This window comes from Cherax quadricarinatus, chromosome 27 (genome assembly GCF_038502225.1).
Source record: "Cherax quadricarinatus isolate ZL_2023a chromosome 27, ASM3850222v1, whole genome shotgun sequence".
Taxonomy (NCBI): Eukaryota; Metazoa; Arthropoda; class Malacostraca; order Decapoda; family Parastacidae; genus Cherax; species Cherax quadricarinatus.
The window spans coordinates 32,126,152-32,198,240 of NC_091318.1; positions in this window are offsets into that span (position 1 = coordinate 32,126,152).

The following is a 72,089-nucleotide window of genomic DNA, read 5'->3' on the forward strand; positions in this document are numbered from 1 at the left end:
CGGCGGGCCTGCTCCAGTGTTCCCTTTCTTATGAGTCGCGCGTCAGGTGTTCCATTGTTGTGGGATCTGATAGTGAGGTGTTGGCTAGACCCCTTATATACCTTCCTTTGATGCTTTACTTTCATAGTTCCTTGATAATGTGAGTAGTCACGAAATCGCTTGGAATTTCTCTATTCTTTCACAGTGGTTGTTTTGCATATTCTGAAATCACCTGTTTACTGTGATCTTATTGCATATATATATATATATATATATATATATATATATATATATATATATATATATATATATATATATATATATATATATATATATATATATATATATATATATATATATATATATATATATGTATATATATGTATATGTATATATATATATATATATATATATATATATATATATGTATATATATATATATATATATGTATATATATATGTATATATATATATATATATGTATATATATGTATATATGTATATATATGTATATGTATATATATATATATATGTATATATATATATATATATATATATATATGTATATATAAATATATGTATATATACTGTATATGTATGTATATGTATATATATATATATATATATATATATATATATATATATATATATATATATATATAAATATATATATATATATATATATGTATATATATATATATATATACACACACACACATATATATATATATATATATATATATATATATATATATATATATATATATATATATTTATATATATATATATATATATATATATATATATATATACATATATATATATATAAATGTATATAATGTGTGTGTGTGTATATATATATATATATATATGTGTGTGTGTGTGTGTGTGTGTATGTATATATATAAATATATGTATATATATAAATATATGTATATATATAAATATATGTATATATATAAATATATGTATATATATAAATATATGTATATATATATAAATATATGTATATATATATAAATATATGCATATATATATAAATATATGTATATATATATAAATATATGTATATATATATGCAATAAGATCACAGTAAAGAAGGTGATTTTAATATATGCAAAGCAACCACTGTGAAAGAGTAGTGAAATTCCAAACACTTTCGTGACTACTCACATTGTCAAGGAATTATGAAAGTAATACATCAAAGGAAGGCAATTAAAGGGCTAAGACGACACCTCACAGTCAACCCCACAACAAAAAAACACCTGACGCGCGACAGTACCGGTCTCATAAGAAAAGAGGAACACTGCAGTAGGTCCGCTGGTCCAACTAGACAGGTCCTCACGACATCCCACTAACAAAATATTCTACCCAATAAATAAGGTTTATTATTTGTCCAATGCATTATTAAACTCTTACCAAATTTTATTAATTATAAAAGAGTCTAATTTATATAAACCTAAGGAAATATTCATATTATTTTCAAAACTGCTTTTTATGAAACAAGATTCAATTATATTTCTGTCAACCATGGACTTGCTTGATACAACTTTCTCAACTTTTTGAAAATCAATTGGATGGTTAAAATCTCTCACATGAATAAATAGAGCACAGGAATTTTGTCCAGTTCTAATGCTATATTTATGTTGTTTTAATCTTAGTTCGAGATTTTTACCAGTTTGACCGAAATAAACTTAATCGCAAATTTTACAAGGAATCTTATAGACACATCCGTCAGCATTTATGAAATAGCCATTGATCTTATATACTCGAGAAATGTAATTGATAAATCTTTTAAAATTGCTAGAAATACTTTTTACAACCCAAAAAGGGTCAACCAACCTTATTCAACTAAAAATACTGTAAGGAAAATGCGGTAACATTCATTGACAACTGGGACCTCTTCTATGGCAGAAATGACATGCATGCCAGGGATGGGGTTCACTTATCTAGGTGTGGGGTGGGAGCACTGGCAACTGTAGTGGAGGGAGCTGTTAGGACTTTAAACTAGGAATAGTTAGTGGTATGGGTTTTGGCAGGAAAACAGTGAAGTCCCAGTGTAGTAATATTATGAGTTCTAAAGGAACTAGTAATAAGCAGAACGAGGTAGATATTGAAAAGCCAGTGACACTAGGTGATAAGGACAGTAATAGGTTTAGTAGAAAAACAGAAATGAGCAGGAAGGGTAAAGAGAAAGGAGAGTCAATGTTTATTATGCTAATATCCGTAGTGCTAGGAATAAGATGGACGAGTTAAGATTAGTTGCTAGTGCAGGTAACATTGATGTATTTGCCATTACTGAGACGTGGTTTAATTCAAAAAGTCGGGACATGCCTGCGGAATGTCATATTCAGGGTTTTAAATTGTTCCAAGTAGATAGAAGTATCGGGAAGGGGGGTGGGGTGGCATTGTATGTCCGAGATCGCTTGAACTGTTGCATAAAAACGGGTATTAAGTCTGAAGTAACACATACAGAGTCTGTTTTGATAGAATTTTCAGAGGGGCATGAAAAACTGATTTTAGGAGTGATATACCGTCCCCCAAACTTAGATAGGGACCAAGGGAGACTACTATGGGAGGAAATTGTTAAGGCCAGAAGGCACGATAATGTAGTAATTCAAGGAGACTTTAACTTTAGTCATATTGATTGGACTTTCTTGATTGAAAATTTAGAATCATACGACTTCTTAGAAGTAGCTCAGGATTGTTCTTTGAAGCAGTTTGTGACAGAACCTACAGGGGGAAATAACCTGCTTGACTTAGTTCTGGCAAACAATGAATCCCTTGTTAATAATTTATAAAATTTCAGAGGAACTGGGTGCTAGCGACCACAAATCTTATAGAATTGAATGGAAGTATGATAGTAGGGATAACTCAGTAACAGTCCCAGATTTTCGCTTAGCAGATTACGATGGGCTTAGAGAACACTTATCATCTGTTGACTGAGGTAACGAAGAGAGCTGTCAATATGACAGTTTTCTGAACACTATACATGCTGATCAAAGAACGATTATCCCATATAAAGAAATTAGATCAAATAGAATGACCCAAAATGGATGAATAATTGGCTGAAATATCTACTAGGGCATAAGAAAGGAATTTATAGGCGTATCAAAAGAGGTGAGGGTCATCTTATGAATCAGTATATTGACATTAAGAGAGACATTAAAAAGGGGATAAGAAAAGCTAAAAGGGACTATGAAATTAAAATTGCTAGGGATTCTAAAACTAACCCAAAAAGTTTTTTTCCAGGTATATAGAACAAAAGTTAGAGATAAGATAGGTCCCCTTAAAAATAACTATGGGCATCTTACTGACAAAGAGAATGAAATGTGCTCGATTTTAAATAATTATTTTCTCTCAGTTTTTACACAGGAAGACACTAACAATATTCCAGTAATTAATTTTTATAGTGGGCCAGAAGAAGATAAATTATGTAACATCACAGTCGCTAGTGAAATGGTTGTGAAGCAGATAGACCGACTGAAGCTAAATAAGTCTCCGGGTCCTGATGAGGTTTTTTCAAGGGTTCTTAAGGATCGCAAAATGGAACTCTGTGAACCATTAACTAATATTTTTAATTTATCTCTTCAAACAGGTGTAGTGTCTGATATGTGGAAGATGGCTATTGTAATTCATATTTTTAAAACAGGGGACAAGCCGTTACCATCAAATTACCACCCAATAAGCCTGACCTCAATTGTAGGCAAATTACTAGAGTCAATTATAGCTGAGATTATAAGAAGCCATCTTGATAAGCATAGCTTGATTAATGATACTTAGCATGGATTCACAAGAGGCCGGTCTCGTCTAACTAATTTATTAACTTTCTTCAGTAAAGCTTTTGAGGTTGTTGACCACGATAAAGAATTTGATATCATTTACTTAGATTTTAGTAAGGCTTTTGATAGAGTTCCGCACCAAAGACTGTTAAAGAAAGTGGCAGCTCATGGCATTGGGGGAAAAGTGCTCTCGTGGATCGAGTCATGGCTCACAGACAGGAAGCAGAGAGTGTCCATAAATGGGGTTAAATCCGAGTGGGGATCTGTAACAAGTGGCGCTCCACAGGGATCAGTCTTGTGCCCGTTGTTGTTTATAATATATATCAATGATCTTGATGAGGGAATTGAGCAAATTCGCCGATGACACAAAGACAGGTAGGATAATTGATTCAAACGTAGACGTTAGGGAACTTCAGGAAGATTTAGACAAACTCTATTCTTGGTCAGAAAAGTGGCAGATGCAGTTCAATGTAGATAAATGCAAGGTTCTGAAGCTCGGGAGTGTCCATAACCCTAGTACTTGTAAGTTAAATGATGTAGAACTTAGCTATACAGATTGCGAAAAGGACTTGGGGGTTATGGTAAGCAGCAACCTTAAACCAAGACAGCAATGCCTAAGCGTACGTAATAAGGCAAATAGATTACTGGGATTTATATCAAGAAGTGTAAGCAACAAAAGTCCAGAGGTCATACTGCAGCTTTATACATCATTAGTAAGGCCTCACCTAGATTATGCAGCTCAGTTCTGGTCTCCGTATTACAAAATGGACATAAATTCATTAGAAAACATTCAGCGTAGGATTACTAAATTAATACATAGCATCAGAAATCTTCCTTATGAAGAAAGATTGAAGACTCTTAAGTTACATTCACTTGTTAGACGAAGAATGAGGGGAGACCTGATCGAAGTGTATAAGTGGAAGATAGGTATTAATAAAGGGGATATAAATAAGGTCTTGAGGATGTCTCTCCAAGAGAGAACCCGCAGTAATGGATTTAAATTAGATAAGTTTAGATTTAGAAAGGACATAGGAAAGTATTGGTTTGGAAATAGGGTAGTTGATGAGTGGAACAGTCTACCTAGTTGGGTTATTGAGGCTAGGACTTTGGGTAGTTTCAAATCTAGGTTGGATAAGTACATGAGTGGGAAGGGCTGGATTTGAGTGGGACTTTCACATCAGAGCTTATTTCTTGGGTAGCATTGAAAATTGGGTTGGGTAAATGTTTTGTTAGTGGGATGAATTGTAAAGGACCTGCCTAGTATGGGCCAGCAGGCCTCCTGCAGTGTTCCTCCTTTCTTATGTTCTTATGTTCTTATTATGCAGCTCAGTTCTGGTCTCCATATTACAGAGTGGACATAAATTCGTTAGAAAACATTCAGCGTAGGATGACTAAATTAATACATAGCATTAGAAATCTTCCTTATGAAGAAAGATTGAAGATTCTTAAATTACATTCAATTGTTAGACGAAGAATGAGGGGAGACATGATCGAAGTGTATAAGTGGAAGATGGGTATTAATAAAGGGGATATTAATAAGGTCTTGAGGATGTCTCTCCAAGAGAGAACCCGCAGTAATGGATTTAAATTAGACAAGTTTAGATTTAGAAAGGACATAAGAAAGTATTGGTTTGGAAATAGGGTAGTTGATGAGTGGAACAGTCTACCTAGTTGGGTTATTGAGGTTAGGACTTTGGGTAGTTTCAAATTTAGGTTGGATAAATACATGAGTGAGAGGGGTAGAATCTGATTGGGACTTGCAAAAGAGTGGATAGAGTTAACAGAGATTATTTCTTTGGTAGCATTAAAATTGGGTTGGGCAAATGTTTTGTTGTAATAAAGTTGGTAGAATTACCGACAATATGTAAAGTAAAAGGATACAAGTGCAACTAATGTGACATTTATTGTGGCAACGTTTCGCTCTCCAGGAGCTTTATCAAGCCATTCAATGGCTTGATAAAGCTCATGGAGAGCGAAACGTTGCCACAATAAATGTCACATTAGTTGCACTTGTGTCCTTTTACTTTACAAATGTTTTGTTAGTGGGATGGATTGTAAAGGACCTGCCTAGTATGGGCCAACAGGCCTGCTGCAGTGATCCTCCTTTCTTATGTTCTTATGTTCTTATGCTGGTTCTCCCTTACCATGAAAACTTGGTTGATATGCCTTGTCTTCTTAAGACTTTTAATATTAAAGTTGTATTTAAAAATCTTGATACAGTAAAAAAAACTTTTGATGAGGAATTCTCCCCAAAATGCTGACGGATGTGTCTATAAAATTCCTTGTAAAATTTGCGGTAATGTTTATTACGGTCAAACTGGTAAAAATCTCGAACTAAGATTAAAACAACATAAATATAGCATTAGAACTGGACAAGATTCCAATGCTCTATTTATTCACGTGAGAGATTTTAGCCATCCAATTGATTTTCAAAAAGTTGAGAAAGTTGTATCAAGCAAGTCCATGGTTGACAGAAATATAATTGAATCTTGTTTCATAAAAAGCAGTTTTGAAAATAATATGAATATTTCCTTAGGTTTATATAAATTAGACTCATTTATAATTAATAAAATTTGGTTAGAGTTTAATAATACATTGGACAAATAATAAACCTTATTTCTTGGGTAGAATATTTTGTTAGTGGGATGTCGTGAGGACCTTTCTAGTTGGACCAGCGGACCTACTGCAGTGTTCGTCTTTTCTTCTGAGTCCGGTATTGTCGCGCGTCAGGTGTTTTTTTGTTGTGGGGTTGACTGTGAGGTGTAGTCTAAGCCCTGTAATTGCCTTCCTTTGATGTATTACTTTCATAGTTCCTTGACAATGTGAGTAGTCACGAAAGTGCTTGGAATTTCACTATTCTTTCACAGCGGTTGTTTTGTATGTATGTATATATATATATATATATATATATATATATATATATATATATATATATATATATATATATATATATATATATATATATATATATATATATATATATATATATATATATATATATATATATATATATATATATATATATATATATATATATATATATATATATATATATATATATATATATATATATATATATATATATATATATATATATATATATATATATGTATATATATTTACAGCATTATTTGAACTTAGGTATGAAATATGAATTTCGATGTAGCAGTTTAATTCTGCAGTGAATTTTTATTAACCTATTCTTTACAAGATTTTCAAGAATGTTTAATGTTGTTTTTCTGTAGTATTGTCATGACTTACAGCAAGATTCACAGCTTTAGCTTTACAGCTAATAAAGCTGAATATAAATTTACCGAATCAAGGAAACAAGTAGCATGAGTGATGTGTAGATTGTTCGTAATGCTGGTATTCACTTGGGAGGAATATTAAATTAGTCTCTGGGCTTAAGACTGCCTGTATCTGGTGGGTGTTAGGCAAGCATGTCTGCTCTCCTGGGAGGCTGCACAGTGTTTTGTAAGTAGCATTGCTGTATGATATACATATACAAGCATATGCACCCACACACACACACACACTCACACACACACACACACACACACACACACACACACACACACACACACACACACACACACGCACACACACGCACACACATGCATATATATATATATATATATATATATATATATATATATATATACATATATATATATATATATATATATATATATATATATATATATATATATATATATATATATATATATATATATATATATATTGTTTATTAATAAATTAATATTTATTGTTTATTAATAAATGTTCACATAGAATATAAAATATAGGGGGGTGGTAGGAGAAGAAAATATTAAAACAGCTCCGGAGAGAACCTTGAGTTTTCCCTGAGGTACGTTTATTGTCTTCTCTGAGGATGAGGGTCCCCATTCCAGCTATAGAGGTGGTACTTCCCTATAATTTATATACATATATATATATACATATATATATATATACATATATATATATATACATATATATATATATATACATATATATATATATATAAATATATATATATATATAAATATATATATACTATTTAATTGTTTTTCGCACTTTTATTTCCTTTCATCTCCATGGGGAAGTGGAAAAGAATCTTTCCTCCGTAAGCCATGCGTGTCATAGGAGGCGACTAAAATGCCTGGATCAATAGGCTAGCATATACCTTCTCCTGTATAAACTACTAAAAAAGACTAGAAGGAAAACTTTTTAAAACTGAGATGCTTGAATGTGCGTGCAGATAATAAGAAGGCAATGATTGTCAATGTTATGAATTAAAATAAGTTGGATGTCCTGGCTCTAAGCGAGAAGCAAATGGGATTACGTCAGGAGTATCTGAGAGAGTTAGAGTTAAGGAAGGTGTAATAATAATGTTATGGAAGGAGAAGAGGGAATATGTAAGTATAAAATCGAGAATTATGTGGATTAAACTAAAGGTTGGATGCGAAAGTGGGTCATAATAAGTGTTTATGCGCCTGGAGAAGTGAGGAACGTAGAGCAGAGAGAGAGAGATTTTGGGAGATGTTAATTGAGTGTTTAGGAACTTTTGAACCCAGTGAGAGAGTAATTGTTAGGGCACCTAAATGCTAAAATAGGAGAAATTGTTAGAGAATGTGGTAGGTAAGTTTGGGGTGCCGGGTGTAAATGATGATGGGAGGCCTTTGACTGATCTATATACAGAAAAGAGTTTGTTTATAGGAAATATATATTTTAAGAAAGTAAGAATAACTAGGTATATAGGATATGGTAAGTATACAAGATATGATATAGGGCGTAATGACAGTAGTTTGTTGGATTATGCATTGGTAGATAAAAGACTGATGCGTAGATAAGTTTATAGAGGGGCCACAGATATATCAGATCACTTTTTAGTTGTATCTACAGTGAGAGTAATAGGTAGAAAGGATGCAAGGAGAACAGAGTCAACAAGTAAGGGAGAAATGAAGGTTTTAAACTAAAGGAGGGGGCAGCTAATGTAAGATATAAACAACCATTGGAAGAATGATGGGCTAGTGAGAGAATAGGCAATGAGGGTGAAGAAATATGGAATAGACTTAAGAAAGTAGTGGTTGAGTGTTCAGCAGAAGTTTGCGGCTACAGAAAAGTGGGTGCGAGAGGGAAGAAGAGCAGTTGGTGGAATGATGAGGGTGACAGGACAGTCAGAGCGAAAAAAATTGCAATATGAGACTTTTTCACAAAGTAGAAGTGATACAAGGCGGGAGGAGTGTATGAAGAGAAAAGGAGAGGTAAAGAGAGTGGTGAAGGAATGTAAAAGGAGAGCAAATGAGAGAGTGGGTGAGACACTATCAAGAAATTTTGCTCTGAATAAGAAAAGTTTCAGAGTAAGATTAACAGGTTGAGAAAGACTAGTGAACGAATGGATTTGACACTTAAAAATAAGAGAGTTATTAGACGGAGAGTTAGAGGTATCGAGAAGATGGAGGGAATATTTTGAGGAAGTGTTGAAAGGTGTTGATGAAAACAGGGAAACTGTAATTTCGTGTATAGGGCAGGAAGGTATAACATTTTGTACGAGTGAGGAGGAGCCAGTTGTGAGTGTGAGGGAAGTGCGTGAGGCAGTGGGTAAAATTAAAGGGAGTAAAGCAGCTCGGATGTTGGGAAAGAGAAATGGTAAAAGTAGGCGGGAATATAGTTATGGAGGAGTTAGTGCTTTTATTTAAGAAGTGTATGGAAGAAGATAAGGTACCTTGGGATTGACAGAAAGCATACATAGTTCCCTCGCATAAAGGCAAAGGGAACAAAAGAGAGAGTGTAAGAATTATAGGGGAATAAGCCTGTTGAATATACCTGGAAAAGTGTATGGTAAAGTTAGTATTGAAAGAATTAAGAGTAAGCCGGAGAGCAGGATCGCAGAGAAACAAGGAGGCTTTAGAAAGAGTAGATTACTGAAAGCAGTGAATAGTTTTTACGAAGATAGTGAGACTCAGGTTAGAGTTTGTATGAGAGAGGGGGATTACTTTCCAGTAAAAGTAAGTCATAGACAGGGATGTGTGATGTAGCCATTGCTGTTCAATATATTTATAGATGAGGTTGTAAGAGAAGTGGATGCTTGGGTGTTGGCAAGAGGTGTGGAATTAAAAGAAAAAATCTAACACAAAGCATGAGTTGTCACAGTTGCTCCTTGCTGATGACATTGATTTTGGGAGATTCTGAAGAGAAGTTGCAGAGGTTGGTGGATGAGTTTGGTCGGATATGTAAAAGAAGAAAATTAAAAGGGAGCATGTGAAAGAGTAACGTGATGAGGATAATATAGAAAAAAATAGATAATGAAAGATTGGGTATCAGATTGAAGGGAGGGTGTATGGAGAAAGTGAATGTATTCAGATATTTGAGAGTGGAATTGTCAGTAGATGGGTCTATGAAAGACGAGGTGAATTACAAAATTGATGATGGGAAAGAGGTTAATGGTGCACTGAGGAGTCACTGGTGGAGAAGATGGGTAATATTTGAGAATATAATCCTACCAACCCTCTTATATGGGTGTGAAGCATGGGTGGTGAATGTTGCAACAAGGAGAAGGCTGGAGGCAGTGAAGCTATCGTGTCTGAGGGTAATGTGTGGTGTGAATATAATGCAGAGAGTCTGTAGAATGGAGATTAGGTGGAGGTGCAGAGTTACTAAAAGTATTATCCAGAGGGCTGAGGTGGTTCTGAGATTTAAAGAGGATGGAACGAAATAGAATGATCTGAAGAGCGTATAAATCTGTAGTTGAAGGAAGGCGAGTTAAGAGACGGCCAAGGAAAGGTTGGAAGGAGGAAGGTAAAGGAGGTTTATTTGTGCTAAGGGCTTGGACTTCCAGCAAACATGCGTGAGGCATGTTACATAGGAGCGAGTGGAGACAACTGGTTTTTAGGATTTTACGTGCTGTTGGAGTGTGAGCAGGGTAACATTTGTGAAGAGATCCAGGGAAACCGGCAGGCCGGATTTAAGTCCTGGAGATGGGATGTACAATGCCTGCACTCTGAAGGAGGGGTGTTAATGTTGAAGTTTTATAACTGTTGTTTAAGGGTGCCTTTAGCAAGACAGTGATGGAGTGAATGATGATGAAAGCGTTTAATTTTTTCCGTGTCATCCTGCCTTGGTGAGAAACGGCCGATGTGATATATATATATATATATATATATATATATATATATATATATATATATATATATATATATATACATACATATATATATGTTAATGTTGCAGTTTAAAAACTGTAGTGTAAAGCACCCTTCTGGCAAGACAGTGATGGAGTGAATGATGGTGAAAGTTTTTCTTTTTCGGGCCACCCTGCCTTGGTGGGAATCGGCCGGTGTGATAATAAAAAAAAATATATATATATATATATATCCCCCCACAATCAATACAACAAAAATCTAATTAAGATGAAGAACATTTAGATTTCCGAACTAGAAGCTGATCATAGGACATTCTCTACATCAGATATAGTATAGACTACAGTACTAGTAGTGGTAGTAGTAGTATTAGTAGTAGTAATATACAGTATTATGTTTCAAATAAGAAGTGTGTTGTTTGCGACTCACAAGAGATAAACAACAAGAGTGTCGATTACTTGACCCACATGTTAGATACTCACATCTTGACGTCACTTACTATAATCACCTCCTGTCATCTATATCCGTAATTCATATCACAAATGATCTCTACCTTTATTGACTCGCAGTGTGATCTCACTCTTCTGCTCGACTGTGTTTTAATAGCTGTTGTTGAGACCATCTGTCACATCTGGCTACAATGATTCATCATGTGTATGTGCTCATCTAGACATTCCTAAAAACACCTCCTCATTTGTGTATGTATTTCCCGTAGGAGAAAAAATATCACATTTCATATTCATAAAGGAACATGTAGAACGAGATGTTACATATATGTATGTATGTATATTTCCATATGTATATAAACCTGGGACTGTCTACTTGCTTATGATTTCAAGAAGTTTAGCCCCAGAGACTCGTTGTCAAAACTGTACAAACAATCAATGAGGTAAACACTAGAAAGCGCTAAGGCCTAAGGGGTGATGTAACTCCTGGGTAAGGAAAGGTAGTCTTTTAATATTCAAGTAAGGAGATGGTAGCCTCAATTCCCTGGATCAAAAGTCCTCCAGGATCGACTATGGTACCGAAGGACAAAAAAAAAATTATCTTTTAAAAAGATAAAATAAAAATCATCGAAGCAAATGTGTCTCAGTGCAAAAATTCCTTTTTTTCCTTAGTGAGTGGGAAAATGAGTGGGACCTTGAGTGGGAGAATGACTGGGACCTTTAGTGGGAGAATGAGTGGGACGTTGACTGGGAGAATGACTGGGACCTTGAGTGGGAGAATGACTGGGACCTTGGGTAGGAAAATGAGTGGGACCTTGAATGGGAGAATGAGTGGGACCTTGAGTGGAAGAATGTGTGGGACCTCTAGTGGGAGAATGGCTGGGACCTTGCGTGAGAGAATGAGTGGGACCTTGACTGGGAGAATGACTGGGACCTTGAATGGGAGAATGACTGGGACCTTGAGTGGGAAAATGAGTGGGACGTTGGCTGGGAGAATGACTGGGACCTTGAGTGGGAGAATGACTGGGACCTTTAGTGGGAGAATGACTGGGACCTTGGGTGGGAAAATGAGTGGGACCTTGAATGGGAGAATGAGTGGGACCTTGAGTGGAAGAATGTGTGGGACCTCTAGTGGGAGAATGGCTGGGACCTTGAGTGAGAGAATGAGTGGGACCTTGACTGGGAGAATGACTGGGACCTTGAATGGGAGAATGACTGGGACCTTGATTGGGAAAATGAGTGGGACGTTGGCTGGGAGAATGACTGGGACCTTGAGTGGGAGAATGACTGGGACCTTTAGTGGGAGAATGACTGGGACCTTGGGTGGGAAAATGAGTGGGACCTTGAATGGGAGAATGAGTGGGACCTTGAGTGGAAGAATGAGTGGGACCTCTAGTGGGAGAATGACTGGGACCTTGAGTGAGAGAATGAGTGGGACCTTGACTGGGAGAATGACTGATACCTTGAATGGGAGAATGACTGGGACCTTGAGTGGGAAAATGAGTGGGATGTTGGCTGGGAGAATGACTGGGACCTTGGGTGGTAAAATTAGTGGGACCTTGAATGGGAGAATGAGTGGGACCTTGAGTGGGAGAATGAGTGGACCTCTAGTGGGAAAATGACTGGGACCTTGAATGGGAGAATGAGTGGGACCTTGACTGGGAGAATGACTGGGACCTTGAGTGGGAGAATGACTGGGACCTTGGGTAGGAAAGTGAGTGGGACCTTGAATGGGAGAATGAGTGGGACCTTGAGTGGGAGAATGAGTGGGACCTCTAGTGGGAGAATGACTGGTACCTTGAGTGAGAGAATGACTGGGACCTTGAATGAGAGAATGAGTGGGACCTTGAGTGGGAGAATGAGTGGGACCTTGGGTGGGAGAATGAGTGGGACCATGAGTGGGAGAATGAGGGGGACCTAGAGTGAGAAAATGAGTGGAATCTTGAGTAGAAGAATGATTGAGAAATTGAGTGGGAGAATGAGGAGACTTAGTGCATAAGGGGGACCTTGAGTGGGAAAATTAGTGGGACCTTGAGCGGGAGAATGAGTGGGACCTTGAGTGGGAGAATGTGAGGGAGAGTTAGAGAATAAGAGGGACCTGAGTGAGAGAATGAATGGCACTTTGAGTGGGAGAATGAGTGGGACCTTGAGTTGACGACTGAGCGGGACCATGAGTGGAATGAAACTGGTGCTGGGTATCACTGTTGCAGTCAATGTGGTACTGGTGCTGGGTATCACTGTTGCAGTCAATGTGGTACTGGTGCTGGGTATCACTGCAGCAGTCAATGTGGTACTGGTGCTGGGTATCACTGCAGCAGTCAATGTGGTACTGGTGTTGGGTATCACTGTTGCAGTCAATGTGGTACTGGTGCTGGGTATCACTGTTGCAGTCAATGTGGTACTGGTGCTGGGTATCAATGCAGCAGTCAATGTGGTACTGGTGCTGGGTATCACTGTTGCAGTCAATGTGGTATTGGTGCTGGGTATCACTGTAGCAGTCAATGAAGTACTGGTGCTGAGTATCACTGTAGCAGTCAATGAGGTACTGGTGCTGGGTATCACTGTAGCAGTCAATGTGGTACTGGTGCTGGGTATCACTGCAGCAGTTACTGTGGTACTGGTGCTGGGTATCACTGCAGCAGTTACTGTGGTACTGGTGCTGGTGTCACTGCAGCAGTTACTGTGGTACTGGTACTGGGTATCACTGCAGCAGTTACTGTGGTACTGGTGCTGGGTATCACTTCAGCAGTTACTGTGGTACTGGTGCTGGGTATCACTACAGCAGTTACTGTGATACTGGTGTTGGGCATCACTGCAGTAGTTATTGTGGTACTGGTGCTGGGTGTCACTGCAGCAGTTACTGTGGTACTGGTGCTGGGTATCACTACAGCAGTTACTGTGGTACTGGTGCTGGATATCACTGCAGCAGTTACTGTGGTACTGGTGCTGGGTGTCACTGCAGCAGTTACTGTGGTACTGGTGCTGGGTATCACTGTAGCAGTTACTGTGGTACTGGTGCTGGATATCACTGCAGCAGTTCCTGTGTTACTGGTGCTGGGTATCACTGCAGCAGTTACTGTGGTAATGGTGCTGGGCATCACTGCAGCAGTTACTGTGGTACTGGTGCTGGATATCACTGCAGCAGTTACTGTGGAATTGATGCTGGGTATCTCTGCAGCAGTTACTGTGGTACTGGTGCTGGGTATCACTGCAGCAGTTACTGTGGTACTGGTGCTGGTTATCACTGCAGCAGTTACTGTGGTACTGGTGCTGGATATCACTGCAGCAGTTACTGTGGTACTGGTGCTAGATATCACTGCAGCAGTTACTGTGGAACTGGTGCTGGGTATCACTGCAGCAGTTACTGTGGTACTGGTGCTGGGTGTCAGTGTAGCAATCACTGTGGTACTGGTACTGGGCGCCAGTGTAGTAGTCACTGTGGTACCGTTGATGAGTGTCAGTTTAGCAGTCACTGTGGTACTGGTACAGGGTATCAGCGCAGCAGTCACTGTGGTACTTGAGCAGGGTATCAGAGTAGCAGTCACTGTGGTACTGGCGCTGACAATCAATGCAGGAGTCACTGTGGTACTGGTGCTGAGTACCAGAGTAGCATTCACTGTGGTACTTGTGCTGGCTATCGGTGTAACAGTCACTGTGGTACTGGTGTTGAGTATCAGCGTGTTGGAGTCACTGTGGTACTGGTGTTGAGTATCAGCGTGTTGGAGTCACTGTGGTACTGGTGCTGGGTATCATTGAACTAGTGTCTGTGGTACTGGTGCTGGGTGTCTGTGTAGTAACCACTGTGGTACTGGTGCTGGGTGTCAACGCATCAATCACTGTGGTACTGGTGCTGGGTATGAGTGAAGCAGTCACTGTGGTACTGGTGCTGGGTATCAGTGTAGCGGTCACTGTATTACTGGTGCTGTGTATCACTGCAGCAATTACTGTGGTACTGGTGCTGGGTGTCAGTGTAGCAATCACTGTGGTATTGGTGCAGGGTATCGCAGCAGCAGTCACTGTGGTACTGGTGCTGGGTATGAGTGAAGCAGTCACTGTGGTACTGGGGCTGGATATCAGTGTAGCAGTCGCTGTGATACTGGTGCTGGGAATCAGTGTAGCAGTTACTGTGGTACTGGTGGTGGGTGTCAGTGTAGCCGTCACTGTGGTACTGGTGCTGGGAATCAGTGTAGCAGTCACTGTGGTACTGGTGTTGGGTATAAGAGTAGCAGTCACAGTGGTACTGGAGCCACGTATCAATGTAGCAGTCACTTTGGCACTGGTGCAGGGTATCAGTGTATCAGTCACTGTGGTACTGGAGCCGGGTATCAGTGTAGCAGTCACTGTGGTACTGGTGCTGGGACTCAGTGTAGCAGTTACTGTTGTATTGGTCCTGGGTATCAGTGTAGTAATCTCTATGGTTCTGGTGCTGGGAATCAGTGTAGCAATCACTGTGGTACTGGTGCTGGGTATAAGAGTAGCAGTCACTGTGGTACTGGAGCCGGGTATCAGTGTAGCAGTCACTGTGGTACTGGTGATGGGTATCAGTGTAGCAGTTACTGTGGTACAGGTGCTGGGTATCAGTGTAGCAATCTCTGTGGTTCTGGTGTTGGATATCAGTGCAGCAGTCACTGTGGTACTTGTGCTGGGTATCAGTACTCACCTAATTGTGGTTGCATGAGTCGGTACTCAGCTCCTGGCCCCGTCTTTTCACTGATTGCTACTAGGTCCTCTCTCTCCTTGCTCCATGAGCTTTATCATACCTCTTCTTAATGCTATGAATTGTTCCTGCCTTCACTACCTCACTTGCTAGGCTATTCCACTTCCTAACTACTCTATGACTGAAGAAATACTTCCTAACGTCCCTTTAACTAATCTGGGTCTTCAACTTCCAACTGTGACTCCTTGTTTCCGTGTCCCATCTCTGGAACATCCTGTCTCTGTCCACCTTGTCTATTCCACGCAGTATTTTGTATGTCGCTATCATGTCTCCCCTAACCCTCCTGTCCTCCAGTGTCGTCAGGCCGATTTCCCTAAACCTTTCATCGTAGGACATTCCCCTTAGCTCTGGAACTTACTTTGTCGCAAACCTTAGCACTTTCTCTAATTTTTTGACGTGCTTGATCAAGTGTGGGTTTCAAACAGGTGCTGCATACTCCAGTAAGGGTCTGACGTACACGGTTTACGTCACTCTGGTTGCAGTCACTGTGGTACTGGTGCTGGGTATCACTTCAACAGTCACTGTGGTACTGGTGCTGGGTGTCACTTTATCAGTCATTGTGATACAGGTGCTGGGTGTCATTGTAGCAGTCACTGTGGTATTGGTGTTGGGTGTCAGTGTAGCAGTCTCTGTGGTGCTGGTGCTGGGTGTCAGTGTAGCTGTCACTGTGATACTGGTGCTGGGTGTCAGTGTATCAGTCAATGAGGTACTTGTGCTGGGTGTCAGTGTAGCTGTCACTGTGGTGCTGGTGATGGGTGTCAGTGTAGCTGTCACTGTGATACTGGTGCTGGATGTCAGCGTAGCAGTCGCTGTGATACTGGTGCTGGGTATCACTGTAGCTGTCACTGTGATACAGGTTCTGGGTGCCAGTGTAGCAGTCACTGTGGTACTGGTGCTGGGTGTCAGTGTAGCAGCCTCTGTGGTACTGGTGCTGGGTATCAGTGTAGCTGTCACTTTGATACAGGTGCTGGGTGTCAGTGTAGCAGTCACTGTGGTACTGGTGCTGGGTGTCAGTGTAGCTGTCACTGTGATACTGGCGCTGGATGTCAGTGTAGCAGTCGCTGTGGTACTGGTGCTGGGTATCAGTGTAGCTGTAACTGTGATACAAGTGCTGGGTGCCAGTGCAGCAGTCACTGTGGTACTGGTGCTGGGTGCCAGTGTAGCAGTCACTGTGGTACTGGTGCTGGGTGCCAGAGTAGCTGTCACTGTGATACTGGTGCTGGGTGTCAGTGTAGCAGTCACTGTGGTACTGGCGCTGGGTGCCAGTGTAGCTGTCACTGTGATACTGGTGCTGGGTGTCAGTGTAGCAGTCACTGTGGTACTGGCGCTGGGTGTCAGTGTAGCTGTCACTGTGATGCTGGTGCTGGGTGTCAGTGTAGCAGTCACTGTGGTACTGGTGCTGGGTGCCAGTGTAGCTGTTACTGTGATACTGGTGCTGGGTGTCAGTGTAGCAGTCACTGTGGTACTGGCGCTGGGTGTCAGTGTAGCTGTCACTGTGATACTGGTGCTGGGTGTCAGTGTAGCAGTCGCTGTGGTACTGGTGCTGGGTTACAGTGTAGCAGTCACGGTGGTACTGGCGCTGGGTGTCAGTGTAGCTGTCACTGTGATACTGGTGCTGGGTGTCAGTGTAGCAGTCGCTGTGGTACTGGTGCTGGGTTACAGTGTAGTTGTCACTGTGATACTGGTGCTGGGTGTCAGTGTAGCTGTCACTGTGATACTGGTGCTGGGTGTCAGTGTAGCAGTCATTGTGGTAATGGTGAGGGGTGTCAGTGTAGCAGTCCCTGTGATACTGGTGCTGGGTGTCAGTGTAGCACTCACTGTGGTACTGGTGCTGGGTGTCAGTGTAGCTGTCACTGTGATACTGGTGCTGGGTGTCAATGTAGCAGTCGCTGTGGTACTGGTGCTGGGTGTCAGTGTAGCTGTCACTGTGATACTGGTGCTAGGTGTCAGTGTAGCAGTCACTGTGGTAATGGTGAGGGGTGTCAGTGTAGCAGTCTCTGTGATACTGGTGCTGGGTGTCAGTGTAGCAGTCACTGTGGTACTGGTGATGGGTGTCAGTGTAGCTGTCACTGTGATACTGATTCTGGGTGTCAGTGTAGCTGTCACTGTGGTACTGGTGCTGGGTGACAGTGTAGCAGTCTCTGTGGTACTGGTGCTGGGTGTCAGTGTAGCAGTCACTGTGGTACTGGTGATGGGTGTCAGTGTAGCTGTCACTGTGATACTGATGCTGGGTGTCAGTGTAGCTGTCACTGTGGTACTGGTGCTGGGTGTCAGTGTAGCAGTCTCTGTGGTACTGGTGCTGGATGTCAGTGTAGCAGTCACTGTGGTACTGGTGCTGGGTGTCAGCGTAGCAGTCTCTGTGATACTGGTGCTGGGTGTCAGTGTAGCTGTCACTGTGATACTGGTGTTGGGTATCAGTGTAGAAATCAATGTGGTACTGGTGCTGGGTATCAGTGCAACAGTCGCTGTAGTACTGCTGCTGGATATTAGTGAAGCAGTGACTGTCGTACTGGTGCTGGGTATCACTTAGGTAGTCACTGTGGTACTGGTGCTGGGTATCACTGAAGAAGTCACTGTAGTACTGGTGTTGGGTATCACTGCAGCAGTCCCTATGGTACTGGCGCTTAAGTTTTATGACTCTCTGACCGCGTGTTCTATCCCCGTCCGTGGTATGGCTTGTTTGCAATCGTGTCATTAGGATTTCGTGAGTCTGGCTGTCGTATGTTTAGTTCCTTACCTGATTCTTTAATAACAAGACTACTATGTCCATCTGGTGCACTGTCTTGCATTTCCATATCTTAATAAATACTGTCTTACAAGTCAGCACCAGGGGTGAGAGCTCCAGCTGACCCATTTTTCTTTACTCTCCCAACTGTCAAACAAGATTATCTAAAAATGATGTTTTTGTTCTGTTAGCGTTTCTATCTTTTAATATAAATTACATTTGCTGCCACTGTTTTCTGTTACTTGAGTAGACCGAGAAACATCTCCCTGTTTGGATGTTAGTAGTAGTAAATTAGTGAATATTTACACATACACTATGACTCCATTTGTTGCAGGAAATAACATTCTACCCCCATCAATACTTTGCGTGGAACTATTGTTACAGTGTACACAGATTTTCCTGTTAGTTGACTTGTGTGGGTCGCATCCTGGGACAAAAATTGGCCAAATTTTCCTGAAATGCTCTGCATAACAAGGAGCTTTCTATATAGTAGTATGTCACTGAAATCAGCTAGGCCCGTATACCTTGTACATGTACTTGTAGATATGAAGATGTTAGTATTATTATTATTATACTGGTGACCACTACTGACCACTCTTTACAACACGGCTGTTTGAGGTTCTTTAGCCTATCACTTCCCTTTACTTTATCGAAATTTCCACAAACTGTACACTTCGATATCACTGTTTTTATGCTATGGTAGGTAAACAGCTGCAGGAAGTTTACTTAAAACGAACTGACTTGCGTGGTAACATACTGGTGACTGCTGGCAACTGTTTTCAACTGAGATTCCCAGCAGGGCCTTTCACTTCACTCCAGTTTATTACACCATTTACTATGGAAATAAGTCATTCCGTCTGACTTTTTTGGGTTATCCTAGGTTCTCTACACATATGCTGCTATGTATGATAATCAACGTAACTGTATTTGTGTATACCTGAATAAGCTTACTTATTTACTTATCTGTACACTATGGTATCAAACCGTTATACACTGTGACCACTATGGTTTACACTATGTTTGACGTTCGCAATAATTGATACTGTGTACTTGTTTGCATATGGTACTGTTTAGGCCTAAGTGTTTTGGCTTAAATACGTTCTGTCCTTAGGTTTTCCCCTCACCCAACGTGTCTTTTTAGTCCTACCCCTTAGCTCTCATGGTAAGCCAGCCGAAGGCCTCGGTTGGATGACCAAAAGCTCCAACGGTGGGTTATCATATAACTAAGCCCTCGTAAGGAAACGCTTGTCCTGTTTCTTGACGAACCTTACCTAACCTAACCTTTTTCTTGTCCTTAAACTTACCCCACTTTTACTTCTACTACAACTACGACTACCACTCCATTGCTACTACTACTGCTGCTGCTGCTGCTGCTACCAGTACTGTTGCCTCCAATCACTCCCCTTTCTATCTCTAGGGCCACTTAACTACTCTCCTTACTTTCTACTACCACAACTACTTCCACTAACAGCATTACCACAACTACTAATATTTTCTTCCTCTGTAATGTCTGTTCCTCTCGCCTACGTATAGACTGGCACCCTCACTCCCTTGCGTTAATCTAACTTGTAAATGGTCCAAGTCGGACCGAAACGTCGTTATAAGCTCCTCTCTCCTGTATGCAGGCTATTTGTATACTGGTAATGGGTATCAGTGAAGCAGTCACTGGGGTACTGATGTTGGACATCAGTGTAGTAGCCATTGTGAGTGTTGGTGCTGGGTATCAGTGCAGCAAACATTGGCGTATTTGTGCTAGGTATCAATGCAGCAGACCATAGGTACCTAGTGCTGGGTATGAATGCAGCTACCACTAGGGTGTCAATGCTGGGTATCAGTGTAGCAGCTACTGAGGTACTGGTGCTGGGAATCAGTGTATGAACCACTCTTGGTACTGGAGTTGGGTGTCAGTGATGCAGCCACTGGGGTACTGATGCTGGGCATCAGCGTAGCAGCCATTGTGGGTACTGGTGCTGGGTATTAGTGTAGCAGACACTGAGATATTGTACCTGGATATCAGTGCATCAGATACTGGAGTTCTGGTGCTGGGTATAATTAATTTTTAGACATTAGTAATTGAAAGCGATCTAATTTGCCCGAATAGCTCATTATAACAACCGGCTTTCTGTATAGTAGTATGTCATTGATGTCAGCTATGGTCTGTATACCATATACATGTACTTGTAGTAAATAAAGATATTAATTACAGTAGTTGAAAAATAAAGAAAACATCTAAGTTACTCATATATTACCATTTTCTTCAAAAAATCTGTAATTGAAAATGGATAATTTATCCATAACATAATGGGTAACCATCTTAAAGTATAATCGCTTAACATTATTCTTCCATAACAAGATCCAAAGTAAACATGAATTTATACACTGTCTGTGCCCATCACCCCTGGATTTGCAATCATTATTATCTCATCTACGATAAACAATAATATTTTGCTCTATTTCTTTTCCCTGATTCAGGGCAGTATTGTCAGTGTAACAGAAATCAGGGTACTTCTGCTGGGCATCAGTGTAGGAGTCACTGTGGGTATTGGTGTCAGGTGTAGCAGCCACTATGCTGTGCATCAGAGGAGCAGACACTGCCAGAAATGAAGACTGAGACACTCATGCAATATATGGGAAACTTCATTAAGAAAACGTTTCAGCACACAGTGGCTTCATCAGTCTTTAATAAAGATTCCCATATGTTGCATAAGTGTCTCAGTATTCAACTCGTCAGTTTTGAAAAACATTTATCACACCGTCCGAAATGCCTAGGCACGTTAGTGACTTTCTTTGCAATTAATATTTTGTAATATATAAACCACATATTGTAAGCTTTCCAAGGAAACAAAAAAAAATAATTTTCATTGGGTATCAGTGAAGCAGCAACTGTAGGTACTGATCATTTGCATCAACGAAGGAGCCATTGCATGTACTGTTAATATATGATACACAGCCCAGGGCAACACGGGTTTAGAACAGGTCGATCCTGCCTGTCCCAGCTACTGGATCACTATGACAAGGTCCTGGATGCTTTAGAGGATAAACAAAATACAGATGTAGTATACACAGTTTTTGCAAAAGCTTTCGACATGTGCGACCAAGGTGTAATAGCGCATAAAATGCGTGATAAAGGAATAACAGGAAAAGTTGGTAGATGAATCTATAACTTCCTGATAAATAGAACACAAAGAGTAATAGTAAACAGAGTAAAGTCTGAGGTAGGTATGGTGAAAACCTCTGTTCCACAAGGCACAGTACTCGCTCCCATTCCATTCCTCATCCTCATATCTGTCTCCTTTGTGGATGACACCCGGATTGCCATGACAGTGACCTCCATCGAAGACACGGCAAGACTCCAAGCGGACATCAACCAAATCTTCATATGGGCCACTCAAAACAATATGAAGTTCAATGAAGAGAAATTTCAACTACTCAGAAATGGATAACTTGAAGAAATTAAAATTGTATCAGGGTATACGATAAATTCTAATCATACAATAGAGCGAAAAAGTAATGTAAAGGACCTGGGAGTGACAATGTTAGAAGATCTCGCCTTCAAAGACCACAACAATGTATCTACTGCATCTGCTAGGAAAATGATCGGATGGATAATGAGAACCTTCAAAACTAGGGATGCCTAGCCCATAATGATGCTCTTTAAATCGCTTGTTCTCACTAGGCTGGAATACTGCTGTACAGTAACTGCTCTCTTCAAGGCAGGCGAAATTGCTGACCTGGAAAGTGTACAAAGAACTTTCACAGCACATAAGTACGATTAAAGCACCTTAATTACTGGGAATGGTTAAAGACCTTTGATTTGTATTCCCTGGAATGTAGGCTAGAGAGATACATGATAATATACTATTGGAAAATCCTAGAGGAATTAGTACCAAACTTGCACACGAAGATCACTCCCTGTGAAAGCAAACTATTCGGCAGGAGATGCAACATTTCCCCAGTGAAAACAGGTGAGCCACGAGTATACTGAGAGACAACACAATAAGTGTCAGGGGCCCAAGACTGCTCAACTGCCTCCCAGCATACATAAGGGGGATTACTAATAGTCCCCTAGGTGTCTTCAAGAAGGCACTGGACAGGAACCAAAAGTCAGTAACTGGCCAGCCGAGCTGTGGTTCGTACGTCAGTTTGCGTGCGGCCAGCAGTAACAGCCTGGTTGATCGGACCCTGATCCACCACGAGGCCTGGTCTCAGACCGAGCCTCGGGGGTGTTGACCCCGAAACCCTCTCTTCGTATACTCCAGGTATAAAGGAGATGATATCTTATTATTACACTGTAAAGGATGTATACAAAGAGTATGGTAAAATGAGTTATTTATATTTACATGTGTTAGCTAAAAAAAATATAAAATATTCTCCTCCCTTTCTGTCGCTACATTCATTAAGCACCTTTTGGCTCTCTTCTTGAACTGGCTCATGCGATGACTGGTTTTGGCATATGCAGGCAGTCTGTTCCATTCTTGTATTGCTGTACAAAAAAGGGTATTTGAAGCCTGGCCACTGACTGTGGGTACATCAAAGTTGTGCTCTCCCCCTATAACACTATGATTGCGTTGGCTCCCAGCCTTGACAATATTGGCAGCAAGATATTCTGGACACTGTCTGTGAGCAAGTTTATAAACTTGATTTAGCTTCAGTTGTTTTACTCTACCTTCAACATTCAGCATATCCAATTGTTGTAATTCATCCTGGCCTACATATTCTCTTGGACCACCCAGGTCCAGGATGAGACTTACCATTTTGTTATGGGTGATTTGTAGTTTGTTTTTCACTTTTTGTCAATGGAGAGTACCATGAGGAGCAAGCGTAGTCCACATGACAAAGTAGCTACACACTGTGCTTGTCTATTGAGGAACTTAAGTCTGGCATTCACTTTTTTTTACTACACTTTTCACTCTCAGTTCTACTGACATGCATGGGCCAAAGGGGACTCCCAGATATTTACTAAGGAAACTGAAGTGATGTGTTCCTCATTACTCAGTTTATGTTTTGTGCCAAAGAGTATGGCTTCCGTTTTCCCGAGGTGTAACGATAGTTTGTCGTCTACTAAACATATGCTGCAGGACTGCAGTTCTAGTGTTATTACATTAGCTATATCTTGTGGGTCTTTACCTGACACAAACAGAGCACTGTCATCTCTACAAAGTAGGAGTTTGCACTTGACACTGATGAGCATGTCGTTTACATAACATAGGAATAATGAGACCCAGAATACTACCTAGGGAAACTCCACATGCTATCGGCAGGGGTTCTAATGCTGTTTTGTTGATTTTGACAATTTGTGTCCTGTTGCTATGGTAGGACTTAAACCAGTCTACGGAACCTATTTCTTACATAATACATTGAACATTAAAATGGTATAAAATACCGACAGGTTGTTAGGTAAGACACATATGCAACAGTTAGGTATCTTTATTTCGAAACGTTTCGCCTACACAGTAGGCTTCTTCAGTCGAGTACAGAAAAGTTGATAGAAGCAGAAGAGACTTGAAGACGATGTAATCAGTCCATCACCCTTAAAGTTTTGAAGTGGTCAGTCCCTCAGTCTGGAGAAGAGCATTGTTCCGTAGTCTGAAACAATATGGAGTTGAAATGACAGGATGGAGCCTTATATAGCGCCAGAAGGTGAGACGTAGGTCACTTTGGGAGGTCAGGTCCCTCTCAAATCCAGCCGTTCTCACTAGTAGAGGTTGTCGAAGTTGATTTCAGGTCTGTACCAAGATACCCTTGTGTTGCAGTGTCTGACAGATTGAACATTAAAATGGTATAAAATACCGACAGGTTGTTAGGTAAGACACATATGCAACAGTTAGGTATCTTTATTTCGAAACGTTTCGCCTACACAGTAGGCTTCTTCAGTCGAGTACAGAAAAGTTGATAGAAGCAGAAGAGACTTGAAGACGATGTAATCAGTCCATCACCCTTAAAGTTTTGAGGTGGTCAGTCCCTCAGTCTGGAGAAGAGCATTGTTCCGTAGTCTGAAACAATATGGAGTTGAAGTGACAGGATGGAGCCTTATATAGCGCCAGAAGGTGAGACGTAGGTCACTTTGGGAGGTCAGGTCCCTCTCAAATCCAGCCGTTCTCACTAGTAGAGGTTGTCGAAGTTGATTTCAGGTCTGTACCAAGATACCCTTGTGTTGCAGTGTCTGACAGATTGAACATTAAAATGGTATAAAATACCGACAGGTTGTTAGGTAAGACACATATGCAACAGTTAGTTATCTTTATTTCGAAACGTTTCGCTTACACAGTAGGCTTCTTCAGTCGAGTACAGAAAAGTTGATAGAAGCAGAAGAGACTTGAAGACGATGTAATCAGTCCATCACCCTTAAAGTTTTGAGGTGGTCAGTCCCTCAGTCTGGAGAAGAGCATTTTAATGTTCAATCTGTCAGACACTGCAACACAAGGGTATCTTGGTACAGACCTGAAATCAACTTCGACAACCTCTACTAGTGAGAACGGCTGGATTTGAGAGGGACCTGACCTCCCAAAGTGACCTACTTCTCACCTTCTGGCGCTATATAAGGCTCCATCCTGTCACTTCAACTCCATATTGTTTCAGACTACGGAACAATGCTCTTCTCCAGACTGAGGGACTGACCACCTCAAAACTTTAAGGGTGATGGACTGATTACATCGTCTTCAAGTCTCTTCTGCTTCTATCAACTTTTCTGTACTCGACTGAAGAAGCCTACTGTGTAGGCGAAACGTTTCGAAATAAAGATACCTAACTGTTGCATATGTGTCTTACCTAACAACCTGTCGGTATTTTATACCATTTTAATGTTCAATCTGTCAGACACTGCAACACAAGGGTATCTTGGTACAGACCTGAAATCAACTTCGACAACCTCTACTAGTGAGAACGGCTGGATTTGAGAGGTACCTGACCTCCCAAAGTGACCTACGTCTCACCTTCTGGCGCTATATAAGGCTCCATCCTGTCACTTCAACTCCATATTGTTTCAGACTAAGGAACAATGCTCTTCTCCAGACTGAGGGACTGACCACCTCAAAACTTTAAGGGTGATGGACTGATTACATCGTCTTCAAGTCTCTTCTGCTTCTATCAACTTTTCTGTACTCGACTGAAGAAGCCTACTGTGTAGGCGAAACGTTTCGAAATAAAGATACCTAACTGTTGCATATGTGTTTTACCTACATAATATATTGTTGAAAAAATTAGACACATGTGCAACATGTGGGTATTTTTATTGAAGACGTTTCTCCAACCAGTGGCTTTATCAATACAAATTCTAGGACATAATTAGAAGACAGTAGAACTATATACAAAAGATGAGGTAATCAGTCCCTCAGCATTGAAGTTGGTGTTAAGAGCACCGTGGTCGTGAAGATTCTGGATCACAGGCAAAAAGGTCGCTGCTTTTATACTTGCGGAAGATGGAGGGCATAGTCACTGGTGGGCGGGAATCCCAAGTGAAAGTAGGTCATACCAGAGGCACGGGATAATGGTTGTAGTAGTAGTAGTAGCAGCAGCAGCAGCAGCTGCTACTACTACTACTACGCAGTACCAATAGACCCCTGGCTGTCTTCAAGCAGGCACTGGACAAGCACCTAAAGTCGGTACCTGACCAGCCAGGCTGTGGCTCGTACGTTGGATTGCGTGCAGCCAGCAGTAACAGACTGGTTGATCAAGCTCTGATCCACCATGAGGCCTGGTCACAGACCGGGCCGCGGGGGCGCTGACCCCCGGAACTCTCTCCAGTAGTAGTAGTAGTAGTAGTAGTAGTAGTAGTAGTAGTAGTAGTAGTAGTAGTAGTAGTAGCAGCTGTGAAGAGGTAATGTGGATGTCCTCTGAACCAAGATTCCTTGATGTTGCAGTGTCTGACAAGTTGTACATGAACGGTATACAATACCGACAAGTGGAAAATTTTAGACACATTTGCAGCATCTGGGTATCTTTATTGTAGACGTTTCGCCAACTGGTTGGCGAAATGTCTTCAAATGTTGCACATGTTTCTAAATTTTTTAACTTGTCGGTATTGTATACCGTTCATGTACAACATAATATATTGTGGTTGACAGTATCAAAGGCCTTTTGCAAGTCTAAGGTTACCATTCCTATGAGGTTCCTATCGACATTTCAGTTCTCATGTAATCCATCAGATTAATTAGGGACGTGTCGGTTGATTAAGATCTCCTAAAGCCTGATTGGTAACTATGAAGAATGTTGTTGTCATTAAGATACTTAACTACCGATCAGTACATCGCCCTCTCTAGAATTTTGGATATTACGCTGAGTATACTAACAGGCCTATAGTTGCTGGTATGAGTACAACAAGCACTGGGGTACAGATGTTTGGTGTCAGTGTAGTACATACTAGGTACTGGTGCTGTGTATCAGTACAGCAGTCTCTGGAGTACTGGTGCTGGGTATCAGTACAGCAAATCTGGGGTACTGGTGCAGGGTATTCCCCTCAAGGGAGGTTCGTTGACACTAGTGAGGGGCTCTTGATCTAGGGAATTGGATCTGTTCTCCAGTCCCCTGAATTGAGTCTGAATACCTTTCATCCCCCATCCACAGGCGCTGTGTAATCCTACGTGTTTAGCGCTCTCCCATGATTATAATAATAATGGTGCTGGGTATTAGTGCCACAAATACTGGGGTACTTTTAGTGTGTATCAGTACAGCGGGCTATGGAGTACTGGTGCTGGGTATTAGTGCCGCAGACACTGGGGTATTGGGCTGGGTTTTAGTAGTTTTTAGATATTAATAATTTAAAGCAATCGGGGAATCTGTCTCATGTCCCACCATTACTGTACAAGCGAGCGGCCCATGTCCTTTCGCATGCTATTTCATTACTTTTTAACAAGTCACTAGAGACTAGCACCTTCCCGAAACTACTCAAGATGGCAAGAGTTACACCAATACATAAAGGTGGTGACCCTACAGACTTAAATAACTATAGGCCAATATCTAACTTACCATTGCTATCCAAAATCTTTGAGAAACTCGTGCACAGGAGACTGTATTCATTTATAACGGCTCAAAACATACTCAACCCCTGCCAATTTGGATTCCGGAAAAATAAAAGCACTAATGATGCAATCATAAAAATGCTAGATCTGCTTTACACAGCATTGGAAAATAAGGAATATCCACTAGGAATTTTTATTGACCTAAGAAAAGCTTTTGACACAGTAGACCACGACATCCTACTCCACAAACTTGATCATTACGGTATAGGAGGCCATGCGCTTGCTTATTTCAAATCTTACATTACTAATAGGTATCAGTATGTCACCATTAAAGACACAGCATCAGCAACACGGCCACTTGATACTGGAGTTCCGCAGGGAAGTGTCCTTGGTCCCCTGCTCTTCCTCATATACATCAATGACCTTACAAACATATCCCAACACCCATTCTCTTTGCTGACGACACGACTTATGTCATCTCTCACCCTAATCTTGCCACCCTCAACACCATTGTGAATGAGGAGCTGATCAAAATATCGACTTGGATGACAGCCAATAAACTTACGCTTAACACTGACAAAACCTACTATATTATGTTTGGTAGCAGAGCAGGAGATGCACAAATTAACATTAAGATTGACAACACTCTAATTACCAGAAATAATGGGGGCAAATTCCTAGGCTTATACCTTGACAACAACCTGAATTTCAGCACCCATATCCAGCATATAACCAAAAAAGTATCCAAAACGGTTGGGATCCTCTCCAAGATACGATACTACGTGCCGCAAAATGCCCTTCTCACACTATACCACTCACTTATTTATCCATACCTCACCTATGCTATTTGTGCTTGGGGATCAACTGCAGCAACACACCTAAAGCCAATAATAACCCAACAAAAAGCTGCAGTAAGAATAATCACTAAATCCCATCCCTGGCAACACCCCCCCCCCACTCTTCATAGATCTAAACTTACTCCCAGTTCAGTACATCCACACTTACTACTGTGCAATCTACATCTACAGGGCCTTAAACTCTAATATCAACCTTGACCTAAAACGCTTTCTTGATAGTTGTGACAGAACCCACAGGCATAACACCAGACACAAACATCTCTACGACATTCTCCGTGTCCGACTAAACCTTTACAAAAATTCAATGTATGTCAAAGACCCTAAAATCTGGAATACCCTACCTGAGAACTCTAGAACTGCAGACACATTCATCACCTTCAAAACTACCATTAGAAAACATCTTATCTCCCTGATACACCCCGTCAACTAACTACACGAATACCACCTGGTGGTTCACACTTACACTCACTCACTCATTTGACCATAAACAGAAATATTAATCTCAGTCTTAAAATAATGAATCCTGTGATACTCCAATACTGAAACTATGTACTGTGCCAAAACAAAAGCATTCACATTGCTAAACTCACAAACTAGTATTTAGTCACTTAGCCATAATACCAACTTACCTCATAATTTGTAATATTTTACAATTAAGAATAAAACTAAGTCTGCCCGAAATGCCTAGCCATGCTAAGCGTTCTAGTGGTACACTCTGTAATCACTATTTTACTACATGTAAACCACACAATAACCAAATTTCTGTAAACTCAGCATTGTAATCCTTATAGAGAATAAACTTTGAATTTGAATTTGAATTTGAATCTTAATCAGTTGAAAGAATAAAAAATATACATCTAAGTTAGTCCTGTATTTTCATTTTCTTCAGAACATCTGTAATAGAAAACGAATAATTGAATCATTTTTATGGGTAACCATACTAAAGTAAAATTGTTAAAAGCTAAATTTTTGTCTCTATTTATACTTAGCGACTCAGGGCTGTATTATTATAGTGTACTAATCATCAGGGGACTTTTAAGTTGGGTATTAGTGTAGCAGCCACAGTGGGTACTGGTTCTGGGTACACTACTACTACTACTACTACTACTACTACTACTACTACTACTACCACTACTACCACTACTACTACTACTACTACTACTACTACTACTACTACTACTACTACTACTACTACTACTACCACTACTACTACTAATAATAATAATAATAATAATAATAATAACAATTTTTATTTCTACAAGTACATATACAAGGTATACAGACCATAGTTGACATCAATGACATACTACTATATAGAAAGCCGATTGTTATGCACATCATTTCCTTCAGCTTAGGTCCCAGAATGCCACCAACTCCAGTCGACTAATTCATATTTTACTGATAAGTGAACAAAGACAGGTGTCTTAAGGAAACACGCCCTGTTTTCACCCGTACGGGTGATCGACCCACGGATCTCAGTGTGTGAGCTTAGTGCGTTAGCAATAATAATAATATCTTTATTTACTACAAATACATGTACAAGGTATACAGGCCTAGCTGACATCAATGACATACTACTATACAGAAAGCCGCTTGATATGCAGAGCATTTCGGGCAAATTAGGTCAGTTTTGTCCCAGGATGCGACCCACACCAGTCGACTAACACCCAGGTACCCATTTTAAACTGATGGGTGAACAGGGACAGGGACAGCAGGTGTCTTATGGAAACACGTCCCTAATGTTTTCCAGCCGTACCCGAGGAGATTCGAACCTCGGACCTCAGTGTGTGAGGTGAGTGCGATAGTGATCGAGCTACAGGACACCTAACATGGAAGAAACCACTGTTGATACTTTTGCTAGGTATTAGTGTAGAAGCCCCTGTGCATACCGGTGCTGGATAATCATTGTAGCAGCCACTGTGGTCCTTGTGCTGGGTTATCAACGTAGCAGCCACTGAATATACCGGTGCTAGATAATCATTGTAGCAGCCACTGTGGTACTTGTGCTGGGTTATCAACGTAGCATCCACTGTGCATACCGGTGCTGGTTAATCAGTGTAGCAGCCACTATGGCTGCTACACTGATAACCAAGCACTGTGCTGGTTATCATTGTAGTATCTAGTGTGAATACTGATTCTGGTATCAGAATACTAGCCTTGGGAGTACTGATGCTTGGTATTTGTTTAGCAGCCACAGCTGGTATTTGATATCAGAGTAGTGTAACGAAGGAAATCAGCCCTTCGAGTCATACCTGTGTTAATGTGTGATAAACATTCGTTGTGAAAATCTCATGACTGTCCGTAATGCTTATTTCTTACCTCCCTTCTTCCCTACTTATTATGTGCATGGTTCTGTAACTCAGGTGTACGAAATGAATGTAGTATAATTAATAGGTAAGCTGTGTAATATATACTATTATTGTTTTTATTGATATGTAATGCAGACCAATTGCAAATGCTTAACTAACTGAGAAAGTATTAGTATCAGTATTATTTATTATTATTATTATTATCATTATTATTATTATTATTATTATTCTGTAAATGATTCAGTAATATCCGCATTACTGAAAAAGATGTAAATGAACTATAGAAATGGGTTAAGGTATGACCATCTCGCTTAGTGATGTTCTATTCTTAGTGGTTCCAGTATGACTTTACAGGATATTTTTTAGGTGAAATATAGTGTATAAATTCATTTTCATGAATTAGATTTTCTTTCTAAGTGTTATTAATTATTGTAATAATTATTGTATGTATGCTAAATTTCTAAATAAATAAATTAATAAATAAATAAATTAATGCTCTAACCCAAATTTCGCGTTTCTTTCTTCTGCAGTATATTTAGCAACCTTCACCTCTTCTACTACTGAAAGGCGGTGGTAGCATATATTCTTAACTGAGAGAACTGAACTGTACCCTTCTTTTCTCTCAAATTTTATTTACTGTCCCTTGTTATTCTTCGTACAAACACAAACAAGTGGTTTTTAAGCAATAACAAGCTGCAACTAGAGAGGGAATCGAACCTGGGTTATTTTAGCCCAATTGGTGGGAAACAAGTCAAAACATATGACGTTCTAACCACTGGCTCACCAATACTACAGACATCATGTACCTAGTAGCACTAGGAATGTTTGATGATGCGAGGACATAAGTGGCTGTAGGACCCTCAGAACTAATATCATTCTTCTCCCGTTTGATGTACCAGCCTTCACGAGCAGTATACATACTAATGCAACCACGAGCGAGTAGTTCTTATGCAATAACAAACTTCGGCTAGCTACGTATGTCTTTGCATCATGAAACATGCCTAATTGCTTCCCATGAGGCTTGCTGAAATAGCACGATTTGATTTCCGGCTAGCCGCAGTTGGATCCTCATGCTAATATGAAAAGGTTCAGTGTTTCCAACGTTCAACTTCAGCAGTCACAAGTGCTAGCATACCTGGGTGCATTCCTGACAGTTTTGTTCATTATGTGGGAGATAACAGAGACCACAATATTATCACATTTGATGGCCATGGGACATTTCATGTTATGGGTATAATTGTATTTGTCACACATGCAGCAAAAACTAAATTAGTAATGAAAAAACATTCCGTTTCATTTGAAGATCTGGCGAAGCTGGAAATCACACCTGTCAACGTTTTCCTGCCACAAGCTAGTGAAATGCTGTTCTTAAAACAAAATCAATTCAATATTTTCATCTCACCCCACACTTGGATATTCTATGGAACATTTCAAGTCATCTAAGGACATCAATTCCTGGTTGGCATGGTATATGCCAACTTCAACATGAAAGCCAGTGATTGATATGAAGCCTGCAAATGAAACTAGCATATTATCAATATTATATATTGTTGCTGATCATGCTAGCAGATATGAGCAGACTCCTGTTCTCACATTTGATCACCCTCTTCTCTTTAAAGCTCTAGGAATTATTAATAACAAATTACAAATGAGCCCTTAAAAGATTTGGGATTGAGTGAAATTCATTAAAGAATATATGCTGGAAATGCTGCAAATCACATGCTGTCAGGAAAAGCGACTGCAAGGGACGTTTGCGGCCATCTGATCATGTATTCCGTGCTCAAAGCAGTTCAGGCAAGGAAAGCATTATGTTCACAGCAAGAGAGAGCTAGTGATAACTTAACCTCGTTCCCTGTTTGATGGCCTTCTGATTTGAGAAATATCTCATAAAGATTTTTCTTCAGAGGCTTTGCAACGAATATCACAGATGAATTGAAAACCTAAAAGAGTGACAGATGTTGATAGACCTAATAAATCAACAAATTTTGATGAGAAGTGTCAAAAGACATAGTGGGTTGATACATGGACGAGGAATGACTGAATAATAACTATTTCTGTGGGTAATGTTACGAAATATATGTGCCCAAACAAACAGGTGAATGCAGGAGTTGGTTGGCTGTGCTGCACATGGAGTGAGCAACATGTGATCATGACGATTGCAAAAATTGAATGAGACAATGAAGACACAGAAAATTTTTGAATTTGTAGAATAGCTGTGTAGACATGTGCCAACAGGACAACAATCTTCAATAAATTGTCATTGGTAATATTTTTGAGAAAGATGTCAACCCATATACAGTTGAAGATATTGGCAAGAGTATATTGATTAAAATGACTGACAAGACGGTTACTGAGTTTACTTTCAAAAGGAATAAACAAACGAAGCCAATGAAATCTGCATGTTGTTCCAGCAAAACAAGATTCAGTCGTCATGGAACCTAAACAATTGTTCCACCGCCTGTTGGTCTGTGCTCAGACAAGAGGTCTTGAACTGCACAAACTCTTCACGCTTGAATCTTATTTAACGAATTATATATGCAGTCTAGTCACTGATGATATGAATCTGCCAAGAGAAGTACAGTTTGTCATTGATGATGCTTCCTTCCAACATTGTTTACCCTGGGTTCAGAAACAAGGTTCTGATGGCATTCTTAGAACTTTAGTAGAATATATCCGGAGAAAATACAGAAAGGGAAATACTGTGTTTGACAGCAACGAAGAAAATGTTCTTACAAGAGATCAGATTGACACAAGATTTACGAGGTGTAGAGGAACAAATGTGCGGTTTCTACTCCCAACCTGTGTGCTTCTAAAAAATGACCTTTCTAAAACATTTTCTTTTCTTGTCTAACAGTTAGAAAAGTTAGTATTCTGCTTGTTCGTTCAGATGTTATTAAGTATAGTATTAATACATTTATATATATATTTTCACTATTTTTAATACGTATCTTGCCACTAACGTTAATCATTGTTTAATCACTAGTATTAATCAATATCTTATCTCTAGTGTTAATTATTATATTATGACTAGTGTTAATCATTATCTTATCACTAGTGTTAATCATTATTTTATCACTGCTATTAATCATCTTATCACTGGTATTAATCAATATATTATATATTTTAACAACACCGGTAGTCAATATTTAATTAGTAAAGAAAGCCATATACGATCACTAGTGCTGATCCATATTTACCTCAGCTGCCGTCACGCGGATAATGTTAATATTGGTTGAGGTTGTGAGCAGTAAGGTCGGGCTAGACCCGTATAACCACAACACTGTGTTGTTCTAACAATATAATATTTCACAGTCAACACACGCTGGCTGTCTCGCCGCTAGCTAGGGTCAGACTGTTAATTGAAACATCCTAGGAAAGAGGTCAGAGTTCCTTGTTCCATGGTTCACCCTAGAGATGTCTGCTGCAACTGCTGCTGTTGCTTCTGTAGCTTCTGCTACTGTTCCTGCTGCTGCTTCTGCTGCTGCTGCTGCTGCTGCTGTCCTGGAAATTTTCTAATATCAGCCGTAGGGTGGCAAGACATAATGACGCAAATAGCACTTCTTGCTTGCCACTGAAAGTTGTTGACACACTAGACTCATCCTTAAACGTTTAATATATAAAGCACAAAACAGCTTCTTTGGCGATTACTTTTTCTCTACATAGGAAAATCTACCTTAAGAACATCATAATAAAGGAGGTAAATGATGACGCAAATGACGAGAGTTTCTGTGTGATATACAAAAATAAATCATAAGTCTCAAGGACGTAGACTTATAATAACTTGCTCTATATGGCGTACTGTGGCGTGACCTGGGAAAACCATCTTTATGTTGCCTAAACAGAAGGGCTATAAATGCTAGTGAGCGACCCATCCTTTCTATCCCACGTAGCGAATGGTGAATAATGACTTTTATGACACGATGATATGAAACTAAAAAAAGAGAATGATTACGGCTACTACTTTTGGACATGGTAAAACACGCTTTATAGCCTTGTGACGTAAGGAACTCAAGAGAATGAGTATATAGGAAGCTGCTTCCAACTGTAGATTTTGACACTTACAAGACGTTTACACAAAGACCAAAAACGAAGCAGAAATAATAACAAGAGCGAAGACTTTCAATCACTGGAAGTTACCTTCATTAATAACGCTTGCTAGTTAACTTTGATTATTGTTCACTGTGAGACATGTGTCGTTGTTGTCTTGTTATGTTGTTGTTGTGTTGTTGTTGTGTTGCTGTTGTGTTGCTGTTGTGTTGCTGTTGTGTTGTTGTTGTGTTGTTGTGTTGTTGTGTAGTTGTTGTGTTGTTGTTGTTGTGTTGTGCTGTTGTGCTGTTGTTGTGCTGTTGTGTTGTTGTTGTGTTGTTGTTGTGTTGTTGTTGTGTTGTTGTTGTGTTGTTGTTGTGTTGTGTTGTTGTTGTGTTGTTGTTGTGTTGTTGTTGTGTTGTTGTTGTGTTGTTGTTGTGTTGTTGTGTTGTTGTTGTGTTGTTGTTGTGTTGTTGTGTTGTTGTTGTGTTGTTGTTGTGTTGTTGTTGTGTTGTTGTTGTGTTGTTGTTGTTTTGTTGTGTTGTTGTTGTGTTGTTGTTGTGTTGTTGTTGTGTTGTTGTTGTGTTGCTGTTGTGTTGTTGTGTTGTTGTTGTGTTGCTGTTGTGTTGTTGTGTTGCTGTTGTGTTGTTGTGTTGCTGTTCTGTTGCTGTTGTGTTGCTGTGTTGTTGTTGTGTTGCTGTTGTGTTGTTGTGTTGTTGTTGTGTTGCTGTTGTGTTGTTGTTGTGTTGCTGTTGTGTTGTTGTGTTGCTGTTGTGTTGCTGTTGTGTTGTTGTTGTGTTGCTGTTGTGTTGCTGTTGTGTTGTTGTGTTGTTGTGATGCTGTTGTGTTGTTGTTGTGTTGCTGTGTTGCTGTTGTGTTGTTGTGTTGTTGTCTGTTGATGAGTTATTGTTGTGTTGTTGTTGTTGTGTTGCTGTTGTGTTGTTGTTGTGTTGCTGTTGTGTTGTTGTTATTGTGTTGCTGCTGTGTTGTTGTTGTGTTGCTGTTGTGTTGTTGTTGTGTTGTTGTTGTGTTGTTTTTGTGTTGCTGATGTGTTGTTGTGTTGCTGTTGTGTTGTTGTTGTGTTGTTGTTGTGTTACTGTTGTGTTAATGTTGTGTTGCTGTTGTGTTGTTGTTGTTGTTGTGTTGCTGTTGTATTGTTGTTGTGTTGCTGTTGTGTTGCTGTTGAGTTGTTGTTGTGTTGCTGTTGTGTTGTTGTTGTTGTGTTGCTGTTGTGTTGTTGTTGTGTTGCTGTTGTGTTTTTGTTGTGTTGCTATCGTGTTGTTGTTGTGTTGCTGTTGTGTTGTTGTTGTATTGTTGTTGTGTTGCTGTTGTGTTGTTCTTGTGTTGTTTTTGTGTTGTTGTTGTGTTGTTGTTGTGTTGCTGTTGTGTTTTTCTTGTTTTGCTGTTCTGTTGTTGTTGTGTTTCTGTTGTGTTGTTGTTGTGTTGTTGTTGTGTTGTTGTGTTGTTGTTGTGTTGTTGTGTTGTTGTTGTGTTGTTGTTGTGTTGTTGTGTTGTTGTTGTGTTGTTGTTGTGTTGTTGTTGTGTTGTTGTAGTATTGTTGTTGTGTTGTTGTTGTGTTGTTGTTGTGTTGTTGTTGTGTTGTTGTTGTGTTGTTGTTGTGTTGTTGTTGTTGTTGTGTTGTTGTTGTGTTGTTGTTGTGTTGCTGTTATGTTGTTGTTGTTGTGTTGCTGTTGTGTTGTTGTGTTGCTGTTGTGTTGTTGTTGTGTTGATGTTGTGTTGTTGTTGTGTTGCTGTTGTGTTGTTGTTGTGTTGCTGTTGTGTTGTTGTTGTGTTGGTGTTGTGTTGTTGTTGTGTTGCTGTTGTGTTGTTGTTGTTGTGTTGCTGTTGTGTTGTTGTTGTGTTGCTGTTATGTTGTTGTTGTTGTTGTGTTGCTGTTGTGTTGTTGTGTTGCTGTTGTGTTGCTGTTGTCTTGTTGTTGTGTTGCTGTTGTGTTGTTGTTGTGTTGCTGTTGTGTTGTTGTTGTGTTGCTGTTGTGTTGTTGTTGTGTTGCTGTTGTGTTGTTGTGTTGTTCTTGTGTTGTTGTGTTGCTGTTGTGTAGTTGTTGTGTTGTTGTTGTGTTGTTGTTGTGTTGCTGTTGTGTTGCTGTTGTGTTGCTGTTGCGTTGTTGTTGTTGTATTGCTGTTGTGTTGTTGTGTTGCTGTTGTGTCGTTGTTGTGCTGTTGTGTTGTTGTGTTGTTGTTGTGTTGTTGTTGTGTTGTTGTTCTGTTGTTGTGCTGTTGTTGTGTTGTTGTGTTGCTGTTGTGTTGTTGTTGTGTTGTTATTGTGTTGTTGTTATGTTGTTATTGTGTTGTTGTTGTGTTGTTGTTGTGTTGTTGTTGTGTTGTTGTTGTGTTTTTGTTGTGTTGCTGTTGTATTGTTGCTGTGTTGTTGTGTTGTTGGTGTGCTGTTGTTGTGTTGCTGTTGTGTTTTTGCTGTGTTGCTATTGTGTTGTTGTTGTGTTGCTGCTGTGTTGTTGTGGTGTTGTTTTTGTGTTGTTGTGTTGTTGTTGTGTTGTTGTTGTGTTGTTTTTGTGTTGTTGTGTTGTTGTTGTGTTGCTGTTGTGTTGTTGTTGTTTTGCTGTTGTGTTGTTGTTGTGTTGCTGTTGTGTTGTTGTTGTGTTGCTGTTGTGTTGTTGTGTTATTGTTGTGTTGTTGTGTTGTTATTGTGTTGTTGTGTTGTTGTTGTGTTGCTGTTGTGTTGTTGTTGTGTTGCTGTTGTGTTGTTGTTGTGTTGCTGTTGTGTTGTTGTTGTGTTGCTGTTGTGTTGCTGTTGTGTTGCTGTTGTGTTGCTGTTGTGTTGCTGTTGTGTTGTTGTTGTGTTGCTGTTGTGTTGTTGTTGTGTTGCTGTTGTGTTGTTGTTGTTGTTGTGTTGCTGTTGTGTTGTTGTGTTGCTGTTGTGTTGTTGTTGTGTTGCTGTTGTGTTGTTGTTGTGTTGTTGTGTTGTTGTTGTGTGGTTGTTGTGTTGCAGTTGTGTTGTTGTTGTGTTGCTGTTGTGTTGTTGTTGTGTTGCCGCTGTGTTCTGTTGCTGTTGTGTTGTTGTGTTGTTGTTGTGTTGTTGTGCTGCTGTTGTGTTGTTGTTGTGTTGTTGTTGTGTTGCTGTTGTGTTGTTGTTGTGTTGCTGTTGTGTTGTTGTTGTGTTGTTGTGTTGTTGTTGTGTTGGTGTTGTGTTGTTGTGATGCTGTTGTTTGTTGTTGTGTTGTTGTGTTGCTGTTGTGTTGCTGTGTTGTTGTCTGTTGATGAGCAATTGTTGTGTTGTTGTGCTGTTGTTGTGTTGTGTTTTGGTTGTGTTTTGCTGTTGTGTTGTTGTTGTGTTGCTGTTGTGCTGTTGTTGTGTTATTGTGTTGTTGCTGTGTTGCTGTTGAGTTGTTGTGTTGCTGTTGTGTTGTTGTTGTGTTGTTGTTGTGTTGTTGTGTTGTTGTTGTGTTGCTGTTGTGTTGTTGTGTTGTTGTGATGCTGTTGTGCTGTTGTAGTGTTATTGTGTTGCTGTTGTGTTGTTGTCTGATGATGAGTTGTTGTGTTGTTGTCTTGTTGTTGTTTTGCTGTTGTGTTGTTGTGTTGTTGCGTTGTTGTGTTGTTGTTGTGTTGTTGTTGTGTTGTTGTTGTGTTGTTGTGTTGTTGTTGTGTTGTTGCTGTGCTGCTGTGGTGTTGTTGTTGTGTTGTTGTTGTGTTGTTGTGTTGTTGTCTGTTGATGAGTTATTGTTGTGTTATTGTGTTGTGCTGTTGTGTTGTTGTTGTGTTGTTGTTGTGTTGCTGTTGTGTTGTTGTGTTGTTGTGTTGTTGTTGTGTTGTTGTTGTGTTGCTGTTGTGTTGTTGTGTTGTTGTTGTGCTTTTATTGTGTTGCTGTTGTGTTGTTGTTGTGTTGCTGTTGTGTTGTTGTCGTTGTGTTGCTGCTTTGTTGTTGTTGTGTTGTTGTTGTGTTGCTGTTGTGTTGTTGTGTTGTTGTGTTGTTGTTGTGTTGTTTTTGTGTTGCTGTTGTGTTGTTGTTGTGTTGTTGTTGTGTTGCTGTTGTGTTGTTGTGTTGTTGTGTAGTTGTTGTGTTGTTGTTGTGTTGCTGCTGTGTTGTTGTTTTGTTTTTGTGCTTTTATTGTGTTGCTGTTGTGTTGTTGTTGTGTTGCTGTTGTGTTGTTGTTGTTGTGTAGCTGCTGTGTTGTTGTTGTGTTGCTGTTGTGTTGTTGTTGTGTTACTGTTGTGTTGTTGTTGTGTTGTTGTTGTGTTGCAGTTGTGTTGTTGTTGTGTTGCTGTTGTGTTGTTGTTGTGTTGTTGTGTTGTTGTTGTGTTGCTGTTGTGTTGTTGTGTTGTTGTGATGCTGTTGTGTTGTTGTTGTGTTGCTGTGTTGCTGTTGTGTTGTTGTCTGTTGATGAGTTATTGTTGTGTTGTGCTGTTGTTGTGTTGTGCTATTGTGTTGGTGTTGTGTTGTTGTTGTTGTGTTGCTGTTGTGTTGTTGTTGTGTTGTTGTGTTTTTGTTGTGTTGCTGTTGTGTTGTTGTTGTGTTGCTGTTGTGTTGTTGTTGTTGTGTTGCTGCTGTGTTGTTGTTGTGTTGCTGTTGTGTTGTTTTTGTGTTGTTGTTGTGTTGTTTTTGTGTTGCTGATGTGTTGTTGTGTTGCTGTTGTGTTGTTGTGTTGCTGTTGTGTTGTTGTTGTATTGTTGTTGTGTTGTTGTTGCATTTCTGTTGTGTTGTTGTTGTGTTGTTGTTCTGTTGTTGTTGTGTTGTGCTGTTGTATTGTTGTTGTGTTGCTGTTGTGTTGTTGTTGTGTTGTTGTTGTGTTGTTGTTGTGTTACTGTTGTGTTAATGTTGTGTTGCTGTTGTGTTGTTGTTGTTGTTGTGTTGCTGTTGTATTGTTGTTGTGTTGTTGTTGTGTTGTTGTTGTGTTGTTGTTGTGTTGCTGTTGTGTTGCTGTTGCGTTGTTGTTGTGTTGCTGTTGTGTTGTTGTGTTGCTGTTGTGTCGTTGTTGTGCTGTTGTGTTGTTGTGTTGTTGTTGTGTTGTTGTTGTGTTGTTGTTCTGTTGTTGTGCTGTTGTTGTGTTGTTGTGTTGCTGTTGTGTTGTTGTTGTGTTGTTATTGTGTTGTTGTTATGTTGTTATTGTGTTGTTCTTGTGTTGCTGTTGTGTTGTTGTTGTGTTGTTGTGTTTTTGTTGTGTTGCTGTTGTGTTGTTGCTGTGTTGTTGTGTTGTTGTTGTGCTGTTGTTTGTGTTGTTGTTGTGTTGTTGTTGTGTTGTTGTTGTGTTGCTGTTGTGCTGTTGTTGCGTTGTTGTGTTGTGCTGTTTTTGTGTTGTTGTTGTGTTGTTGTTGTGTTGTTGTTGTGTTGCTGTTGTGTTGTTGTTGTGTTGTTGTTGTGTTGTTTTTGTGTTGTTGTTGTACTCACCTAGTTGTACTCACCTAGTTGAGGTTGCGGGGGACGAGTCCGAGCTCCTGACCCCGCCTCTTCACTGATCGCTACTAGGTCACTCTCCCTGAGCCGTGAGATTTATCGTACCTCTGCTTATAGCTATGTATGGATCCTGCCTCCACTACATCGCTTCCCAAACTATTCCACTTACTGATTACTCTGTGGCTGAAGAAATACTTCCTAACATCCCTGTGATTCATCTGCGACTTCAACTTCCAACTGTTCCAACTGTTGTGTTGCTGTTGTGTTGTTGTGTTGCTGTTGTGTTGTTGTTGTGTTGTTATTGTGTTGCTGTTGTGTTGTTGTTGTGCTGTTGTTGTGTTGTTGTTGTGTTGTTGTTGTGTTGCTGTTGTGTTGTTGTTTTGTTGCTGTTGTGTTGTTGTTGTGTTGTCGTTGTGTTCTTGTTGTGTTGCTGTTGTGTTGCTGTTGTGTTGTTGTTGTGTTGTTGTTGTGTTGCTGTTGTGTTGTTGTGTTGCTGTTGTGTTGTTGTTGTGTTGTTGTTGTGTTGTTGTTGTGTTGTTGTTGTGTTTTTGTTGTGTTGCTGTTGTATTGTTGCTGTGTTGTTGTGTTGTTGTTGTGCTGTTGTTGTGTTGCTGTTGTGTTTTTGTTGTGTTGCTATTGTGTTGTTGTTGTGTTGCTGTTGTGTTGTTGTGGTGTTGTTTTTGTGTTGTTGTGTTGTTGTTGTGTTGTTGTTGTGTTGTTTTTGTGTTGTTGTTGTGTTGTTGTTGTGTTGCTGTTGTGTTGTTGTTGTTTTGCTGTTGTGTTGTTGTTGTGTTGCTGTTGTGTTGTTGTTGTGTTGCTGTTGTGTTGTTGTGTTATTGTTGTGTTGTTGTGTTGTTATTGTGTTGTTGTGTTGTTGTTGTGTTGCTGTTGTGTTGTTGTTGTGTTGCTGTTGTGTTGTTGTTGTGTTGCTGTTGTGTTGTTGTTGTGTTGCTGTTGTGTTGCTGTTGTGTTGCTGTTGTGTTGTTGTTGTGTTGCTGTTGTGTTGTTGTTGTGTTGCTGTTGTGTTGTTGTTGTGTTGCTGTTGTGTTGTTGTGTTGCTGTTGTGTTGTTGTTGTGTTGCTGTTGTGTTGTTGTTGTGTTGCTGTTGTGTTGTTGTGTTGTTGTGTTGCTGTTGTGTGGTTGTTGTGTTGCAGTTGTGTTGTTGTTGTGTTGCTGTTGTGTTGTTGTTGTGTTGCCGCTGTGTTCTGTTGCTGTTGTGTTGTTGTGTTGTTGTCGTGTTGTTGTGCTGCTGTTGTGTTGTTGTTGTGTTGTTGTTGTGTTGCTGTTGTGTTGTTGTTGTGCTGCTGTTGTGTTGTTGTTGTGTTGTTGTGTTGTTGTTGTGTTGGTGTTGTGTTGTTGTGATGCTGTTGTTTGTTGTTGTGTTGTTGTGTTGTTGTTGTGTTGTTGTGCTGTTGTTGTGTTGTGTTGTGGTTGTGTTTTGCTGTTGTGTTGTTGTTGTGTTGCTGTTGTGCTGTTGTTGTGTTATTGTGTTGTTGCTGTGTTGCTGTTGAGTTGTTGTGTTGCTGTTGTGTTGTTGTTGTGTTGTTGTTGTGTTGTTGTGTTGTTGTGATGCTGTTGTGCTGTTGTAGTGTTATTGTGTTGCTGTTGTGTTGTTGTGTTGTTGTTGTGTTTTTGTGTTGTTGTTGTGTTGCTGTTGTGTTGTTGTGTTGTTGTGATGCTGTTGTGCTGTTGTAGTGTTATTGTGTTGCTGTTGTGTTGTTGTCTGATGATGAGTTGTTGTGTTTTTGTCTTGTTGTTGTTTTGCTGTTGTGTTGTTGTGTTGTTGCGTTGTTGTTGTTGTTGTTGTGTTGTTGTTGTGTTGTTGTTGTGTTGTTGTGTTGTTGTTGTGTTGTTGCTGTGCTGCTGTGGTGTTGTTGTTGTGTTGTTGTTGTGTTGTTGTGTTGTTGTCTGTTGATGAGTTATTGTTGTGTTGTTGTGTTGTTGTTGTGTTGTGCTGTTGTGTTGTTGTTGTGTTGTTGTTGTGTTGCTGTTGTGTTGTTGTGTTGTTGTGTTGTTGTTGTGTTGTTGTTGTGTTGCTGTTGTGTTGTTGTGTTGTTGTTGTGCTTTTATTGTGTTGCTGTTGTGTTGTTGTTGTGTTGCTGTTGTGTTGTTGTCGTTGTGTTGCTGCTTTGTTGTTGTTGTGTTGTTGTTGTCTTGCTGTTGTGTTGTTGTGTTGTTGTGTTGTTGTTGTGTTGTTGTTGTGTTGCTGTTGTGTTGTTGTTGTGTTGTTGTTGTGTTGCTGTTGTGTTGTTGTGTTGTTGTGTTGTTGTTGTGTTGTTGTTGTGTTGCTGCTGTGTTGTTGTTTTGTTTTTGTGCTTTTATTGTGTTGCTGTTGTGTTGTTGTTGTGTTGCTGTTGTGTTGTTGTTGTTGTGTTGCTGCTGTGTTGTTGTTGTGTTGCTGTTGTGTTGTTGTTGTGTTGTTGTTGTGTTGTTGTTGTGTTGCTGTTGTGTTGTTGTTGTGTTGTTGTTGTGTTGCAGTTGTGTTGTTGTTGTGTTGCTGTTGTGTTGTTGTTGTGTTGTTGTGTTGTTGTTGTGTTGCTGTTGTGTTGTTGTGTTGTTGTGATGCTGTTGTGTTGTTGTTGTGTTGCTGTGTTGCTGTTGTGTTATTGTCTGTTGATGAGTTATTGTTGTGTTGTTGTGCTGTTGTTGTGTTGTGCTATTGTGTTGGTGTTGTGTTGTTGTTGTTGTGTTGCTGTTGTGTTGTTGTTGTGTTGTTGTGTTTTTGTTGTGTTGCTGTTGTGTTGTTGTTGTGTTGCTGTTGTGTTGTTGTTGTTGTGTTGCTGCTGTGTTGTTGTTGTGTTGCTGTTGTGTTGTTTTTGTGTTGTTTTTGTGTTGTTTTTGTGTTGCTGATGTGTTGTTGTGTTGCTGTTGTGTTGTTGTGTTGCTGTTGTGTTGCTGTTGTATTGTTGTTGTGTTGTTGTTGTATTGCTGTTGTGTTGTTGTTGTGTTGTTGTTCTGTTGTTGTTGTGTTGTGCTGTTGTATTGTTGTTGTGTTGCTGTTGTGTTGTTGTTGTGTTGTTGTTGTGTTGCTGTTGTGTTGCTGTTGCGTTGTTGTTGTGTTGCTGTTGTGTTGTTGTGTTGCTGTTGTGTCGTTGTTGTGCTGTTGTGTTGTTGTGTTGTTGTTGTGTTGTTGTTGTGTTGTTGTTGTGTTGTTGTGCTGTTGTTGTGTTGTTGTGTTGCTGTTGTGTTGTTGTTGTGTTGTTGTTGTGTTGTTGTTGTGTTGCTGTTGTGTTGCTGTTGCGTTGTTGTTGTGTTGCTGTTGTGTTGTTGTGTTGCTGTTGTATTGTTGTTGTTTTGTTGTTGTGTTGTTGTTGTGTTGTTGTTGTGTTGCTGTTGTGTTGCTGTTGCGTTGTTGTTGTGTTGCTGTTGTGTTGTTGTGTTGCTGTTGTGTCGTTGTTGTGCTGTTGTGTTGTTGTGTTGTTGTTGTGTTGTTGTTGTGTTGTTGTTGTGTTGTTGTGCTGTTGTTGTGTTGTTGTGTTGCTGTTGTGTTGTTGTTGTGTTGTTATTGTGTTGTTGTTATGTTGTTATTGTGTTGTTCTTGTGTTGCTGTTGTGTTGTTGTTGTGTTGTTGTGTTTTTGTTGTGTTGCTGTTGTGTTGTTGTTGTGTTGTTGTGTTTTTGTTGTGTTGCTGTTGTGTTGTTGTTGTGTTGCTGTTGTGTTGTTGTTGTTGTGTTGCTGCTGTGTTGTTGTTGTGTTGCTGTTGTGTTGTTTTTGTGTTGTTGTTGTGTTGTTTTTGTGTTGCTGATGCGTTGTTGTGTTGCTGTTGTGTTGTTGTGTTGCTGTTGTGTTGTTGTTGTATTGTTGTTGTGTTGTTGTTGTATTGCTGTTGTGTTGTTGTTGTGTTGTTGTTCTGTTGTTGTTGTGTTGTGCTGTTGTATTGTTGTTGTGTTGCTGTTGTGTTGTTGTTGTGTTGTTGTTGTGTTGTTGTTGTGTTACTGTTGTGTTAATGTTGTGTTGCTGTTGTGTTGTTGTTGTTGTTGTTGTGTTGCTGTTGTATTGTTGTTGTTTTGTTGTTGTGTTGTTGTTGTGTTGTTGTTGTGTTGCTGTTGTGTTGCTGTTGCGTTGTTGTTGTGTTGCTGTTGTGTTGTTGTGCTGCTGTTGTGTCGTTGTTGTGCTGTTGTGTTGTTGTGTTGTTGTTGTGTTGTTGTTGTGTTGTTGTTCTGTTGTTGTGCTGTTGTTGTGTTGTTGTGTTGCTGTTGTGTTGTTGTTGTGTTGTTATTGTGTTGTTGTTATGTTGTTATTGTGTTGTTCTTGTGTTGCTGTTGTGTTGTTGTTGTGTTGTTGTGTTTTTGTTGTGTTGCTGTTGTGTTGTTGCTGTGTTGTTGTGTTGTTGTTGTGCTGTTGTTGTGTTGTTGTTGTGTTGTTGTTGTGTTGTTGTTGTGTTGCTGTTGTGCTGTTGTTGTGTTGTTGTGTTGTGCTGTTTTTGTGTTGTTGTTGTGTTGTTGTTGTGTTGTTGTTGTGTTGCTGTTGTGTTGTTGTTGTGTTGTTGTTGTGTTGTTGTTGTGTTGTTTTTGTGTTGTTGTTGTACTCACCTAGTTGTACTCACCTAGTTGAGGTTGCGGGGGACGAGTCCGAGCTCCTGACCCCGCCTCTTCACTGATCGCTACTAGGTCACTCTCCCTGAGCCGTGAGATTTATCGTACCTCTGCTTATAGCTATGTATGGATCCTGCCTCCACTACATCGCTTCCCAAACTATTCCACTTACTGATTACTCTGTGGCTGAAGAAATACTTCCTAACATCCCTGTGATTCATCTGCGACTTCAACTTCCAACTGTTCCAACTGTTGTGTTGCTGTTGTGTTGTTGTGTTGCTGTTGTGTTGTTGTTGTGTTGTTATTGTGTTGCTGTTGTGTTGTTGTTGTGCTGTTGTTGTGTTGTTGTTGTGTTGTTGTTGTGTTGCTGTTGTGTTGTTGTTTTGTTGCTGTTGTGTTGTTGTTGTGTTGTCGTTGTGTTCTTGTTGTGTTGCTGTTGTGTTGCTGTTGTGTTGTTGTTGTGTTGTTGTTGTGTTGCTGTTGTGTTGCTGTTGTGTTGTTGATATGTAGTTGTTGTATTGCTGTTGTGTTGTTGTTGTGTTACTGTTGTGTTGTTGTTGTGTTGCTGTTGTGTTGTTGTGTTGCTGTTGTGTTGTTGTTGTGTTGTTGTTGTGTTGCTGTTGTGTTGTTGTTATGTTGTTGTTGTGTTGCTGTTGTGTTGTTGATGTATTGCTGTTGTGTTGCTGTTGTGTTGCTGTTGTGTTGTTGTGTTGTTGTGTTGCTGTTGTGTTGTTGTGTTGTTGTTGTGTTGCTGCTGTGTTGTTGTCTGTTGATGTGTTGTTGTTGTGTTGTTGTGTTGTGCTGTTGTGTTATTGTTGTGTTGTTGTTGTGTTGTTGTTTTGTTGTCGTTATGATGTTGTGTTGTTGTTGTATTGTTGTTCTCCTGTTGTGTTGTTGTTGTGTCGTTGTGTTGTTGTTGTGCTGCTGTTGTGGTGTTGTTGTGTTGTTCTTATGTTCTTGTGTTTTTGTTGTGTTGCTGTTGTATTGTTGTGCTGCTGTTGTATTGTTGTATTGATGTTGTATTGTTGTGTTGCTGTTGTATTGTTGTGTTGCTGTTGTATTGTTGTGTTGTTGTTGTGTTGCTGTTGTGTTTTTGTGTTGTTGTCTGTTGATGTGTTGTTGTTGTGTTGTTGTGTTGTTGTTGATGTTGTATTGTGATGTTGTGTTGTTGTTGTGTTGTTGTTTTGTTGTTGTTATGTTGTTATGTTGTAGTGTTGCTGTTGTGTTGCTGTTGTGTTGTTGTTGTGCTGTTGTTGTGTTGATGTGTCGTTGTTTTGTTGCTGTTGTGTCACTGTGGTGTTATTGTGCTGTTGTTGTATTGTTGTTGTGTTCCTGTGTTGTTGCTATTGTGTTGTTGTGTTGATGTATTATTGTTGTGTTGCTGTTGTGAAGTGTTCTTGCGTCGTTGTGTTGTTGTTCTGTTTTTGTCGTTGTATTGTGTTGTTGTTGCTGTGTGGTTTTCTTGTGTTATTGTTGCTTTATTGTTTTATCGTTGTTGTGCTGATATCGTGTTGTTGTTGTGTTGTGTCGTTGTTGTGTAGTTGTTCTGCTGTGTCGTTGTTGTTGTGTTGTTGTATTGCTGTGTTGTTGTTGTGTTGTTTTTGTGTTGTTGTTCTGTTGTTGTTGTTGTTGTTTTGTTGTGTTGTTGTTGTGTTGTGTCGTTGTTTAGTTGTGTTCTTGTTATGTTGATGTAACGCTCTTGTTATGTTGACGTTGTGTCGTAGTGTTCTTGTTATGTTGGTGATTTACTGATGTGTTCTTGTTATGTTTTTCTGTCGCTGTGTTCCTTTCATGTTGATGTTATGTTCATGTATTCATGTTATGTTGCTGATGTGTTCTTATGTTGATGCTGAGTTGTTGATGTGTTCTTGTTATGTTGATATTGTGTCGTTGACGTCACTGTCGCTATTCTGGAGAGTTGTTGTCGTGTCTTTTTTATGCAGTATTATTGTTATGTCGTTGGTATGCTGCTATTGTGTCGACATGTCGTTGTTATGTTGATGCTGTGTCGCTGATGTAAATTGTGTCGCTCTAATGTCGGTGTTGTGTCACTGTTGTTATTACTGTGTCGTTATATCACTATTGTGCCGTCGTTGTATCACTGTTGTTATTACAATGTTGCTGATATTATGTCACTATTGTGCCGTTGTTGTGTCACTGTTGTTATTGCCGTGTTATTGTTGTTATTACTGTGTAGTTGTTGTGCCACCGTTGTTATTTTTGCGAGTATTGGGTTAAGACTCCTTACGACGGAACTTTCTATGACGGACGGAACTCTGATGAAATTTCGGACTTGCACGCTTTGTCCTTCAAGGTCTATGTTACGCAGAAAGGTGGGATAGCTGGGGGCTTGAGCCTTGTATAAGGGCAAAGGTAAAAGTTACACACATCTCAAGCATAAACAGGCCACCCAGGGCTATCCCAGTCAAAACAGAAAGCGCTAAACCAGTAGATGTACTTCAATGGGTTGGTTAACAGAGGGTTAGGCAAAAATTCCAATTAGGAAAATATATTTATTTATTCAACATAACATTATATACACACTCTAGAAACACCTTAATCCTAAACGCCCAAATGACGGTACACAAGAAACAGCTGACTGGAGGTCCAGCCACCATAACCACTAGGCCTAGTCAGCGCCAGGCCGTCTCTGCTCCACTACAAACCCCATTTCTTATTTCCTCACTCAACCCACAGCACCCTGACTATGTCAGAGCCCAGGTGGGCATGCAGGTAAGCCATAGAAGAGCCTATGGCTTGGGTTAGCTAAACAAAAGGAGTACACAACTACAAACTTTGCTTAAATACACAGCATCTCCGACGCCAGCCTCCACACCATGCTGACTCCACGTGACTGCGCCAAGCCACGCTTACCCAGCGTACCCAAACATAGTTGGAAAATAAATCCCAAGCAGGATTTCTTTATAATTATAGTTTAACCTACTTTACAGTACCCCCAAAAGCACATTATGAATTATAAAATTATTCTTTACAATTATAACATTCATACTATTATGGCACACTTCTCCACTATATGTACATTACAATGTCATGCAGAACCCTGCATAACAGTCCTTCATGCTATGATGGATCCCCTTCAAGGTCTATCATGCTGTGATGGATCCCCTTCAAGGTCTACCATGCTATGATGGATCCCCTTCAAGGTCTATCATGCTGTGATGGATCCCCTTCAAGGTCTATCATGCTGTGATGGATCCCCTTCAAGGTCTATCATGCTGTGATGGATCCCCTTCAAGGTCTACCATGCTATGATGGATCCCCTTCAAGGTCTATCATGCTGTGATGGATCCCCTTCAGGGTCTATCATGCTATGATGGATCCCCTTCAAGGTCTACCATGCTATGATGGATCCCCTTCAAGATCTATCATGCTGTGATGAATCCCCTTCAGGGTCTACCATGCCATGATGGATCCCCTTCAAGGTCTACCATGCTGTGATGGATCCCCTTCAGGGTCTACCATGCTATGATGGATCCCCTTCAAGATCTATCATGCTGTGATGAATCCCCTTCAGGGTCTACCATGCCATGATGGATCCCCTTCAAGGTCTACCATGCTGTGATGGATCCCCTTCAGGGTCTACCATGCTATGATGGCTCCCCTTCAAGGTCTATCATGCTATGATGGATCCCCTTCAAGGTCTACCATGCTATGATGAATCCCCTTCAAGGTCTATCATGCTATGATGGATCCCCTTCAAGGTCTACAATGCTATGATGGATCCCCTTCAAGGTCTATCATGCTACTATGCATCCCCTTCAAGGTCTATCATGCTATGATGCATCTCCTTCAAGATCTATCATTGTATGATTGATCCCCTTCAGGGTCTATCTTGCTATGGTGGATCCCCTTCAGAGTCTCTCATGCTATGGTGGATCCCCTTCAGAGTTTATCATGCTATGATGGATCCCCTTCAAGGTCTATCATGCTATGGTGGATCTCCTTCAGGGTCTATCATGCTATGAGGGATACCCTTTAGGGTCTATCATGCTATGATGGATCCACTTAAAGGTCTATCATGCTGTGATGGATACCCTTTAGGGTCTATCATGCTATGGTCGATCTCCAAATTCTCACATCAACATTCCATGGAATATGATTTTTTTTATAAGTTATTTTTTTTTCGTTTTTTCTCGATCTGTATTTATAAATGTGAAAAGAGCTCCAGTTCTTTGGAACAAAATTTTTTTTATGTTCGCAGTTATATACGTACTATATAATAATAATTCGCATAGAGTTATTGAAATGCGCGAATTGATATCCTTAGATTTTCACTCTCAATCATATAGTAGAGTACATGTATTTGTATTCTAGATCTTATCATCAGTACACATAAAATTCATTATACATTATACTGAATATACAATGGTAAACAAGTGTTATATATTATAGCTCCTGGTCTCTTGTGTGGTATAAGGTAACCTATAGATCCTTGTCCACCATTTCATAGGTTATACCCTGGTTTAATTATGTTTAAACAAAGGAATATACAATCTTTTATTGGCATACAAGTAACATTATTATTCACATTGTATAAAAGATGCGATGGAGTTGGACTGGTCAAGGTCAGGCGATAACCCTCCCTGTGCCCAGGAGAGGTTGTGATGAGGTGGTGTGATAACCCTCCCTGTGCCCAGGAGAGGTTGTGTTGAGGTGGTGTGATAACCCTCCCTATGCCCAGGAGAGGTTGTGGTGAGGTGGTGTGATAACCCTCCCTGTGCCCAGGAGAGGTTGTGGTGTGTGGTCTGATAACCCTCCCTGTGTGTGTGAGGTGATAACCCTCCCTATGCCCAGGAGAGGTTGTGGTGAGGTGGTGTGATAACCCTCCCTGTGCCCAGGAGAGGTTGTGGTGAGGTGGTGTGATAACCCTCCCTGTGCCCAGGAGAGGTTGTGGTGAGGTGGTGTGATAACCCTCCCTGTGCCGAGGAGAGGTTGTGGTGAGGTGGTGTGATAACCCTCCCTGTGCCCAGGAGAGGTTGTGTTGAGGTGGTGTGATAACCCTCCCTGTGCCCAGGAGAGGTTGTGGTGAGGTGGTGTGATAACCCTCCCTGTGCCCAGGAGAGGTTGTGGTGAGGTGGTGTGATAACCCTCCCTGTGCCCAGGAGAGGTTGTGGTGAGGTGGTGTGATAACCCTCCCTGTGCCCAGGAGAGGTTGTGGTGAGGTGGTGTGATAACCCTCCCTGTGCCCAGGAGAGGTTGTGGTGAGGTGGTGTGATAACCCTCCCTGTGCCCAGGAGAGGTTGTGGTGAGGTGGTGTGATAACCCTCCCTGTGCCCAGGAGAGGTTGTGGTGAGGTGGTGTGATAACCCTCCCTGTGCCCAGGAGAGGTTGTGGTGAGGTGGTGTGATAACCCTCCCTGTGCCCAGGAGAGGTTGTGTTGAGGTGGTGTGATAACCCTCCCTGTGCCCAGGAGAGGTTGTGGTAAGGTGGTGTGTCCATCAGTTAACGGCAGTGGGGTGACAATCCTCAAATTTCACCCGACACATCTTCGGGGGTATAAATATAACAGTCACTACTATTCACAATCCCTATAGCCACTCACAACCATTACACTTACAACATAAAAATTCACAACTCCATAGCTACAATGATACAAACTCACAAACCAAAAATCACAACTCTACACTTACAACTATTACAAATTCTTCAACTCTGCATCCAAAAATCACAACTCTACATCTCCCTATAACTCAACTAAAATGCCGGGAGCAAGGGGCTAGTAACCCCTTCTCCTGTATACGTTACTAAAGTTAAAAAAGAGAAACTTTTGTTTTTCTTTTTGGGCCACCCTGCCTCGGTGGGATACGGCTGGTTTGTTGAAAGCTGAACATTTTTTTTTTTTTATTATCACACTGGCCGATTCCCACCAAGGCAGGGTGGCCCGAAAAAGAAAAACTTTCACCATCATTCACTCCATCACTGTCTTGCCAGAAGGGTGCTTTACACTACAGTTTTTAAACTGCAACATTAACACCCCTCCTTCAGAGTGCAGGCACTGTACTTCCCATATATATATATATATATATTTATATATATATATATATATATATATATATATATATATATATATATATATATATATATATATATATATATATATATATGCAAAAAAACCACTCTGAAAGAAAGAGAAATTCCAAGCGCTTTCGTGACTACTCACATGTGAGTAGTCACGAAAGCGCTTGGAATTTCTCTTTCTTTCAGAGTGGTTGTTTTGCATATTTTGAAATCACCTGTTTACTGTGATCTTATTGCATATATATATATATATATATATATATATATATATATATATATATATATATATATATATATATATATATATATATATATATATATATATATATATATATATATATATATATATATATATATATATATATATATATATATATATATATATAAAGTTAATAATGGTGAATTTAATGAAGAGGAAAGCTAGTCATTACAAGGACAATATAATGTAAGTGATACTAAAGCTCTCTCTGAAATATCAGTGTTTGATAAACCATTAACTCGTAATGTATCTGTGTTCTAATTATTATTTGTATTTGATGCGTTGGGCAGTGCAATGGGTAATGGCCTGATATTTATGGAGTCCTTAGCAAGGCTTTGAATTCTGTTACACTTGAAAACTTGATCAGGAAATTTACATCATATGGCTTTGAGGTGATATACTAAATTCAATTAGGGAAAGCGATGTGTTTGCTTGATTAAGGTTTAAAGTTATTTTATGGGTTTAAATTGTGAGACACAAAGTTAAACAAATAGCTCTAACTTGGGAAAGTAATGAAATCGTCATTATTGATTGTTGAGTGATTGTTTCTTACTTTTCAAAGTCTGAAATCAAATTAGAAGAAGTACTTTTAGGATTTCTAGTGTTGTTTCACATTCTTACTTAACACAAAAAATCTCGAGAGATTTGTTCAGAAAAAGTTTAATCAAAATGAATGAACGTAAAGTTGATTGCTATGTAAATGAACATTACGCTCTCCAGCGACTTTATCAAGACAATATATATATATATATATATATATATATATATATATATATATATATATATATATATATATATATATATATATATATATATATATATATATATATATATATATATATATATATATATATATATATATATATATATATATATATATATATATATATATATATATATATATATAATATATAATATATATATAATATGTGTGTGTGTGTGTGCGTTTACATTCAGTACAAGAGGATAACGTTTAACCGGTGAAATCCTCATCATTTAGTTTTCTAAAATATTAAGTAGTGTATTCTCCCTAAAATAGATTGTCTTAATCTCTTTCCGTTTTTCCTATCTTTTCCATTTAACTCTAACATTCTCTCATCCTGTTGTTAGGTAAGACACATATGCAACAGTTAGGTATCTTTATTTCGAAACGTTTCGCCTACACAGTAGGCTTCTTCAGTCGAGTACAGAAAAGTTGATAGAAGAAGAAGAGACTTGAAGACGATGTAATCAGTCCATCACCCTTAAAGTTTTGAGGTGGTCAGTCCCTCAGTCTGGAGAAGAGCATTGTTCCGGAGTCTGAAACAATATGAAGTTGAATGGACAGGATGGAGCCTTATATAGCGCCAGGAGGTGAGACGTAGGTCACTTTGGGAGGTCAGGTACCTCTCAAATCCAGCCGTTCTCACTAGTAGAGGTTGCCGAAGTTGATTTCAGGTCTGTACCAAGATACCCTTGTGTTGCAGTGTCTGACAGATTGAACATTAAAATGGTATAAAATACCGACAGATTGTTAGGTAAGACACATAATGCAACATGGTGATGGACTGATTACATCGTCTTCAAGTCTCTTCTGCTTCTATCAGCTTTTCTGTACTCGACTGAAGAAGCCTACTGTGTAGGCGAAACGTTTCAAAATAAAGATACCTAACTGTTGCATATGTGTCTTACCTAACAACCTGTCGGTATTTTATACCATTTTAATGTTCATTCTCTCATCCTCTTCCTTTCGTCTCCAAATATACCTCCAGTCTTCTCTCTACTCATTTCTTCTCTCTCTTCCCTCTACTCCAACTTCAAAATGAAAGTTTTACTAATTTAATCTATGTACTTTTAAAAAGTTGTTTTGTGATTTTTTTCTTTTTGCGTTTGAGCACCCGTTTTAATTGATAGCCTCTGTTTTTTATTCAGTCCCCTGTTTTCCATTCGCCAGAGCCATAAATAACCGTATTTAAAAACATGTGCATGATTGTGAGTGTTGTTGTGGGTGATATGTTGGGGTGGGTAGCGCGGGTGTTGGTGTGGTTACGATGATGGTGTGGGTTGTTGGGGGTCGTATTTTGCTGTGGGTTGCTGAAAGTGGTATTGTGGGGTAGGTTGCTGGGTTGTGATGCTGTGGATTCTATGTTCGGGTGAGTTGATAGGGTGAGGGATGGGTGAGATATAATGGTGAAATGCCTTGGTATGTTGCTACGAGTAGGATACTGGTGTGGTGTTATAAGGGGGGTGAGGGTTGCTGTGGTTGAGGTGTAAGGTTGGGATGTTTGGGCCGGTTTCTGGGGTGTATTGCTGTGGGTGGGAAATTAAGGTTGGTTGCTATGGTGTGTTGCCGCGGAAGGGACGTTAATGTGGGTTGCTAGAGTAAGTAGTTGTAGGTAGGAAGATGGGGTTAATTACTGTAGGTGCAAAGCTAGGGTGGGTTTCTAGAATTTGTTACCGATGCAGGGATGTTTAAGGTGAGTAGCTTGGGTGTGTTAGTTTGTGTGGGATGTTGGGTTTAGTTGTTGTGGTGTGTTGTTGTGAGTGGAATTCTGGGGCAAGTTAGTAGGGCATGTTGGTTCTGCTGGGATGTTATTGTGATATTCTAGGGTGTGGTGGTAGGTTTCTGGGTATAAGTGCTACCTTGGGTTTGATGATGGAGAGGGGTGCGAGGGTGTCTTTCCGTGGAGAGAATGCTGGAGCAGTTGTTGGGGGGGGGTGTTGCAAGAGCTATGGGTTATTAGGGTGTGTTGCTGGAAGTATGGGCTGCCTGAGAGTGTTTTTGAGAGTGGGATATTGAGATGGGTGTCTGGGCTGGGATATCACAATTGACAACTCTTTAGATACAATAAATAGTTTCATATTAGTTGTTGATATGACTGGCAGGAGTGTCCTGGAGACCCCCACCAAGAAGTTGATGATGCGAGGTTGACAACCAGGAGTGTCCTGGAGACCCCCACCAAGAAGTTGATGATGCGAGGTTGACAACCAGGAGTGTCCTGGAGACCCCCACCAAGAAGTTGATGATGCGAGGTTGACAACCAGGAGTGTCCTGGAGACCCCCACAAAGAAGTTGATGAAGCGAGGTTGACAACCAGGAGTGTCCTGGAGACCTCCACCAAGAAGTTGATGATGCGAGGTTGACAACCAGGAGTGTCCTGGAGACCCCCACCAAGAAGTTGATGAAGCGAGGTTGACAACCAGGAGTGTCCTGGAGACCCGCACCAAGGAGTTGATGATGCGAGGTTGACAACCAGGAATGTCCTGGAGACCCCCACCAAGAAGTTGATGATGCGAGGTTGACTACCAGGAATGTCCTGGAGACCCCCACCAAGAAGTTGATGATGCGAGGTTGACAACCAGGAATGTTCTGGAGACCCCCACCAAGAAGTTGATGATGCGAGGTTGACAACCAGGAGTGTCCTGGAGACCCCCACCAAGAAGTTGATGAAGCGAGGTTGACAACCAGGAGTGTCCTGGAGACCCCCACCAAGAAGTTGATGATGCGAGGTTGACAACCAGGAGTGTCCTGGAGACCCCCACCAAGAAGTTGATGAAGCGAGGTTGACAACCAGGAATGTCCTGGAGACCCCCACCAAGAAGTTGATGAAGCGAGGTTGACAACCAGGAATGTCCTGGAGACCCCCACCAAGAAGTTGATGATACGAGGTTGACAACCAGGAATGTCCTGGAGACCCCCACCAAGAAGTTGATGAAGCGAGGTTGACAACCAGGAATGTCCTGGAGACCCCCACCAAGAAGTTGATGATGCGAGGTTGACAACCAGGAATGTCCTGGAGACCCCCACCAAGAAGTTGATGAAGCGAGGTTGACAACCAGGAATGCGAGGTTGACAACCAGGAATGTCCTGGAGACCCCCACCAAGAAGTTGATGATGCGAGGTTGACAACCAGGAATGTCCTGGAGACCCCAACCAGGAGTGTCCTGGAGACCCCCACCAAGAAGTTGATGATGCGAGGTTGACAACCAGGAATGTCCTGGAGACCCCCACCAAGAAGTTGATGATGCGAGGTTGACAACCTGGAATGTCCTGGAGACCCCCACCAAGAAGTTGATGAAGCGAGGTTGACAACCAGTAATGTCCTGGAGACCCCCACCAAGAAGTTGATGATGCGAGGTTGACAAGAATGTTGAGACCCCCACCAAGAAGTGATGCGAGGTTGACAACCAGGAATGTCCTGGAGACCCCCACCAAGAAGTTGATGAAGCGAGGTTGACAACCAGGAATGTCCTGGAGACCCCTACCAAGAAGTTGATGATGCGAGGTTGACAACCAGGAATGTCCTGGAGACCCCCACCAAGAAGTTGATGATGCGAGGTTGACAACCTGGAATGTCCTGGAGACCCCCACCAAGAAGTTGATGAAGCGAGGTTGACAACCAGTAATGGCCTGGAGACCCCTACCAAGAAGTTGATGATGCGAGGTTGACAACCAGGAATGTCCTGGAGACCCCCACCAAGAAGTTGATGAAGCGAGGTTGACAACCAGGAATGTCCTGGAGACCCCCACCAAGAAGTTGATGATGCGAGGTTGACAACCAGGAATGTCCTGGAGACCCCCACCAAGAAGTTGATGAAGCGAGGTTGACAACCAGGAATGTCCTGGAGACCCCTACCAAGAAGTTGATGATGCGAGGTTGACAACCAGGAATGTCCTGGAGACCCCCACCAATGAGTTGATGAAGCGAGGTTGACAACCAGGAATGTCCTGGAGACCCCCACCAAGAAGTTGATGATGTGAGGGTGACAACCAAGAGTGTCCTGGAGACCCCTACCTACCAAGAAGTTGTCTGAGTCATCAGGCAACGTCAAGCTAATCTCGTAGTAACCACCTAATACAGAATCACCGGAAAGTCTTGAGGATTTTGTACACCCTAATGTCTGAGCAAAAGGAAATGAATGAGTGAGAAAACTAATAAAACTGAACATCATATCACTTAGACAGCAAAGAAATATGTGAGATTTGTTCAGCTTTTGCAAAATGATTATGGGTATTGAAAAAGTGGAAGGGAAAAGAGTGACATGTAGAAGAAGACTCTTTCCTAAGTGTTTCAAAGGAATGTCAGTGATTATTATTTTTGTATAAGAGACTAAAACCATTTGGAAAACTGAATGAAAATTAACAGAAGGTGGGGACTGTCCCAGAGTTGGTCCAGCCAGGAAAGGGGTCTAGGTTATGTGTGGAGGAGTTCCCAGAGTTTGGGTTGTTTTCCCTCTTGGTCCCTCGCCTGCTGCTCTTCTTCGCTCTTAACAATTTTTCACATACTCCTTCAGGTGTTGGTTCTCCATCATCGTCCTATGTCAACCTACATCTACGTGACTGTAGTGTGTCACTTGCCTCAGGTGCACTTTCTGTTGTAGGATCTTGTCTAGAGCCATATGGAATCAGAAGGTTAATTTATAGAGTTATCAAATAACAGGCCCAGCTTATAGAGCAGAGCTTCTCTTGATCAGTAAGGCTGCTGATGCTGGCAGCACACACTCTAATGTAAGCATCGCAGTCCAATTAATCAGGAAATTCTCGAATTTCTCAAAAATCGCCTTGAAGTCAGTTGATGACCAGTTTGTTGTCTAGTAACTTTTCTTCCATCACCTTAACATTCACCTTTTTTAAATAATGGAATTACATCAGTTATCTTGCCAGTTCTCGTCAGCATAAAATTATTTGCTACAAAGTTCTGCTCATTCTTTCATAATAACAGAAGCTCATATTATAAACACTGTTGGATAAACAATCTTGCAGGCTGATATGCTTTGCAATTTACAGGATAATTCTTAAATCTTTGATCCTCGAGGGAAATGTATCATAAACCAACTGTAATTAAAATCCAATTAGCAGAATTTAATAAAAGTTCACTAAGAAAAGTTTTGGTGTTAGGATGGTATTCGCTACCAGCGATATTGGCGGCGTAAATCATCCCTACGCTGCAGATTGACGAAAGTTTCTTTTTAATTTTCAGAAAGGCATTATCTTTTTTTACGGTACTCAAAATTAATATTTTGCTTCATATTTTAGCTACGCATAGTTAATGTATGATTCCAGTGGTTGCAGGGATCCGGTCACAGTATCTGGGTCTGTCTCTTCGCTAGTCGCTACTAGGTCATGCTCTCCCTACTCCAAGAGCCTTATCATACCTCTTCTTAAAGCTATGTATGGATCTTGCCTCCACTACTTCATTTTCCAGATTATTCAACTTCCTGAGAGCTCTAAGGCTAAATAAATACTTCCTAATATCCATATGGCTTGTATGAGTTTTCAACATCCAGTTGTGTCCCCTTGTTCATGTACCACATCTCGGAAACATTCTAGCCCTGTCCACCTAATCAATTCCTCTCAGTATTTTATACGTTGTTATCATGTTTTTCCTATCCTCTTCTGTCATCAGGTTGAGTTCCCTTAACCTCTCCTCATAGCGCTGGGACTCGTCTTGCTGCACACTTTTGCACTCTATGCAGTTTCTTTATGTGTCTGACCAGGTGTGGGTTCCATACTGATGCTGCATACTCCAATATGGGCCTGACGTGCACTGGACACAGTGTCTGAATGACTCCTTACTAAGATATCGAAATACTGTTCTCAGATTTGCCACGTGCCCATATGCTGCAGTTGATATTTCACCGATGTGCTCTTTCAGGGGACGTGCTCGATATACTGCTCACCTCAAGATCCTTATCCTTAAGTCAGGCTTGTAGCTTTCGATCCACTAGCCTGTACTCCGTCTGCAGTCTTCTTTGTCCCTTCCCAACCTTCATATCTTTGTACTTACTGGGGTTAAATCCTAGAAACCATTTGTCGGACCAGGCATGTAGCCGTGTCCAGATCCCTTTGAAATCTTACCCGATCATCGTACGCTTGTATTCCTCTTATTAGTTTGATATCATCAGCGACCAGGGGCACCTATGACTCTATTCCTTTCATCATATCATTCACATATACAAAAACCAGCACCGGACCTAGAGCTGACCCTTGTGGAACTCCACTCCATACATGGGCCCACTCTGACACCTCATCATGAACCAACACTAGTAGTTTTCTTCTTGTTAGATATTCCCTGATCCATTACAGTGCGTTTCCTACTATTCCTGCCTGCTCCTCTAGTTTTTGTACCATTCTCTTGTGTGGTACTGTGTCGAAAGCATTCTCACAATCCATAAAAAATACATTATACCTATCCCTTTCTCTCTCTGTTGTCTTCTGTTATATTGTCGTGCAACTCCAGTAGCTGTGTGAGGCTGTGCTGATTGTCATGTATAAGCCCAATCCTTTCTAGGTTCTCCACCATTCTCCTCCTGATAATCCTCTCCATGACTTTACATACTATACATGTCAGTGACACTGTTCTGTAGTTTAACGCTACGTGTCTGTCTCCTTTCTTAAAAATGGGAAGTACATTTGAGGTCTTCCACACCTCAGGCGGTTGCCTTGTTTCTATAGATTTAATGAAGACTACTGTTAGCGGTACACAAAGTTCCTTGCCCATTCTCTCAGGACCAATGGAGAGACGTTTTCCCGGCCCACCGCCTTCGAGGTATCTAGCTCATCTAGCAGTTTCTTCACCTCCTCCTTGGTTATGTGCAACGTGTCCAGCACTTACTGGTGCATCATGCTGGAAGCATTTCTGTTTCCACTGTGAATACCTCTCTAAATCTTGTGTTAAGCTCTTCACATACTTCCTGGTCACTTTTTGTGAGCTCCCCTCCTTCCTTCCTCAACCTGATTACCTAGTCCTTGACTGTTGTTTTCCTCCTGTTGTGACTATAAAACAACTTTGGGTCAAATTTGGCCTTTAATGCCATGTCATACTCACATTGCTACTGAGCATTTCTCCTTATTCACGCATATTCGTTTCTGGTTCTTCTGCTCAACTCCTTGTTTTACTGAATCCTTTGCGTTTTATACTTTTTAACCATGCACCAGCGGACTTGGCTTTGGCCTCTTTACTCCTCCAGATAAACCATGGGCTCACTCTGATCTTCCCATTTTTTCTATTACCCCTTGGTATGAACGTTTCCTGCACTTTGTAGTCACTTGTTTCACTCTTTCATTTACTGTCTTTCCATCTAGTTCTCTTTCCCCATCTTCATGACTTTCCACTTGGTGGGGTTGAACTCCAGGAGCCAGTTTCTGGACCAGGCCTGCAGCCTGTCAGGATCCCTTTGTAGTTATGCCTGGTTCTCATCCGATGGAATTCTTCTCACCAACTTCACATCATCTGCAAACAGGGACACCTCTGAGTTTTTTTCCTTCTGAGTGTGTGTCTGTGTGTGTGTGCGTGTGTGTGTATGTGTGTGTGCATGTGTGTGTGCGTACTCATCTAATTGTACTCACCTAATTGTGGTTGCAGGGAACGATTCATAGCTCCTGGCCCCACCCCTTCACTGGTCGCTACTAGGTCCTCTTTCTCCCTGCCCCATAAGCTTCATTATGCCTCATAAAACACTAGTATGGATGTTACCAACATAGTAACTGAAGCATCCATGAAAATCTTGATTATTATTTCTGGTGGATCGGGAAGGAGTGACGCACTACAAGAGAGTGCGTCACTCTCTTGTAGTGCGTCACTGTCTTGTAGTGCGTCACTTTCTCGTAGTGCGTCACTCTCTTGTAGTGCGTCACTTTCTCGTAGTGTGTCACTCTCTTCTAGTGCGTCATTCTCTCGTAGTGCGTCACTCTCTTGTAGTGCGTCACTCTATCGTAGTGCGTCACTCTCTTGTAGTGTGTCACTCTCTCGTAGTGCGTCACTCTCTCGTAGTGCGTCACTCTTGTAGTGAGTCACTTTCTTGTAATGCGTCACTCTCTTGAAGTGCGTCACTCTCTTATACTGCGTCACTGTCTTGTAGTGCGTCAATAACTTATACTGCGTCACTGTCTTGTAGTGCGTCACTCTCTTGTCTTCCACTGCAAGCCTTAATAGGTCTGTCTTCTTTTTATGTGAACCTTAGTGGTCCAGCCTCACTGTATGTGAACCTTAGTGGTCCAACTTCACTGTATGTGAGCCTTAGTGGTCCAGCCTCACTGTATACGAGCCTTAGTGGTCCAGCCTCACTGTATATGAGCCTTAGTGGTCCAGCCTCACTGTATGTGAACCTTACTGGTCCAGCTTCACTGTATGTGAGCCTTAGTGGTCCAGCCTCACTGTATGTGAACCTTAGTGGTCCAGCCTCACTGTATGTGAACCTTAGTGGTACAGCCTCACTGTATGTGAACCTTACTGGTCCAGCTTCACTGTATGTGAGCCTTAGTGGTCCAGCCTCACTGTATGTGAGCCTTAGTGGTCCAGCCTCACTGTATGTGAGCCTTAGTGGTCCAGCCTCACTGTATGTGAACCTTAGTGGTCCAGCCTCACTGTATGTGAGCCTTAGTGGTCCAGCCTCACTGTATGTGAACCTTAGTGGTCCAGCCTCACTGTATGTGAACCTTAGTGGTCCAGCCTCACTGTATGTGAACCTTAGTGGTCCAGCCTCACTGTATGTGAACCTTACTGGTCCAGCTTCACTGTATGTGAGCCTCAGTGGTCCAGCCTCACTGTATGTGAGCTTTAGTGGTACAGCCTCACTGTATGTGAGCCTTAGTGGTCCAGCTTCACTGTATGTGAGCCTTAGTGGTCCAACCTCACTGTATGTGAACCTTACTGGTCCAGCCTCACTATATGTGAACCTTAGTGGTCCAACCTCACTGTATGTGAACCTTAGTGGTCCAGCCTCACTGTATGTGAACCTTAGTGGTCCAGCCTCACTGTATGTGAACCTTAGTGATACAGCCTCACTGTATGTGAACCTTAGTGGTCCAACCTCACTGTATGTGAACCTTAGTGGTCCAACCTCACTGTATGTGAACCTTAGTGGTCCAGCCTCACTATATGTGAACCTTAGTGGTCCAACCTCACTGTATGTGAACCTTAGTGGTCCAGCCTCACTGTATGTGAACCTTAGTGGTCCAACCTCACTGTATGTGAACCTTAGTGGTCCAACCTCACTGTATGTGAACCTTAGTGGTCCAACCTCACTGTATGTGAACCTTAGTGGTCCAACCTCACTGTATGTGAACCTTTTTGGTCCAGCCTCGCTGTATATAAACCTTAGTGATACAGCCTCGCTGTATATAAACCATAGTGATACAGCCTCACTGTATATAAACCTTAGTGATACAGCCTCGCTGTATATAAACCTTAGTGATACAGCCTCGCTGTATATAAACCTTAGTGATAGAGCCTCGCTGTATATAAACCTTAGTGATACAGCCTCGCTGTATATAAACCTTAGTGATACAGCCTCACTGTATATAAACCTTAGTGATACAGCCTCGCTGTATATAAACCTTAGTGATACAGCCTCGCTGTATATAAACCTTAGTGATACAGCCTCACTGTATATAAACCTTAGTGATACAGCCTCGCTGTATATAAACCTTAGTGATACAGCCTCGCTGTATACAAACCTTAGTGATACAGCCTCACTGTATATAAACCTTAGTGATACAGCCTCACTGTATATAAACCTTAGTGATACAGCCTCACTGTATATAAACCTTAGTGATACAGCCTCGCTGTATATAAACCTTAGTGATACAGCCTCGCTGTATATAAACCTTAGTGATACAGCCTCACTGTATATAAACCTTAGTGATACAGCCTCGCTGTATATAAACCTTAGTGATACAGCCTCGCTGTATATAAACCTTAGTGATACAGCCTCACTGTATATAAACCCTAGTGATATAGCCTCGCTGTATATAAACCTTAGTGATACAGCCTCGCTGTATATAAACCTTAGTGATACAACCTCACTGTATATAAACCTTAGTGATACAGCCTCACTGTATATAAACCTTAGTGATACAGCCTCGCTGTATATAAATCTTAGTGATACAGCCTCGCTGTATATAAACCATAGTGATACAGCCTCACTGTATATAAACCTTAGTGATACAGCCTCGCTGTATATAAACCTTAGTGATACAGCCTCGCTGTATATAAACCTTAGTGATAGAGCCTCGCTGTATATAAACCTTAGTGATACAGCCTCGCTGTATATAAACTTTAGTGATACAGCCTCACTGTATATAAACCTTAGTGATACAGCCTCGCTGTATATAAACCTTAGTGATACAGCCTCGCTGTATATAAACCTTAGTGATACAGCCTCACTGTATATAAACCTTAGTGATACAGCCTCGCTGTATATAAACCTTAGTGATACAGCCTCGCTGTATACAAACCTTAGTGATACAGCCTCACTGTATATAAACCTTAGTGATACAGCCTCACTGTATATAAACCTTAGTGATACAGCCTCACTGTATATAAACCTTAGTGATACAGCCTCGCTGTATATAAACCTTAGTGATACAGCCTCACTGTATATAAACCTTAGTGATACAGCCTCGCTGTATATAAACCTTAGTGATACAGCCTCGCTGTATATAAACCTTAGTGATACAGCCTCACTGTATATAAACCCTAGTGATACAGCCTCGCTGTATATAAACCTTAGTGATACAGCCTCGCTGTATATAAACCTTAGTGATACAGCCTCGCTGTATATAAACCTTAGTGATACAGCCTCACTGTATATAAACCTTAGTGATACAGCCTCGCTGTATATAAACCTTAGTGATACAGCCTCGCTGTATATAAACCTTAGTGATACAGCCTCGCTGTATATAAACCTTAGTGATACAGCCTCACTGTATATTAACCTTAGTGATACAGCCTCACTGTATATAAACCTTAGTGATACAGCCTCGCTGTATATAAACCTTAGTGATACAGCCTCACTGTATATAAACCTTAGTGATACAGCCTCGCTGTATATAAACCTTAGTGATACAGCCTCGCTGTATATAAACCTTAGTGATACAGCCTCACTGTATATAAATCTTAGTGATACAGCCTCACTGTATATAAACCTTAGTGATACAGCCTCACTGTATATAAACCTTAGTGATACAGCCTCGCTGTATATAAACCTTAGTGATACAGCCTCGCTGTATATAAACCTTAGTGATACAGCCTCACTGTATATAAACCTTAGTGATACAGCCTCGCTGTATATAAACCTTAGTGATACAGCCTCGCTGTATATAAACCTTAGTGATACAGCCTCACTGTATATAAACCCTAGTGATACAGCCTCGCTGTATATAAACCTTAGTGATACAGCCTCGCTGTATATAAACCTTAGTGATACAGCCTCACTGTATATAAACCCTAGTGATACAGCCTCGCTGTATATAAACCTTAGTGATACAGCCTCGCTGTATATAAACCTTAGTGATACAGCCTCGCTGTATATAAACCTTAGTGATACAGCCTCACTGTATACAAACCCTAGTGATACAGCCTCGCTGTATATAAACCTTAGTGATACAGCCTCGCTGTATATAAACCTTAGTGATAGAGCCTCGCTGTATATAAACCTTAGTGATACAGCCTCGCTGTATATAAACCTTAGTGATACAGCCTCTCTGTATATAAACCTTAGTGATACAGCCTCGCTGCATATAAACCTTAGTGATACAGCCTCACTGTATATAAACCTTAGTGATACAGCCTCGCTGTATATAAACCCTAGTGATACAGCCTCGCTGTATATAAACCTTAGTGATACAGCCTCGCTGTATATAAACCTTAGTGATACAGCCTCACTGTATATAAACCTTAGTGATACAGCCTCACTGTATATAAACCCTAGTGATACAGCCTCGCTGTATATAAACCTTAGTGATACAGCCTCGCTGTATATAAACCTTAGTGATAGAGCCTCGCTGTATATAAACCTTAGTGATACAGCCTCGCTGTATATAAACCTTAGTGATACAGCCTCACTGTATATAAACCTTAGTGATACAGCCTCGCTGTATATAAACCTTAGTGATATAGCCTCACTGTATATAAACCTTAGTGATACAGCCTCGCTGTATATAAACCTTAGTGATACAGCCTCGCTGTATATAAACCCTAGTGATACAGCCTCACTGTATATAAACCCTAGTGATACAGCCTCGCTGTATATAAACCCTAGTGATACAGCCTCGCTGTGTATAAACCCTAGTGATACAGCCTCACTGTATATAAACCCTAGTGATACAGCCTCACTGTATATAAACCCTAGTGATACAGCCTCACTGTATATAAACCTTAGTGATACAGCCTCGCTGTATATAAACCTTAGTGATAGAGCCTCGCTGTATATAAACCCTAGTGATACAGCCTCACTGTATATAAACCCTAGTGATACAGCCTCGCTGAATATAAACCCTAGTGATACAGCCTCGCTGTATATAAACCTTAGTGATAGAGCCTCGCTGTATATAAACCCTAGTGATACAGCCTCACTGTATATAAACCTTAGTGATACAGCCTCGCTGTATATAAACTTTAGTGATAGAGCCTCGCTGTATATAAACCCTAGTGATACAGCCTCACTGTATATAAACCTTAGTGATACAGCCTCGCTGTATATAAACCTTAGTGATACAGCCTCGCTGTATATAAACCCTAGTGATACAGCCTCACTGTGAGGCTAAGTGATACAGCCTCGCTGTATATAAACCCTAGTGATACAGCCTCGCTGTATATAAACCCTAGTGATACAGCCTCACTGTGAGGCTAAGTGAAACAGTCTCCCGTTTTGAAAACCAACGTTAAAACAAAATGGAATAAAACGACGTCATCACATTCAGGATTTTTGAACAATTTACAGGGCAGTAATTAACTTGGAAAGCTGTCATGTTACCGCTGCTTCCTTCCTCACTATTTTTTGTGCATACTGGAAGAGGTAGTGACTGTGTGGTGGAAGAGTGTGCTACACTGCATTGACTTTTAGGTCCTAGTGCTGGTGCTTCAATGGTGTATAATGGCGCTGGTGAATTTGGTTCATGTAAGTGTTTAGGTCAAGAATAGTGATTTATACTGTAAAATGCTGGAAACATTCCTGATAGTTGGTAGTTCAGTGAACAAATGTGACAGTGGTGGTAATGGTGATGGTGGTTGTAAGGGTGGTAGTAACTGTGATTGTAGTTGTGGTGATTTTTGATGAGTATGGTTGTAGTTGTGGCGATGTTGGAAAGTAGAAGTGGTACCATTGGAAATAGAAGTCAAGTTTTTGATGCTAGTGTTTGTAGTAGTTATGTGAGTGGTAGTGGTGTTAGTGGTGGTTACCCTAGTGTGAGTGGTAGTGGTGTTAGTGGTGGTTATAGTAGTGTGAGTGGTAGTGGTGATAGTGGTGGTTATAGTAGTGTGAGTGGTGGTTTTAATAGTGTGAGTGGTAGTGGTGTTAGTGGTGGTTATAGTAGTGTGAGTGGTAGTGGTGTTAGTGGTTATAGTAGTGTGAGTGGTAGTGGTGTTAGTGGTGGTTATAGTAGTGTGAGTGGTAGTGGTGGTAGTGGTGGTTATAGTAGTGTGAGTGGTAGTGGTGTTAGTGGTGGTTATAGTAGTGTGAGTGGTAGTGATGTTAGTGGTGGTTATGGTAGTGTGAGCGGTAGTGGTGTTAGTGGTGGTTATAGTAGTGTGAGTGGTAGTGGTGGTTATGGTAGTGTGAGTGGCAGTGGTGGTGGTAGTAGGGGTAGTAGTTGTGATGCTAGTGGTAGTTGTCGTGGTGAAATGGTGGTAGTGAAATTGTTATTTTAATAAATGAAGTTGTCGTTGATGGAGTAGTGTAGTGTTTACTGTGCTGGTGATTGTTGCGACCGACGTACTGGTGATAGTTGTTGTTGATGGAGTGGTATCAGTAGTAATGTTTATTGTGTTGGTGATTGTTGCGACCGAGGTACTGGTGATAGTTGTTGTTGATGGAGTGGTATCAGTAGTAGTGTTTACTGTGCTGGTGATTGTTGTGACCGAAGTACTGGTGATAGTTGTTGTTGATGGATTGGTATCAGTAGTAATGTTTACCGTGTTGGTGATTGTTGCGACCGAGGTACTGGTGATAGTTGTTGGTGATGGAGTGGTATCAGTAGTAGTAGTGTTTACTGTGCTGGTGATTGTTGCGACCGAGATACTGGTGATAGTTGTTGATGATGGAGTGGTATCAGTAGTAGTAGTGTTTACTGTGCTGGTGATTGTTGCGACCGAAGTACTGGTGATAGTTGTTGGTGATGGAGTGGTATCAGTAGTAGTAGTGTTTACTGTGCTGGTGATTGTTGCGACCGAAGTACTGGTGATAGTTGTTGTTGATGGAGTGGTATCAGTAGTAGTGTTTACTGTGCTGGTGATTGTTGTGACCGAAGTACTGGTGATAGTTGTTGTTGATGGAGTGGTATCAGTAGTAATGTTTACCGTGTTGGTGATTGTTGCGACCGAGGTACTGGTGATAGTTGTTGGTGATGGAGTGGTATCAGTAGTAGTAGTGTTTACTGTGCTGGTGATTGTTGCGACCGAGATACTGGTGATAGTTGTTGATGATGGAGTGGTATCAGTAGTAGTAGTGTTTACTGTGCTGGTGATTGTTGCGACCGAAGTACTGGTGATAGTTGTTGGTGATGGAGTGGTATCAGTAGTAGTAGTGTTTACTGTGCTGGTGATTGTTGCGACCGAAGTACTGGTGATAGTTGTTGGTGATGGAGTGGTATCAGTAGTAGTAGTGTTTACTGTGCTGATGATTGTTGCGACCGAGGTACTGGTGATAGTTGTTAGTGATGGAGTGGTATCAGTAGTAGTAGTGTTTACTGTGCTGGTGATTGTTGCGACCGAAGTACTGGTGATAGTTGTTGTTGATGGAGTGGTATCAGTAATAGTGTTAACTGTGCTGGTGATTGTTGCGACCGAGGTACTGGTGATAGTTGTTGGTGATGGAGTGGTATCAGTAGTAGTAGTGTTTACTGTGCTGGTGATTGTTGCGACCGAAGTACTGGTGATAGTTGTTGTTGATGGAGTGGTATCAGTAGTAGTGTTTACTGTGCTGGTGATTGTTACGACCGAAGTACTGGTGATAGTTGTTGTTGATGGAGTGGTATCAGTAGTAGTGTTTACTGTGCTGGTGATTGTTACGACCGAGGTACTGGTGATAGTTGCTGGTGATGGAGTGGTATCAGTAGTAGTAGTGTTTACTGTGCTGGTGATTGTTGTGACCGAAGTACTGGTGATAGTTGTTGGTGATGGAGTGGTATCAGTAGTAGTGTTTACTGTGCTGGTGATTGTTGCGGCCGAAGTACTGGTGATATGTGCAATGATCGTTGAAGTGGAAAAGATGTTTCAAGTAATATTGGTAGTGGTAGTGTTTACCGATTATGTTACATTTTATTAGACGTTCGTCAAACAACTATTTGGTACGCCCTCTCGACCAGTGAACTCGTAGTTCAGAGTGTAGCAGTTCTGGGGCCCAAATGCTTCGTTTATTGTCCAATTCAACCCACCAATCACTTGGAAGCTGTCTACTTCAGCCAAGGTGACGTCACTTCAGTTTAACTCTGAGTGTCACACTTCCTCAGACACGGATGTGTCACCGGTGTGAAACACCCTCACTGCGCCACTCTGAGAAAACTTCACCTGATGCAGTTGCTGCCTTGCAACATTGCATAGCTCCTGATGACGCACTCTCTCATTTGCTCTCTTTTCACATTGCTTCACCACTCTCTTATTCTCCATATACTCTTCCCTCCTTGCATCACTTCTACTTTGTAAAAACTTCTCATATGCTAACTTTTTCTCCCTTACTACTCTCTTTACATCATCATTCCACCAATCGCTCCTCTTCCCTCCCGCACCCACTTTCCTGTAACCACAAACTTCTGCTGAACACTCTAACACTACATTTTTAAACCTACCCCATACCTCTTCGACCCCATTGCCTATGCTCTCATTAGCCCATCTATCCTCCAATAGCTGTTTATATCTTACCCTAACTGCCTCCTCTTTTAGTTTATAAACCTTCATCTCTCTCTTCCCTGATGCTTCTATTCTCCTTGTATCCCATCTACCTTTTACTCTCAGTGTAGCTACAACTAAAAAGTGATCTGATATATCTGTGGCCCCTCTATAAACATGTACATCCTGAAGTCTACTCAACAGTCTTTTATCTACCAATACATAATCCAACAAACTACTGTCATTTCGCCCTACATCATATCTTGTATACTTATTTATCCTCTTTTTCTTAAAATACGTATTACCTATAACTAAACCCCTTTCTATACAAAGCTCAATCAAAGGGCTCCCTTTATCATTTACACCTGGCACTCCAAACTTACCTACCACACCCTCTCTAAATGTTTCTCCTACTTTAGCATTCAGGTCCCCTACCACAATTACTCTCTCACTTGGTTCAAAGGTTCCTATACATTCACTTAACACACACACACACACACACACACACACACACACACACACACACACACACACACACATATATATATATATATATATATATATATATATATATATATATATATATATATATATATATATATATATATATATATATATATATATATATATACTTACACAATTAACAGAACTGCGACTTGGCCAGGACTCGAACCTGTGTTCCCATGCCCAACACTGTGTGAGCTGAATGAAGTACGCATCCCTCTATCCACTAGACTACCATCCATAAATACCAGGCGGTCAGCAGTACTGTGCGTGTTATGCTGGGACAAGGATATTCGTGGTCGTGGAGCCTCAGAGACTCATTTCAACCACATCCTGTTTGGTGTACCAGTTCTGTTAATGATTCAAAATCACTTGTTTCGTGATTTCATTAAGATTGCCTGTCTGTGATAGTAATATATATATATATATATATATATATATATATATGTATATATATATATATATATATATATATATATATATATATATATATATATATATATATATATATATATATATATATATATATATATATATATATATATATATATATATATATATATATATATATATATATATATATATATATATATATATATATATATATATATATATATATATATATATATATATATATATATATATATATATATATATATATATATATATATACATATATAGGCAATCTTAACAATCTTAACAATTGCAATGCCCGTACCGATGGGTAAGGCGCGTTCACGACTCTTAAAACATAATAGAAATGCCTTCTATAATTCAAGTTATGGGTTATACAAACTCGATAGCTATTCAGTGGAGTCTGTTGTGCACAACCTTAAGTAACAGTGCTATACAAAAATTGAAGGATTCTCATTATGCCATGGAGGGCCTCATGACGATTTGGTGATGATAGACCATTGTCCTCCACACTTATCCTCGTGTGAACGTGTTCTGCCTGTAGGTATAATATATAGCCATTAGCAGAAAACCCATTTAGCTACAGTGGCACAATTGTAACGTACAGTTACAGCTACACAAGGTTAAGTGGTTGCAATGAGTGTTTGCAACGTAGTCGGTATATATATAAGCTTTAGGAGTAAACCCATTTAGGTACAGCTGTTGCAGTCAGGGATTGCAGCATGGGGATGGCAACTAGTTTAGTGGATTACAAGCCAACAGAGTTATGCTGTTGTATAGTTACACAGCATAATCAGATAATTCGTGAATTGTCTGGTTATTATGTTTTCAAGAATAATTGGAATATTGAGGAAGAATTATGAGTGACTAAAGGTACAGGCATAAATAATAATGAGGGTATCTGTAGGCATTATTTTGGAATATATGAAGAGATTCTTCCAAACATTTTAGAATCCTCCCGAGACATAAAATATTTTAAGCTGACAAACGAGCGCATTCGATTCATTTAATTAGAAGATTCACATATAATATCATTGTTTTGTATATAATATCCACTAATGCAACGTAATCTCTTATGTTACATGACTTGTTGATGGCGATTAGAAGAAAATTTGGGCTGCCTATTATATTTCTCACTATTCTGTCTCCCGTTTATGTAAACATGGAGGCCCAGTGCTACCCTGCCCCACGTGAGGAGGGATGGAGAGGGAGTTTGGGTAGTGAACTGACCAGCGACTCTCAATTGTGAGAGAAGCTGGCTAGTGTCACCACTCTAACTTTGAGAAAATTTTCCCTCATTTCTTCTGATGCCTCTTGCAATATTGCATAGCTCCTGATGACGCACTTAAAAGTGTGAAAGTACTTGAGTTAAAAATTTCCACCCTCCGTGGCTTGTCTTGTATAGTTAAGATCGCTTGTCTGCGATTGTTTGCGACTGTTCTCTTGATGGGCTTACGGTGAGAGAAGCAGTATATTTTTTTCGCTTTTTGTGATCAAAATGGTCAACTGTAATGAGCGCTGTAACGACGACAGTACTTCAACACAACTTAACAGCCACAGTTCTCCTCATTCTTTATTGCCTTTGAAAAAAACAGTGATATTTACTGAGATGAAATAGTACATAAAAAAATCATAGACTTATCTTACCAGTTAATATTTGCAGACTTTCTACCAATGCAGTTCGGACAAAGCTCTCCCCTCCATGCATTTATCTAGTTAATAGACGCGAAAATTTCTGTTATTTTTGTGGCAAACTGTTTTATTTTGGGCCCCTTGTCTCCGTTATATGCGCGATTTCAGTTTTCTGTTTTTTATTTTAACTATGATGTTTCAGGTAATTTTATGGATTTGTATTAACAACTTTAACGAGACCTTGATTGCCTGTCCTCTGCTGCAACGCGAGACCTTGATTGCCTGTCCTCTGCTGCAACACGAGACCTTGTTTGCTTGTCCTCTGCTGCAACACGAGACCTTGTTTGCTTGTCCTCTGCTGCAACACGAGACCTTGTTTGTTTGTCCTCTGCTGCAACACGAGACCTTGTTTGCTTGTCCTCTGCTGCAACACGAGACCTTGTTTGCTTGTCCTCTGCTGCAACACGAGATCAATATTGTGTCCTCTACTGTAACACGAGACCTTGTTTGCTTGTCCTCTGCTGCAACAAGCGTCCTTGAGTGCCTGTCATCTGCTGTAACACGAGACCTTGTTTGCTTGTCCTCTGCTGGAACACGAGACCTTGTTTGTCTGTCCTCTGCTGCAACACCAGACTTAAGCAAGATTTTTTAAATAAGTGACTGGCCAGTGAAGTATTTCTGTACTGTGTTTGTTTGTGTGTGTATGCGTTTACTCACGTAGTTGTGGTTGCAGGGGTCGAGTCACAACTCCTGGCCCTGCCTCTTCACTAGTCGCAACTAGGTCACTCTTCCTGCTCCATGAGATTCATCGCACCTGTTCTTAAGGCTACGTATAGATCCTGCCTCCACTACATCACTTCCTAAACTATTCCACTTCCTGACAACTTTGTGACTGAAGAAATGCTTCTTAAAATCCCCGTGATTCATCTGACTCTTCAACTTCCAACTATGACCCCTTGTTGCAATGTCCCATCTCTGGAACATCCTGTTTCTGTCCACTTTTTCGATTTCTCTCAGTATTTTACATGTCGTTATCATATCCCCCCTATCTCTCTTGTCCTCCAGTGTCGTCAGGTCGATTTCCCTTAAGCTCTTCTCGTATGAAATGCCCTTTAGCACCGGGACTAGTCTTGTTGCAAACCTTCGCACTTTCTATAGTTTCCTTATATGCTTGGCTAGGTGTGGGTTCCAAACTGGTGCCGCATACTCCAATATGGGCGTAATGCTCACGGTGTACAGGCTCCTGAACGATTCCTTATTAAGATGTCGGAATACTGTTCTTAGATTTGCTAAGCGCCCATATGCTGCAGCAGTTATTTGATTGCGTGCCTCAGATGTGCCCGGTGTTATAGTCACCCCATGATCCTTTTCCTTGAGTGAGGTTTGTAGTCTCTGGCTCCCTAGAGTGTACTCCGTCTGCTGTCTTCTTTGCCCTTCCCCAAACTTCATAACCTTGCACTTGGAAGAGTTTAACTCCAGGAGCCAGTTGCTCAACCAGGTCTGCAGCCTGTCCAGATCCCTTTGTAGTTCTGCCTAGTCCTCTTCCGATTGAATTCTTCTCATCAGCTTCACATTATCTGCAATCAGGGACACT